General features: G+C 48.1%; 5 protein-coding genes across 6 annotated transcripts; all 5 read left to right on the top strand.

Moving 5' to 3' along the window:
- Positions 1–8,759: 8,759 nt before the first annotated feature.
- On the top strand, positions 8,760–12,361 carry LOC136555705 (lymphocyte antigen 6E-like). Its single transcript, XM_066548628.1, has 3 exons — positions 8,760–8,811; positions 11,283–11,402; positions 12,153–12,361. The coding sequence occupies exons 1-3, from the start codon at positions 8,760–8,762 to the stop codon at positions 12,359–12,361; spliced, it is 381 nt and encodes a 126-aa protein (XP_066404725.1).
- A 2,471-nt stretch (positions 12,362–14,832) lies between these two features.
- LOC136555691 (lymphocyte antigen 6E-like) lies at positions 14,833–21,354 on the top strand. Of its 2 annotated transcripts, none has more exons than XM_066548609.1 (4): positions 14,833–14,959; positions 15,911–16,242; positions 19,916–20,035; positions 20,723–21,354. In XM_066548609.1, exons 2-4 carry the CDS (start codon positions 16,191–16,193, stop codon positions 20,929–20,931), a joined length of 381 nt encoding a protein of 126 aa, XP_066404706.1. In that variant the 5' UTR covers positions 14,833–14,959; positions 15,911–16,190; the 3' UTR covers positions 20,932–21,354. The 2 variants fall into 2 exon arrangements, with proteins under 2 accessions (XP_066404706.1, XP_066404713.1); XM_066548616.1 differs by having other exon boundaries at positions 14,868–15,026.
- A 4,755-nt stretch (positions 21,355–26,109) lies between these two features.
- On the top strand, positions 26,110–32,380 carry LOC136555685 (lymphocyte antigen 6E-like). Its single transcript, XM_066548598.1, has 3 exons — positions 26,110–26,161; positions 30,573–30,692; positions 32,169–32,380. Exons 1-3 carry the CDS (start codon positions 26,110–26,112, stop codon positions 32,378–32,380), a joined length of 384 nt encoding a protein of 127 aa, XP_066404695.1.
- Positions 32,381–42,094: 9,714 nt separating this feature from the next.
- LOC136567385 (lymphocyte antigen 6E) lies at positions 42,095–52,233 on the top strand. The gene is made up of 3 exons (XM_066566990.1): positions 42,095–42,223; positions 46,461–46,580; positions 47,706–52,233. The coding sequence occupies exons 1-3, from the start codon at positions 42,172–42,174 to the stop codon at positions 47,912–47,914; spliced, it is 381 nt and encodes a 126-aa protein (XP_066423087.1). The 5' UTR covers positions 42,095–42,171; the 3' UTR covers positions 47,915–52,233.
- A 9,334-nt stretch (positions 52,234–61,567) lies between these two features.
- On the top strand, positions 61,568–66,040 carry LOC136555681 (ly6/PLAUR domain-containing protein 2-like). The gene is made up of 3 exons (XM_066548582.1): positions 61,568–61,619; positions 65,098–65,217; positions 65,829–66,040. Exons 1-3 carry the CDS (start codon positions 61,568–61,570, stop codon positions 66,038–66,040), a joined length of 384 nt encoding a protein of 127 aa, XP_066404679.1.
- Positions 66,041–68,202: the final 2,162 nt, after the last annotated feature.

Genomic DNA, 68,202 nt, shown 5'->3' with positions numbered 1-68,202 from the left:
CTCCAGCAGCTGCCCACACCCAGCACTGTCACAGGTTTGCCAGACAGCAAGGAGGGTCTCAGGGATCAGCTCCACCCTGGAAAATTGGTAAACCAGCTTGTCTGCTCCTCAACCAGCTCCCAGCTGGGTGACAGCAGGGAGAAAGGGAGATGGTGCTTTACCCCCTCCCCACAGCAGAAAAACCCCAGAGAATCCCAGAATGGTTTGGATTGAAAGGGACCTTAAAACTCAGCCCATTCCACTCCCGGCCATGGGAAGGGACACCTTCCACTGTTCCAGGCTGCTCCAGGCCCCATCCAACCTGGCTTTGAACACTTCAAGGGATGGGGAAGCCACAATTTCTCTGGGAATTCTATTACAGGGCCTCACCACCCTCATAGGGAAGAATTCCTTCCCAATATCTGATCTAAATCTCTCCACTTTTAGTTTAAAAATTTTTCTCTTTTCCCTGTGCTTTTAATTCAAAGCTTTTCCTGGACACGTGGTCCTTGCTGCAGGGTTGGATTATCTGCAGACAGATGCTCTTCCCAAGGTTTGCTGCCTGCTCTGGGGCTGACAGGTTCAGAGGAAGCAGAGCTTGGTGGTTTTCTACATTTAACCACATTTCATTCCCCAAAATACCCCCAGCCCCCCAAGGTTTGGTGGCAGAAACACAGAGCTTCCCCTGGATGCAGTCCTGCTTCCAAGGAAACTGGCAGGAGTGGTGTTCCACATCTCCCAGGCATTCCCAAAATGTTCTTTCCTCTCCTCTGCAGCAAGAGGGAGCTGGGTTGGAGGCTGTCCCATCAGTGTCCCCACAGATCGTGTCACCTCCCACCCGAAATCCTCCACCCTAAATTTGTCACTGCAGGAATGGGAAGAAGCAAACACGTGAGAAAGGTCCTGAGGTTAAATCCTACAGGGAGAGGCTCCAAACAGGCAGATAAACAGCACAGGGCAGGGGATGTCCCCCAGCTCTGAGGGCACGTGTCACAGCGTGCTTGTGGCACCCTTCCCTCCCCAAAACATCCAAATGTGTCTCCTGGGCATGGACTGGGAGGAGTTTCTTGGCACGGGGAGTGTTGACAGTGGGGAAAATGCCAAGTTTTTGACTGATTTACTGGTGCAGAAGTTGATTCACAGCTCTTCTTCATTATCAGAGTACTTTGTGAACCTGCCCAGGATCCCCGAGTGGCTGAGAAACCTAAAGGAAGCAATTCCTGAGGATTCCTGAGGATTGCTTGGATGGCGTGGTGCATCCTCCTCTTCCCCAGGGGAATGAGATGGACCAGACCCACCAGGGTGGGCAGGAGCCATCCCACCATCAGGACCAGGTGGCAGTGAGGACAGACAGGATGTAATGGCTGGATTTTGGCTCTGGAAGTGCCACCAGAGGCACTTGGTGCTGTGGAGGAGAGGAGATTCCCAGGATGTCACAGTGAAAGCCATTCCCAGGGAACTGGGGCAGAGCTTTTGGCCTCCAGGTGCTCAGCCAATCCCAAATTTGTTTCTGTTGGCACTTCCTTCATCCCATCTCCCTTTCAGTTTGAACGAAAGTGGATTTTCTTCCATGTGGGGAGTCAGGGAGCAAAACTGGGGCTTGATGCCAAGAAATGGCATTCCAGAATGTTGTTCCAGAAATGGAAGGATAAGTTTCTGGAAATTTTCATGGACCTTTATCTCCACTGGAGATCCTCTTTCCTTCCTACTCCCCTGCTCCTTGAGCAGTAATTGGGCGGCAAAGCAAAGCTGGAGGGAGGCTGAGGAACCAAAACCACCACTGTCCCATGCCTGTGACTTTGGGAATAAAACTCAGCTTTAAGGCTATGGAAATTCTTTGCTGAAACATTTTAAAGTCCTCTCAAGACCTGGTTGTGCTTTCCCTGACAGTTTAATAATTTGGGAATGAGTCAAACACAATCAGCACAGGGATAGTTGTTTCTACCATGCCCTTTCCTTGGCATGCAGGTGGTGCCTGCAAAGCCAGGGTGGATTTGGAACCCTTCTGTTGTTCCCTGGATCATGTGGGTGGATTTTGATTCCCATGCCCCTCCCAGGTTGCCATCCATGAGGTTTCCAAGCCCTTGTTTGTCCCCTGGGCTCGGAGGGGATCATCTGCCAGTAGATGGATTTGATTTTGGCACTTGAGCTGCCCTCACCAAACCCCAGGGCTGGTGGGAAGAAGCTAAACCCAACTGAAATGAGCACCTGAGCTGGACTAATTCCTTCTCCTCCTTCTGTCCCACCCTCACAAAAACCATCCCCTGCCCTCCCAAAATAATAATAATAAAAAAAAAAACCCAAACCCAAACAACAACGCAGCTGTGAATTTTTGGCCAACCCTCCTGGGAAAATGCCCATCATCTCTTCCAGTGGAGGACACGATTGAATTCTCAGATAGGACTGTTTGTTTCTGTGCCCTGGTGGCCACACCCATGGGGTTGGGATGGTTTCAGCCAAGATTTTTTCCTGGCTCTGGAGCTCCTCCGCCAGCGTGGGCTCTCCCTGGAGACATCCTTGGTGTCCCTGGCCGTGGCTGGGGAGGTTTCAGCAGGGCCATTACATGAGGTGTGACAAGTTTCTGGACGTAACAAGGACCAGCCCAAGCTCTGGTTCTCACCACCCAGCCAGGCTTTTGATGCTGTGGCAGTGGGAGTGGGGTAGGAGAGAAACTGGAGCATCCGGATCTTCTGTGGGCTGAGTTTTTCCACTCTGGTTGAGGTTTTCCTGCTCTCAGTTGGGATCTTCTTGTGGAAAAAACCCAACTCGGAGAAGTTGGAATAAATTAAGAATAGTGATAGGGTGAGGGGGAATGGATTAAAACTGGAAAAGGGTGGATTTAGATGGGATATTGGGAAGGAATTCTTCCCTGGGAGGGTGGTGAGGCCCTGGCACAGGTTTCCCAGAGGAGTTGTGCATACCCCATCCCTGGAAGTGTCCAAGGCCAGATTAGAGGGGGCTTGGAGCAACCTGGGATAGTGGAAGCTGTCTCTGCCCGTGGCACAGAGCTGGAATTCAATGAGCTTTAAGTTCCCTTCCAATCCAAACACAATTCTGTAATCCCACGAAGAACAGACAGATTTTCTGTGGAGCTCATCCCACATTTTCCACAGATAAAAAAGAAATTATTTATCTCATTTGATTCCCAGCTTTCACCCCAACCTTGGAAATTCCGGTTCTTGGCTCCAGTGCAGAGGATCACTTCCATGCCTGGGACACCCACCATGGAAGAGATGAGTCAAGAACTCAAAGCACAATAAAATGGGCAGACATGGAGAATGTTGGTTCTTGTTGAAGATGACCCAAAATGCAGCAGACTGAAGCTGTCTTGGAGGCCCTGCAGACACGTGGGGATGCCCTCAAAATGCCACCAGAGCCATGTCACACCAGCCTGGCAGGTTTGAGTGACACCCTGGATCTTAAGGTTCAACTTAAAACCACCCACAAAATAAACACAGAACCCCCACAGTGCTCACAGAGGTGTTGTGAAGAAAAACACAGCAGGTGCCACCAGCCTGTCTTCCTCAAACCCCAGACAAAAACATTCAGTGGCAAAGATTTCAGCTGTCTTTTTGTAAATATTTATCCTGGCATGGTTGAGATCTACCACAGGCCAGGATTTACAAAGAGGGATCAGAGCTTGTCAGGGCCTGTGGGATCATGTGGTGCAGGGGACAATCCCATTTTAGCTCCTGCATGTTGACTCCTTGTGTTATGAAAGAGGATCAGGAGGGTTGGAGTTAGACAAGGGGAAATTCCAACTTTCAGTGAAAAAAGCAATGGCAAATGTGGGATTTGTCATGGAGAAGGGGTTATTTCATCCCAAATACGGTTGCAGTCAGTGGTCCCCTCCTTGAGGGGGACTGGAATTAATTATTTCTGGGGAATTCCAAGAAGATGCTGGATTTTTTTCCCCTCTCTTTTCTTCTTTTTTTCCTATCCCCAACCACCCTCTTCACTGCCCTTTTCCCCTCAGACCCCCACAGGTCTCCAACATTCCCATTCCTGGCTGTGGAGATGCCACCACCAAACAACAAACCTGGCTCCAAGGAGGATGATTCACATCCATAACTCCACAAACAGGGTGGTTACATCCAAGTGGCTTCCAAGCACCAGCCCCATGCCAGGGGACTACCCAGGCTGGGGTGTGCCCAAGCCATGCTGATGGCCCGATGGCTTGGGTGGCGCTTGGGCCCTGCTTGATGATGGAGTCTGGATTTGGCCTTTCCACCAGGATTTTGCTGGGGGTGTGAGTCATGGAGGGTGACTCTGAGCCTGATGGTGCTGTTTGATGTTGCTCCAAGCTGATGGGGCTGAAATTTCCCTTAGGATCTTGGAGGATGAGGGAATGTGATGGAATGGCTTCAGTTCCTCCCTGCTGGCTGCAAACCCAAAGTGTTGGAACCCTGATTCCAAGAATCTTAGACTTTCTGTGCTGACAGGCACTGAGCCCCAAGAGAACGTTGCATTTGACCTGAGGGCATGGAGAAGGCTTCCAAAATTGAATTATAGAAGTGGGATTATGGGTGTGTAGTTTGAATGGGAGTGTGTAATATCACAGGGTGGAAAATTTTGAGTTTAAGGTTTTAGAATATAGTAATAGATATAAAGCAAGATGGAGTTTTTAGGGTGGAGGCTGGTCCTTCTTCTTGCCTTATATATATTACTATATTCTAAAACCTTAAACTCTTAAATTGAAGGTTTTAGACAGAAAGTCTAAAATTCTCAGCAACCAAGGTTCCAACACCACAGGACTCAAGTTCCTCAATTCTTGAAATCAACAGGGAAGCTCCTGGTGCAGATCACAGCTGCTGAGTTGGACGTCACAGAATCATGGAATGGTTTGGTTTGGAAGGGATCTTAAAGATCATCTCATTCCAACCCCAGCTGTGGGCAGGGATGTCTCCCAGTGCCTCGTGGTGCTCCAAGGTCCCTCCAACCTGGCCTTGAAGCCAGCCTTGATCACCTGGTATTTCATCCACACTTGGTGGATTTGGGCTACTCCTGTCCATCCCAGCTGTAAGTTTGGTAGCCTCTGTCATTTGCTGTCAAATCATCTAAAACTGCTCCTCATAAGTCTTACAACAATACATCTTTCATAGTCCTATTTCTCTAAAATATCTAGTCTTAGTTACAAAACCATCATTTAAAACTTTTTTCTAGCTCCATTTCTCTCTCAACAATATCTAGCTAATTCCATAACGTTTCTAAATCAACTTTTCTTATTTTAAAGTTTACATACAAATACATACTGTATAAGCCTTCTATTAAACCCCAAAAATTCTCTACAAATCTGTTTCCCAAAATCTGCCATTGGAATGACCTGAGGAGCTGTGTCCTGCTGTTTTTGAGCCTGCCAGAACAGCTGTGCCAGATGTGCTTTGGGAAAGGGAGGAATAGAGCAGGCTGCCTGCAACAGGCCTGAGTGGAAAAGGCAAAATGTCACACTCAGCTTTTCCTTTTTTTTTCCATGTGTTTCTGAACCCCACAATCTCCCACTTCTGCTTCTTCACCCAAACCCTGCTGCCACTGCAGGCCCAGATGAAGCAACCCAGCCTTCCCTGACCCTCCAAGGAAGGAGGAGAGGACACAACCACACCAGCCTGGTGTTGTCTGGAGTCAGGCTGGACCTCTTGCACCATCTGCGTGACTCAGGGACACGGGGAGCACCATCCTGTCCTCCACACTCCCACCTTATCCATGGCCCTTCTCCTTCCCTCCTGGCTGCGCTTCACAAGCCTGAGCTGAAGCAGAGATTCCTCCCTGCACCATTGAGGGGAGCTGAGATTGGAGACACCCTCCAGAGAGAAAAAAGGGGGGAACTGTTGACATTGAAACATCCCTGGATCTGGCTCCATCCCATCCCCTCCATCCTGGGTTGAAACCACGCTTTGTCTGGCTCCGGTTACACAAAAGGGCCTGGCCTTGCACAAGGCATTCCCAAAGTCTGGCACAAACACCCTCTGTGGCTGCCAAGCCCCAAGTGGGTGAAGGTTTCTTTTTCCTAAAACTTCCAGGCCCTGTTAACTGTTTAATTCCCCAGCAGATGACACCCACCTGGCCCAGTTTCTGCTGCAAGCCTCACCCCGATGCCCTCCCCTCAACCCTGCTTTTTTCATGTCCCTGGGAGATGGTTTTAACACCTCCCTGCCTTGTTCTCCTGGCACCGTTTACACTCCCACTCCCTCAGTTGTCTTTGCCCTGGATTTTCTTCCAGCTCTCTTCACCCCTTGCTTGGAAAAAAAATGGATTTTGCTTCCAAAGGCACCGTTCCCTCCGGTGTCATGGTGCTGCTTGGAGCCCAGAGCCCTTGCAGTGGCCCTGGGCGTGACTGCAATGCAAACAGGGCCCAAGAATAGCTGGGATTTGGGACCTGGCCAGAGCCTGAGATGCCTCCCAGAGCCTTGGCAGCCTCCCCCGGGGACACAGGGATAGGGGTCAGGTGATGCCCTGGATGCTTTCCCCATCCAGGTCGCACAGGAGCCCCCAGTGGTTGGGCAAAGATTTCAGCCGTCTTTTTGTAAATATTTATCCTGGCATGGGTTTGACGGGATTTGGGGGATTCTGCAATTTCCCAGCCCCTTGAAGGGCTGTTTTTAGCACCTGAAGAGGGTCTGCACATAAGAAAATGTACATTTTCCACACAGGAGGGACTTCCCTCCCATCCCGTCTTATTCCTTTCCCTCACTCTGCCTGTCCTTAATTATTTCCCCCCAAGCTTTGTGTGTTTGCCTTGAATTATTTTGCTTTGCACCAATATTTCTCCGCTCCCTGCTTCTCTCTTTCCACTTCTGTCTGAAATATTAATCTTGTTTATTATTATTATTATTGTTAACCTCTCCTCTCTCCAATCTATTTAAAAGCTTTCTCACATTCCCACTTCCCACAGCCCATTTCTCACTTGACATTTTTTCTATTCAGCTGCACTTTGTTTTAACAGCCTCATTTATTTACTGCTCATTTATTTGTTTTAATTCCAAAGCTTTTCTTCTTTCTTCTTTGTGGGCTGTGTTCAAGCCTTGTTCCCTCTTCCCGCTGAGAAGCTGCATTTTTCTGCTCGATTGGCTCTGAGATGAGCTGGATTTGGGGTGATAATTCATTTTCATTTTGGGATTTTTGATGGGATGAAAGGGAAGGAAGTCTCATTTTCCATTTTTCCAGCTGACTGAGACAATTCTGGAGTTATACGTTAAACAAACATGTGGATTAATACCTGTTTTTTCCCCTCTCTGCTCCAGCAGATCCCGTTTCCTGCCTGATGTTTTTCATGCCTGCATTTATAAAGAATCTTTCTCAGAGAGAATGTTTTTTTTCCCCAGATTATTTCTGAAATATTGTTGCTGCATTATCTGTCACGTGGGCCTTTCACATCCTCGCTAAAAGATGAAATAGTTCAAGATTCCTGCTCAAGGTCAGACCAGAGAATGAAATGGAATGGAATGGAATGGAATGGAATGGAATGGAAAACTTGGAAAACTGGGGTCTCATCCCCCTCCACCCTCTGGAGACTGAGACAGAATCACTGAGGGTTGAAGCTGCTGCAGAAAAAAAGGAGGAATTGGGCAAAGAAAAAATTATTAAAAGTAAAAAACTCCTAACAGGGGTTGGGAATGGGTCCAGATTCCCAGGATTTTGCCCGAGCAGGGCAGGAGTTGGCCTCGCTGATCCTTTCAGGTCCCTCCCTACTCAAGGCATCCCGTGATTCTGTGATTAGTTTGGGGAAAACAAAGAGCACCTGGATGTTATTTCTTCTGTTTCCACACCATTTGTGACCTTACAAACCTTGACCCTGAGGTCCCCTTGCTAATTTCTCTCTCCAAAGGGTCCTGCCAAGACCTTTTGGCCATGATTTCTTTTGTTTCTCAGTCATTTTCACTGCCCTTTGTAGATTTTCAACTCCTCCATGCACTTTGTGCCTCTCCTGCAGCCTGAGTCATTTGGCTCCTCTGCACCCTGAGTCAAGAGGTGGTGTGGGAGCAGAAGGAGGGAGCCCAGAAAGACTGGAAAGGTCATGGGGGACTGGAAAAACCTGACAGAGTCCGGAGCTGGTCTCCAGGGAGCAACAAACATTGTCACCTGGAAACCCTGGATGGTTCTGGAGGGCAGGAGAACAAAACAAAAGCATCAAACCCGCATCCCTGCCTGGGCTGTTGGAACCTTTGAGTGACATCTCCAGGCAGAAGTAGTGGGATCAGGGGTGGAACAGGAGGATCTTTAAGGTCCCTGTCAGCCCAAACCTTTCTATGATTCCATGATTGAAGGAATGCTGCTGCTTCCTGCCTAAAGCATTTTGTACAAAGGAGATAATTCTGAATGGCTCTGGACAATCCAAAAATCTTTCCTTGCCTCCTCTCCCACTTCCCAGAGATATTAAGCTCCCATTCCATGGCAGAAAGAAAGGATGGAGGGTGCCAGCAAGAAAGGTGTCACCCCAGCCATGCCCTGACTCGCTCCAGGTTTTGTGGCTCAGCCCAAAAAAGGACTCCCGTGTTTGGATCAGCTCAATTACTCCACAGATCAGCAATGCAGACAGGAGCAGGCCTTGGAAAAAAAAGATTGGATGGGGAGGAGAGGTAAAAAAAAACATTGCTATCTGCAGCCTCATCATAGGTCTCTACGCACAAACACACCCAGCACTGATCACACCTTGGGTGCTCCCACTGCCCAAACCTCAAATTAATGCAATCAAAGGAAGCCAGGGACGAGGCAGGGCTGGTATAAAACCCTCCTGGGGTGCATCTTCCCACACTGCTCCAGCTCCGAGGGCACGAGGACCAACCATGAAGGCTTTTCTGGTGGCCCTGCTGGCTGCAGTCCTGTGTGCCCAGCAAGGTAAGGGGGCTGGGAGAGCCAGAGGAGAGGAAAAACAAGGAGATAAATGAGGGACAAGAGGGTTTGGCAGCTTTTGCTGCAGCTGCCGAGGTCTTGGCGGGGAATTTTTGGTGTCAGCCATGGCCAGAAATATTTGGTGTGGTTGAGTCCTCGCTCTTGGGTGGGTTCTCTGTGACCCAGAGGAGATGAATTCTGGTTTCTCACACCCTCAGATATCCAGCTCCAACCACTTCAGGGCTGAAGACACGACCTGAAAAATGCTGACAGGAATCAAGCAGGGCTCAGGGTTTTTGCCTTTGCTTTGATTTTTGTTCCTGAATGAAACTCGAGGAGCTGTTGTGGACGAAAGCTCGGCTGGTCTTGGCTCCACATCTCCTGCCAGCATTTCACTTTATTCCCCACAACTCCAATTAGGTAATGAGGCTGCTGGCAGGTATTTGAAAGCCTCAGAGCTCTTTGCTCCTAAATTGGAAGAGCTGTTAAGTGCCTGGGAGCGTGTTTGGAATGGGATGCACAACGCTCTGCTCTTGTCCTCTTTAAAAGGAGGCCCAGCCGTACCTGGATAATTGTGGGGGAATATCCAGTTGGGAAATCTTGGCTGTGGGCACGGATTTGCCAGCCCGAGGAGCACAATTTGCACCGTTAAGGTTGTTTCTGGCTGCATTTGCAAAACTCCGGCTAATGGAGGGTGGAGGGCAGACGCAGGAAAGGCTTTAGAGCAGCTCTAATGGTTCGTGCTGTTATTGTTTCCTGGCTGGAAGGGATTTTCCTTGGATCACTTAGGGAGCATCAGCACTTTCAGTTGCTCTCAGGCACGTGCTGAGGGCCCGGGTCCATCCGCAGCAGGAAGTGGTTTGGGGAAATTTGGCAGAAAAGCAGATCAGAGAGGGCTCCTGGGTCTGTAAATTGCAATAATCCTCGCCAGGTCTGGGTTTTGCTTTGCATGCAGAGGGGCAGGAGCCCCCAGATCGAGCTGGGGAGCCTCCAGAGGAGAGGCGGGAGGCTGAAAATTCCCAAGTGATGGAGAAATAGTGAGAGATGGAAGGGAGAACTTAAATCCAGTTTGCAACAAGGCTGATTTTACCTCCTGCTACAGAGAACCCCTGAGCTTGCAACACCTGGCACTGGAAAAGAGCAGAGAATCAGAAAACTATAAAATGGTTTGGTTTGGAAAGGAGCTTAAAGATCATCCTGTTCTACCCCCCTGCCATGGGCAGGGACACCTTCCACTGTCCCAGGTTGTTCCAAGCCCTGTCCAACTTTCCTTGAGGCATCTGGGAAGGTTTCAGAGCAAGCCAGTCCTGTGCTGAGACACCCAGAGCTCCCCAGATCACAGAGGGGAGGCCTTTTTTCCCCTCCTCCTTGGGATAGTTAGAGACAAAAAGGGCTGTCAGTTATCTTTTAAAACTGCTTCTGGAACTGTTTAGCCAAGTGTCATGGGCAGAATGAACCTCAGATGACAGCTTGAATCGAGAACGAACATTGAAGGGCCACTGGGAGGGGTTTTCTTGCTAAAAACAAGATCAAGTTTGATTGGAAGGGGTGTTATGTGGAAAAAAAAAAAAGCTTTCCTGGGCTGAGAAAATCAGGAAAAACAGAACCAGGGAAATCTCAGCCTCATGGAGACCCCTCGCTGGTTTGTAATTTTTGTTCACCTTCAACCAAGAGCTCTTCATCGCTGGTGACAATGGAGCAGGATTTCCTGGGAGCAGCCCAGCAGCCCCAAAATGAGGAGCATTTCTTGGAAATTTGGGCAGGAGGGAAGCAATTTCCACCAACCGTGAATCCACCTCTGGGGAACGAGAAGGCACATCTGTGTTCCAGTGGCCAGCCTGGAAGTTTTACTCAATTTACTTCAGCTGTGCCCAATAATATCCCACTTTTTTTCTGGCTCTGGGATAGACCTGGCTTGTCACTGAGGAAAAATTATCATGGAGAACACCCTGTTCCAGGTGCTGATAGGAGTAATCCATCCATCGTCCAGGGCAGCCTCTTCCAGGGAACTCCCTTTACTGTGGCGCCTCAATTTGGCTCCCAGGGGTGTCACCAGGCATTAATTAATTCATGTCTGGGCAGGGTTCTGCAGATGTAGGGTGAAAATATTTAAAATTGACCTCTAGAATTGGGCCAGTTCCTCCTCCCCTCGCCAGGACTTTGCTTTTAGAGGTTGGTTTTCAACAAGGCCAACGTGGATCCTGGGGAGAAGAAAAAAAATCACCTGAAAATGCTGCTCAGGATGAAAAATATAAATTTAACCCCTTAAAACCTTCAGTCCAGAAAGAAAACTTGGTTTGCTCTCTACATTTGTTTTCTCAGCTCTATTAATCAAACCTAAACTTATTGCACTTGCTGGGAAAAGTTGTTCACACCAGACTTTCCCTCTTGTACTTTCCAAGGCTTTTGACACTTTTTTTTTCCCCAGGAGGGAATTGCTGGGAATCACTAATCTGTTTTGTGGGTGTTTTTTCCAGCTTCCTCCCTGTTTTGCTACATCTGTGACAATGAACATTCCAACTGGAACTGCATGAAAACCTACAGGTGTGAGGACCATGAGAAATACTGCACAACCACGTACAGCACTGTTGGACTTGGTGAGTCCCAGAAAATTGGATTTTTTTTTTTCTTCTAGAAGTTGGTGGGCAACTTTTTAAAAGGGAATTGATGGAAATCAATGGTTTTGTTGGAAAGAAGTGATGATTTTGAGGTTGAAGTGTCTCAATGTGATGAGTGTGAATCCTTTGAGGTAGAAGGGACCTTCAGGGTCATTTTGTTCCAGGGACACCTCCCACTAGACCAGGCTGCTTCCAAGGATGGAGCAGCCACAGTTTCTCTGGAAAACCTGTGCCAGGGCCTCACTACCTTGTGGAAGGGCTGGCTGGAACCCCCAAATTTCAGGAGCAGCCTCTGTTGTTTGATCTGAGGTGTTTTGGGATGGAGAATAGAAAAGGGTTGGGTGCTAATAACATGGTTTTAAAAAATGCATTGGAATCGGAATGCACTGAAAAAATGCTGTGGGAATGCATTGGAATTGCTGTCCTACAGGAACTACAGAATCATTTAGGTTGGGAAAGACCTCCAAGGTCTTGAGGCCAAACTTTGACTGGCCACCACCTGGGCAACCAGATCAGAGACTTAGGCCAGTCTGGGTTTCAATCAAGGACTTCCCAGTGTCCCACACTCAATCCAGGACTTGTGGATTCACACCCAGCCCTGTCAAACCCCCCTAAGACCTTTTATTGCTGTGTGGAAAATTAAGGAAACTGCAAATCCCTCTCATCTGGCCAGCTCTTCCAACAGAATCCTAAATCCCAGCTCCCCTTTCTCACCCCTTCTCCACCCAGGCAAGGACGTGGGGCACCGCATCACCAAGAAATGCTCTGTGGACTGTCCCGAGACCAACGTGAATTTCGGGATGGCCGCGTACTCCACCAAGTGCTGCAGCACCTCCCTGTGCAACTTCAGCGGCGCCAACAGCATCCGGATCAACTACGCCGTGGTCCTGCTGGGAATCGTGGGGAGTTTGATCTGTGTGCTCAGGGTGGGGTTGTGATCAGGCCTGGCAGGAGATTGAGACCACCCAAGGATCCACAAGGAATTCCCCAAGTGAGAAACCTCAGCCGATGGTTTCCAGCAGTGACCCTGTTGTATTCCAAGACGTCGCTTCAGATCCCAACACGACACCTATTTTTCCCCCCCCTGTTGTTTTATACTAATTTTTCCCCTGGAAAAGCTCTTTTGATAGCACGTGTGTGATAACTGTCAGACAAAATAAAGATTTGTGTTATTCTAGAAGTGTGTTTGTTGTATCCGCACCAGGACCAGCCTGAGAAATCAGCTCTGCTTCACATTGAATTCCTCTTTTTAGCACTTGGGAGCCTTCTCCAGGCTGCCTTTCCTAACTTTCTTCCATCCAGCAGCTCCAGACACTCCACAGAGCCAGATGGTCTCCCAGATCCCTCCGAGATAAGGAAAGGTCGGAGATGTTTGTGTTGTTCCCATTGCAAACAACAGCGAGAATTGTCTTCTAGATGCTGAGACAGGACCAGGAATTTGGTCCTGCAGGAATTTGCACTGGGAAGTTCTCCTGGGATCTCTGCAAGGTGAGTTGCTCCAGCTTTTAAAAACAGGTAAAGGCCCCATGCCAAGATGCTGGAGATGCTCAAGGTAAGGAAAACGCTGCTGGAATCTGTCCCTATGGAAAGGAGACCCCTGTGCCAGCTTGGAGAAGCTGCTGAGCGATTGCTCCTGATTTTCCTGTGGGAAATGGGCAGGAAGAGCCTGGAAGAGGTGATGGTATCTGAGCTGACTGGGAGGTCTCTGTTGTTCTGTCCCTTTCCAGGGTTTCTGGTGCATTCCCAGGCTTGGGAATGGTGGGAATGGGATGGAGATCCCCTTCAGCTCTTGGAGGAGCAGAACTACAGCTAAAATAGGCGAATAAAACAATCTTGGAGCTGGAGAGAGTGGAAAAGTGCAGCACTGAATTTTGGGAAGGTCTTTACAGCAGCACCTGGAAAAAAAGGCCTCCAGCCCTGTTTTATTTGAGGGGAAATCTGGTGCTGGATTTGAGGAGAATCTTGCTCCAGATTTGAGAGGAATCCTGCACTTGATTTGAGAGGAATCCTGCACTGTATTTAAGGGGAATCTTGTGCTGGATTTGAGGAGAATCTTGGTCCAGACTTCAGAGCAATCCTGTGCTGGATTTGAGGGTAATCCTGTGCTGAATTTGAGGGGAATCTTGTGCTGGATTTGACAGGAATCCTGTGCTGGATTTGAGGGGAATCTTCCTCCAGCAGCACTGCAAATTCCATGTGTTTCCGTGCAACAGGGAGAAACGGCAGTGCTGGGTGAAGGTTGTAAAAATGAGATTAGGTTTAGTCATCCTATAAAGATTTAATTTCTGGTCAGGAAGGATGTTCTGGAATTTATTTCAATGGGATAACTGAAGTGGAATTGCTGCAGAATTTCTGAGGGGACCATTTCCCCAGAAACTTGGGGCTTTGCACTTTTTAAAATCACTTTTCCCATTGCTTTATGTTAATCACAATAGTTTCTGAGATGCTTCTCAAAGCTTTCGGCCAACTTGAAGTTCCACATTTAGTAACAACATCTGAATTTCACAGCTACTTTTGCATTTCAGCACTTGTTTGATGAAAAGCACTTGTTTGATGAAAATTGCATTTTCCCCCCAGAATAAACAATTGTTTGACCTTCTCATGTGACGATTTCAACCAGGTTTAGAACAATATAAGCAAAACATTCTCCTCCTTTCCTTCTCCACTCCACTGTGTCAAGGGAAATAAATCTTTCCACCTCACCTTCCACTTTCACCTCCAGTTAAATCCCCTGTTGCTCTTTACAAAATCATCCTGAATTTCATGAATTCCAAATTCTTGTAAACTGGGATTTTAACTTCTCCTTTTTCTCAGTTCTTCTCGTGTTGTCTGTGTCCTTCCTGTCCTCATGGGCTCCTTTCATTCTGTCACCTGGCCCTGATAGGGACAAAATATCAGAGGGCCATATGGACCAGCTGGAAGATTTCAGGAGCTTCTCGTGGAAAATCTGTCAGGAATCCTGCAATAAAGCCTTGAAGAAATCCACTCTGTCCCTCTCCAAATCTCAGCAGCTTGCAGGAGACAGGAGATATTTTAGGGTTTGGCATGGATGAGATTTTGAGAGAAGGGAAAAAAAAAAAAAAGTAGTGCCTGAGCTGCTATTTCTGAACCTGTCAGGGGATGCTGCTGGAGATAAATCCCAATGTGGGCTGGCTCTGGAATGGAACAGCATCTCCTCAGGATTGGAGCCCTCCAGATGGGCCCCAATAAACTTGGATTTACCACAAAAAAACTCATTAAATCTATCCTGGCTTGGGGAAAATAAAATATTTTGCAATATTTTGCACTGGCGTGGAGGGAGCTTTGTTTTCGTCCTGCTGGGTGCCACAAGGAAGCTGACGGAGCCAAACCTCGCCCTTCCTTGGAGATTTTCTGGCTGATTGCCACCTCTGCTCCAAATTAGTTTCGTGCTCTGCCTATTGGGAAAGACAAAATTCCCTTACTCATGCAGGGCCGCAGAGGGACAATGTTTATAAGTCCAGCTTGGAGGTGTTGGAAAAACTGACATCACTTCAGGAACCTGGCGCGTTTTCCCGGTGAGAGGAGGGCTGGAGGTTGGGCATGTCAGAAGCCCAAAATATTGCATGGGAGATGGGAATCTGGGTGAGTTGGAGAGAAGGAGAAAGGGGATAAAGCAGATGGGGAGCAGCAAGGGTGCTGGCAGAGGATTTGGGGCAGCTCCTGCAGCTCCGAGGGTCACGGGAGAGGATCCAGCTCGACTTTTCCTGGGATTGTGCCTCTGTTTCTGCGACTCGATGGCAGAAAGGCAACAGTGGGAGGGAAAAGCAACAGCAATCCCCGAGAAGGTGGGAAAGGTTCTGATTTTATTCATGGATATTGGATGAAACGTGACTTAAGCGATTTAAAAAAAAAAAAAAAAGGAGGAATAAAGAGCACAATCTGGGAATCCAATGGAATAATCCTGTTTGGCATTTCACAAATTTTCTTTTTCTGAAGTCTTAATGAGTTGTGATCATTGATCAGCCAGCCCCTCCTTCTCCATGCTTTAATTAGTTTGTGTTTTTCTCCCTGACTTTTTTTTTAATGAATTTGTGAAAAAATTCCCAGCTTGTTCCATGCCATGGGAGTGGGTGTTACTTCTATTTTTTAACTTACATGGACATTTTCCTTTGATCTGTGGAATTTATTTTTTAATAAGATAACATTTTCTCCTCATAAAAAATATGTCAGAAATATTTCTGATTTTGAACTTAAAAAGGAGACAGAAAATGATGCCTGGCCCCCTATGAAAAGCAGTGGAAGGATTCTGCTCTTCTGATCTCACTGTCTTGACAATCCTGTGAGACATTTGGGAGAAGTTTCCATCCCAAATTCAATTTTAAATTTAAATTCCCTCCATTTCCATATGTGCAAGGACACGATCTTGGAGGACGCAGCCTGCACCGAGACCTGGAAAAAGAAAACCTTATTCTTTTGCAGGGAAAATTGCTTTGTTTTCATGTTTTGCTTTTCCCCCACTTCTCCAGAATTAGAAACCGTTGCAGAGTTCACGTCAGCTGGAGCAGCTGCGTTGTGAAACAACCAGGAAAAGGAGAAGTTGTGGAGAAAAACACACCCCCCTCCCGATTTCCAAAAAAAAAAAAAACACCCTTCTCCATACAAGCCCGGACACGCTGCTCCCAATTATCCATCATCTGACACAGCAGCCTCTGGTTATTATCTCTGGATCAAAGCAGGCACTGCAGAGGTATAAAACCTGCCCTGCCCGAGCCCTGCTTATTTTGGAGGCTCCCAGACCTCTAAAGGATGAAGCTTTTCCTCCTGGTCGTGCTCGGCATCGCCCTGTGCATGGAAAGTGGTGAGTCCCGAAAGGATTGGGGAACCATCCCAAAGCTGGGGCATGGCTTTGGTATTCCAAGATTTTGCAGTGTGGATGGTGAAGCTGAGGGGTCAGGAAAGAGTTATTCCAGGAGAAAGGGGACAGGGGGTTTAACCCCACAGGAAACTGGAGGGGTGATGAGGAGTGGGGGTGAGATTCCCACCTCAGATGATTCCTGCAGACCCAGCCCAGCCCCTGGGATGGCTCAGGGGCAGCTGAGAGCTCCATGGGAATAGGGATATCCATGAGGGATATCCAGGGCAGTATGTGCAGTAAATCTCTGGATTTGGCACTAAAGCCTGATTTTTTAATTTTTTTTTTTTTAATTGGTTGCACCTCAAACCATCATTTCCTAAATTGATGAGATGGTTGAGCCACAAGAAGGTGCAATTCTGGCTCCCAGCCCTTCCTTGTTGCTTCCAGGTGCAACTTTGCTGATCACAGAATCCCTAAGGTTGGAAAAGACCTCTAAGATCGCGGAGTCTGATCTATTAGGAAAAAATTCCATCATGGAAAGGGTGGTTGAGCATCCAGGCTGCCCAGGGAAGTGTTGGGATTGCATCCATGGAAGTGTTCAGAAAATCCGTGGATGTGGTGCTCAGGGCCAGGGTTTAGTGCTGAACCTGGACTGGAGGTCTTTCCCAGCCTTAATGATTCCATGATTCCCAGCTGATCCCAGGTTTGGGATGGAGATGCAGAGTCCCATTCTTGTTCTGATAATTGTCTGGGGGATATTTTGGGAGAGCACTGGGAAGCTGCACCTCAATTTTCCTGGCTGGACTCTGCCGAGGACCACACCTTGTGCTCTGTGTCAGGCAGGGAACAGAAGGTGCAGCCTGGAATATCCCTCTGTTTTAGAGGAATGGTTGATTTCCTCAGCTAGGGGGGCTTTTGCCTCTTTGTAAACTGAATTTTTCCCTGTAGGATTTAACCTGCAAATTCCCGGCCACTCTGGTCCTGGACTAACAGATCTTTTTGGCTCCCACATAATTTGAGGAGGGAAATGCTCCTATTGATTGATTTCACAGGCTTGAAACTTGGAATTGTGCTCAAGCTCAGGATGTTAAGGCAAATAAAAGGATCTTTTCCTGCAGCTTTACTCCCATTGTTTTTTTTTAAAGATCAAGGAATGAGACAGCAAATTCCTTGAGGAATGTTTTCTCTTCAGTTAGAGCAGAGGTCTTAGTGAGTGTGGAGACATCCCAAGGCAGCCTGGATTAACTCAAGGTTTGCATCTGGAAGAAATAAAATTTCCTTCCCCTCTCAGCCCTTGTTGCAACAGATACCTCAAGAAATAAAATTAGAGTGTTTTTCTGTAGCTTGACCAAAATTGTCCTCCCTGACTTCAGGGTGTGCCAGTTTAGGAGCCAATCCCAGAGTTCTGGATTAATTGGTGAGTCAGAAATCTCTGGAGCACAGAGAGAGGTGGAAAAATTCATCCTTGAATGGTGCTTCCCCCTTCTCCTGCCAAGGAGGCTCCCAGGGCAACTGGAATTTGAAATTAGGAGCTTTGGGAGGTTGGGATGAAACAGGATTTGGGTGTGTAACCAGCTCCACTGTTTCCTGCACTGATTCAGGAAGTTTTCCTGGGAATGGGCTTGGATTAAAGATGCTGCGTTTATTAAGGATTAAAGTGAGCTCCGTGTCTGGAAAATCCAGTTTGGGAACTGAGTGTTTCTGTGAGGAAAGGGTGGTTCCCAGCGGGGTGGAGGTGAAATATCCCATATTATATTCCATACAATAGAATTTTGCATGAGAAAAGAGAACGAAACCAAACACTTTGGACAGGGACAATTTAAAGGAAGGTCCCAGACTTGAAAAAATAAATTTGTGCCTGAAAGGTCAGGACAAGGCAAGAGCCAGGTAGGACAAATGGAGCTGGGGATGGGAGATGGGAACGACCATGATAGGAAGCAAATGGAAAAAGTCTGGATATGAAGTCAAAGAGAGTTGGGTGCCAAGTCTGAGGCTTTTGGAATGACCATGGGAATGGTGGGAGGTGGGATCTGAGTTGTCTGGTGGCCTCTGCTCAGTGCCAGTCAGTGAGGGACAACAGAGGAAGAGTAGGGAACGTGAGGGCTGTGTGCCACAAGAGGAAAGGCCATGGGAAAGAAGGGGATGCTGGCTGGAGTGGGAGAAGAAGGCAGAGTTTCCACACAGGCGGAGGAAGAACAGGGAGCTAAAAGCAAAACAGTGATCCTGCGGTCATGGGCTGAGCTGGAGCCAAATCTGGGCCAGCAGGACACTCAAGGAGCCTGTTTGGGCCAGGAGGACTTGTCCAAGGTCAAATGAGGGCAGTGGTGAGGTTGGGACATCACTGACAAAGGCACAAAGAAACCTGGGTGAGGAGCGAGGAAGATGAAGAGCAAGGAAGGCAAAGCTAAAGGACAAAGCTGCTGCAAGAATTAGCGCGGCATTAACTTCCAGTAGCCAGGGATATTCTTGAAATGAGGATGAGTCTAATCCCTGGAGGGTGACATTGCAGCTAGATAAACAGATGAGGAGGAAATTCCCCTTATCATGCAAAGAATCCTTCCCCAAGGACCTCTTTGCTCTCAATGATGCTTCAGCCTCGTGGAGTGCCAGCTGTTCTCATTCACTGATTTCAGCAAAGCACTTTGCAGATGTTGAGTGTTCCAGATGTGCACGTTTTGGGGAGCAAGGAAGTTATTCCCCATGGATGGCTGGGAAAAGGAATCTGCTGCAGCCAAGGCAGGGATTTGCTGAGCCCGGACTTCTGCAGATCCAAGATTTTCCTCCTGGCACAGGAGAGCTCTGAAAATCAACCCAAATCATAGAAAGGTTTGGGTTGGAAGGGACCTTAAAAACCATCTCATTTTAGTGTTTGATATTCAGAGCAAGTCCTGGACAGTTGCTGCCTTTGAATGTTTGTCTTTTTTGTCTTTTTATTTTTAATTCTTTTTTTTTGTTTGTTTGTTTTTTTTGGTTTTTTTTGTTTGTTTGCACAGCACATGTCCACACCCTGTTTAAGACACAGTTTAGACAGTGACAGTAATCCTAACTCAAATTTTTCCGGGGTTTTGCTGGATGACCTGAGTGAAAGAACCATTCTGATGTCCACATGGAATAAATCCTGGAATGGTTTGGGTTGGAAGGGACCTCAAAGATCATCCAGTTCCACCCCCCTGCCATGGGCAGGGACGCCTTCCACTATCCCAGGTTGCTCCAAGCCTCATCCAGCCTGACCTTGGACACTTCCAGGGATGGGCCAGCCACAGATTCCCTGGTCCAGTGTCTCCATACAAGAACCAGTGGCCAGAAACTGAGGCTTGGAGTGGCCAGGTTGGAAAGAAAACCCAAGAGCTTCACACTACAAGTGGTGGGAGATTGGGCTGCTCTTCTCAAAAACACAGTGGAGATGACAGATGTTTTAATGGATTCAAGGAAGAGTCAGCCAAACATCCAGAGGGAAGATCCCTGAAGGTCCCTAAATGAACAAACCACAGCTGTGGCAGCAATTTGAGCTTAATCTGGCTCCTGGAGAGTCCTTGAGGTCAAGTTTAACCTATGCAGGAATTTTTTGCCTGTTGCCACGGGGCTTGATAGATCCTCCATCCATCCACCCTCAGTTTTGTGCTCCTGAGGATATTCCCAGAGGTGCCTAATGGATGCTTTTGTGCTTCTTTTGCAGCTTTCTCCCTGACCTGCTTCACGTGCAAGGATGCAACCTCCAACCTCCATTGTCTCAGCACCACCACATGCTCGGAGCACGAGAAGTATTGTCTGACAACCTATTCCACCTCAGGAACTGGTGAGTGTGGAGCTTTCCCAAGGCCCTGAGGACAAGGTGGGGCTCAGATGGGGCTGACAGCTCATCCACCTCCCACCAGGCAGTGCAATGGAGGACTTATTGAGGATTTTAGCATGCAGAGAACAAATCTTGGGAAGGTGGGAAGTTGGCCCGGGTCTGGTGCAACGTATCGTAAAAATACTTCTGATTAAACTCAAAATTAAAATACTACTGATTAAACACTCTCAGGACAGGGAGATGCTGGAATAAAAATAATTATTTTTATTATCTCTGCACAAACTCCTTGTCTCAACTCCAAGCTCAAGTTTATGCCCATGAGGTGGTGGAAATGGAAAGTGCCAGGTGCTGTGGAAGGAGCAATCCCAAGGCACGGTGCCAAAGTCTTGCAATCTCACATTGTACAAATAAGTCCCAAATTCTTGCCCTCAGCTGGCCCCGAAACCAGCAAAGGATTTGTAAGGCCTGGAGAGGGTGTCCATAGGTCACACATACACAAATAATGATGGAATGTGACGAAACCCAAGGGAAAACCCAACGGCATCGAGGGCAGAATAACAAATTCCCCACGGGATTGCACGGCCAGGCTATGACTGAAACCTGCCAAAAAAAAAACCCAAAAAAAAATTAAAAAAAAATTGAGATGAAAAACTGAACTTTTCCTGCTGTTTTCTCTCCCTCTCACTCCAGGCAGTGACCGGAGCCAGCGAATCACCAAGAAATGTTCTGCATTTTGCCCAACAATTGACCTGAACATCGGCATAGCTGGAGTCGCCACCAGCTGCTGCGAGAGCTCCTTGTGCAACATGAGTGGGGCCAGCAGCGTGAAAACCAGTTCCACCCTCCTCACCCTGGGGGTCCTGGCCAGTCTCGCCTGCATCCTCAGGATGGGTTTTTGAGGGGTTTTTTTTTGGGGGGGGGGGGAAAATGAGCTGCTTGGCTTTGCATGGCATGGTTCAAGCTGCGGTCCATCAGGTGGGAATGCTGCCCTGTGCCTCCTACCTGGAAGGTCACCTCCCATCAGGAGGTTTTTTTTTTTTTTGCTCTTTCCACGCTCTGATGACAACACAAAATGATGTTTAGAAGAAAAAGGGGTAAAATGGAGCCCTGCAGGTGCAGAATGCCCCATGTGGCCACTATCTCTCCTACTCCTGGCATTTATAACTCCATGCAATTTTTGCCTTTCATTTAATCCCCGCCAGTCTCTTGTGCCAATTTTTTTTCCCCCCGTTTTCCACCCTGTATCATTTTGCTCCGAGAAAGCCTTTAATATTCCAGTTGTTAAACAGAAACTGGGCACAATAAAGTGTTATTTTATTCTATTGTGTGGCTGCGTGGTGTGGCACACTGGGCGTAGCTGCTGGATGTATCCATGTTTTGGGATAAAAGCAGAGGCGTTTTCGCCTGCAAGTTAAATGGGAATAATGCTGAAATATATTAAAATTACTCTGCATTCACTTCAGGAAGCCTCTCCCCAGATTTTATTTTTTCTGCACTGGCAGAAATGGCATTTTTGTGACTCCATTTTGGAATAAACTGAATTCTATTTAACTTCCTTTCAATTCCTCTCCTGGGTCAGCTGCTTGGAAGGAAATGGCTCTTGAGCTCTCCTGGAAACAGAGGGGACAAGGCAGGGAAGGGATCTGGAGCATTTTCATTAAACTGGTTTAAGATCTCCCAGTGGAAGTTCCTTTAGAAGCGTTAGGATTATTTAGAAAAGGGAAAAAAGCATCTTGCACCATGCTTAAAGGAAAATTGTAGGAAAAGACAGATGGTTTCTGGAAAGAAACCTGGAATTTTTCAGACTCATCCGTGAAAAAATATTCACACTGCAAATAAACCTTTTATGTTTGCTCATCAAGTTAAAATTGAAGGGATTCATTACCCTGCTCTGACCTTCCTTGTGGATAATCTTAAGAATGAGAGGTTTGCTCTCTCTGAGCCTTCCAGGGAGGCTGAACTGCTTTCTCCTGGGAGGAAGGAGCTCTCCACAGGGATCATCCCCAGGGAGATCTCCCAAGGAAACCAGTTGGGTGCAGCTCACCCAGCTGGTTTTCTCTCTGTAGGCTCCTTGCACAGCTCCATGTACTGCTCATTCTGACGGGCATTTTCTGGGATTAGAGGAACAACAACGCTCAAGAACAGCCACACCTTTGTTCTTTACAGCAGCTGTGCAGAGGAAACCTGGGCTTGTGGCTCCAGCTCATCCCCATCTGCTCCTACCCCTTCCTGTTCACCTTCTTCCCATCCATGTCCAACCCCAGCTCTGCATTCCCTGGTGATTTTCTCTCCCAGATTTCCTCGTTGGCTTCTTCCTCCAGTCTTACTCTGGGTTTTTCCAACCAACCTCTATTTCCTTGCTTCAACTCATTGTTTCTTCCTTGGTGTAAATGCAAGATTGGCCAAGGATACTTTGATTTTGGCCACAAGTCTCCCCATTCTCCCCACAGATTTTATTACTTATCCCAGCTCCCAACTGAGCTGGCTCCATCCATCTGCTTGATTTATTCTCCTCACCCTGCATCCCTTCCTGCCAAATTTAGGGATAGTCAAGTGACACAGATCCAAAAACCCCAAACAAGCCAATTCTGTGACCTTGGCTGGCCATATTCTGCCCCACATCCCGCTCCTAACATGGTGACAACTGAACTATTTGGAATAATCTTCATCCCGTGCCATCTCCACAAGTTCAGGATTCCTTAGGAACAATGGCTGGCACAGGGAAAGGCCAAGATGGGGCTGGCACGGCCTCAGGTCTTGTTCTGCTAAGCTTGGGAGTCCAGACCTGCCCTTGGCAGCCAGGTTTAAAATTAAGGTCATGTCTTGAGCTGCCTGAGCTTGGCAGGTGCCTCTGTTTTGGGATGGGAAGGATCCTGGCATGGCGGAAGCATGGGGGACACCCCCTGGAGCTGTTGCATGGAGAAGTTATAAACAGCTCTGGGAATCCAGAAGTGCCATCCCTAAGGGAGCAGCTCCATCCTGGCTGCCTCCTTCTTGCCTAATTTCCCCCTGACCCCACAGGTTCTTCCCTAGCGCCCAAATAAAACGTGTCCATGTGCTCCAAAGCTGACCCATGTCCCAAAGCCCTTATCTGGAGGCGGGAGCAGCAACTTCCCTGAGGCACAGGCGGTCCTAAAAACACGAGAGCTCCTGTGGTGAACCCTCCCCCTGGATTGTTGTGTAAGAGGAGACTCTGCCAGCCTTCCTGAGAAATCCTGATTGGCACCTCCCACGCGGGTGCTGCTCCCTAATTCCAAATCTTTCCATCACCCCGGGTTTCTGGTGCCTCCCATGGCGGCACACTCCTCACATGGCAGCGTTGAGCTGCCCCACTAGCAGAGACATCTGTGATGCCTGAAGGGCTTTTGGGAAGGAGATGGGAGCCTCATTCCAGTAGCTGGGATGGATCCAGTAGCTGGGATGGATCCTGCCTCTCTCTCCTTGTGGATTATGTAAAAGTCATTTTTCAGGGCTCTGAATCACTGCACCAGGACCTGGATCAGCCAAGGAGGCCTTTCCCTGCCTGAATGAGGCATCTGCAGAAGGTGCTTTAACTTTGGCCCTTCTTTTTCCTCTCTAGGGTCTTTCCCACCATTGGTTTTGAAGGATATGTGCTGCCTGCTGCTCTCCTTGAATAATTCCCCAGCCTTTTCCCCCACAACATGAAATTTCTCCCCCTTTTCCCTATTTATTTGCCTGGATCCAACACAGTGCCTCAGTGCCAAAGCAAGAGACAGGATGGATGCAAGAGGTCAAAGCACCCTCAGTGGGTCTAAAAATCTTGTGGAAGCCATGGAAAGGGACAAAAGCAACCCTTTTCCCAAAGCTGACTGCTGCTTTCTTGTCACGGATCCAACCCATGGCTCCAATTTGAGTCCACTGCCAACTCATGGCTCCAATTTGATCCACTTTAATTTTCCTGTATGGATAATAAGATTACTGCAGAGAAGTGACTCAGCTTCCTTGGGGATTTTTTTTCCCCCAGTCTTCCTCAATTTAGTCCTCACTTGGTGTCCCTGCTCCAGGCCCTTCTCCAGGCTGTGATCCCAGGCTGCAGGAGACACCCTCTCCATGCTGGATCCCTGAGTGATGCCTCTGAGTGCTTTTGAGTTTTGTAATCTGCCCTGTTGGGAAATAAATCTCTTTTCCATACTCTCCATGCACCGGGAAGAGGCAATGCTCCAGCATTCCAAGGTACCTCAGAACCACAGTACTAAGGAAGACATTCATGTCCTGGAGACAGCTCCCAGAAAACTCAGAAAATTTCCCATTTCCCACCCAAATTTCTCTACTTAGTACATAATTTTTGGATGTGCTGGGAATTTTTCAGCCTCACTGCTCCTTCAAAGTCCAAGTCCAAGTCCAAGTCCAAGTCCAAGTCCAAGTCAAAGTCAAAGTCAAAGTCAAAGTCAAAGCTGACTTGTGCTGATCCTATTCCCAGAAGATTCATGTGGGAATAAAGTGGATGTTGGAAAAGTCAACAAAGCCAGGCTGGATGGGGCTTGGAGCAGCCTGGGATAGTGGGAGGCGTCCCTGTGATTTTTAAGGTCCAAGATGTTTTTTTTTTTTCCCCTTCCTACCAACCTAGTCTATGATTCTATGGAAATCAACAGAAGCAGGGATATGGAAGGGGGAAGGAATAAACACAAGTTTATGGGATAAATAAGACCAAAAATAAGGGGAAAAAAAAGGTTCTTTCAGCCTCACTGCAAAATGCCAGCAAGGAGCCACACCCACTAATGAGGGAGAAAAACCTGTTTACAAAACACTGGGGCAAGGACCAAGTTGTCCTGGGTGAAGCACAAGGCTCAATTTGATCATCACCACTGACCTCACCAACCTCCAAAACCCAGGGAATGTCTGTTTGGACACGGGGCTTGAACAACTCTGGAATTCACCACCTGATGACGTCATTCCAGGATCAGGAGGGCCTGAAAAAAAGTATCAGAAAATCACATGGATCTGTAAATCATCTAGGGTTGGAATGATTCATGTTAGAAACAAAAATGCCCTGCTGATGGCTTCGTGCAGGGAATTGCCAGTTAAGTTATTCCATAATTGCCAGAAAAAGCGGGGTTTGACAGTATTTTCTTTCTTCTGTCCAGGACTAATCTTGTTTTAGAAGAAGCTCTGTGGACTTGGCAGCTCAAGCTCTTACAAGATGCCTCTTGAATGAGGGTCTCTATCCCAGACTGTCGTGAACAGATTTTAAGGAATTCAGAGGAGAGGAATAACACAGAGGAATAAAAGCAAAAGGGTTGATTTAAGAGGAGAGATTGAAAAAATGACACTTTGAGGGATGGCTCTTTCCAGAGCAGAGCTGCAATTCCAGGGTGCCAATTTGTGGGCTTGGAAATGGAAGCCTGATTTCATGAAACTGTTGGGCGTGGAGAAAAGCAGCTCCTCTAAAGAATCCCTGGATAGCAGCAAAACTTCATTAAATCAAAATTGTACAAGGTATTGGAGGATTACAAGCAGGAAAAAGACCGAGCAGAGGGATTAACCAGAGGAAAATTGATAAAGAAATGAAGACTGACATGAAAATTTGAGGAAAATCTTCTGTTTAACCAACCATTAGCTAATTTAATTTAGTGTAAAGCACACTGATTTTGAGGTAAACCAGCTTAGGCCAGCTCAGAGACCGAGTCTGGTGCTGTTGAATAATTAAAGCCAATGAATGGTGCAAACCCTGGAACATCACGTGCTGTCTATGCAAAGGGACCAGGAAAATTCATTCCTAGGACAATCTCCCCGTGCCTCCAGGCTCTGCTTTCATCAGAGCAGCAGCTCTGGAACGGAGGAAAGGAAAAAATTCAGAGGAGGAGAGAGCAGATCCCGACTTCCCATCACTTACACGACCGGAAGAGCAAGAAATGTGTGGCTGAGAGGGCTTTTCCCCAAGGTGCCAGCCCTTTCCAAGGGCCCTGGTGTGGAAAACTCCCACACATGAGCATTCCACACCCTTGGGTTGATTTCATGTCCACCTGGAACCTGTAAAACTGCTGCTGCTGTTGGGCTGGGGTATAAAACCTGCCCTCCAAAGAGCTTCCCAGTGCTGCTGGGAGGATCTGCTGGAGATGAGGACTCCTCTTGTCACCTTGCTGGCTGCTGTGCTCTGTGTGGAACAAGGTGAGCCTCTCGTGCTGCTCCTGCTTGAGACGAGGATTAGAGGGAAGGTGGTGACAGTTTTCCACATGGCAAAACTCTAGAGGGCTGTCACCATCTTTGCAGTGTTGTGATGGTGTCACCAATGTCCTTTTGCACCTCAGTCAGTGATTTGATGCCTAAATAAGAATCTGATTAATTGATTCTTTTTTGCAGTGCTGGAGCTCTGGTGGTGCTCCAACCATTAAACCCACACTGTGGTCCTTGGGATCTTCCAAAAGGAGGCAAGCTGGAAGTGATAGAAAGCATAACAAAATGGGTTTTTTCCCCTTAATAATTTCAGGTTTTGAGTATTTTAGAGACTTTTCTGTCCTGCTGCTCCCTCCCTTCTAGTGGTTTGCCACGTGTCTTCCTAGAAAATGCAACGCTGGGAATTTTTTGTAGATTAAATCAGCGGCAGAGGTGAAAGAACTTTTAATGTTAAAGGCATCCTGCTCCCAAGTGTTGTCCTCCTTCTGGGAGTGAGACACATGCGTTGCTCCATCGCCCCTGGCACGCGGGAATGATGACCAGAGTGCCAAAATTTCCCCCACACATGATGGTTTCCCAGAAACCACGATACGAATCTGGTTGAGAAAGAGGCATCTAATTAATAAATTATCACTGATGTATCAACCCCCTACTCCTACATCCTTTGGAATGGTTCTCCAGCGTGCCTGGAAGAGCAGGACCTTCGGCCAGTTTTGGGTGTGGGAAAATAACTATTCATTATTATTTTAAAAAAAAAAAATTGATTTAGTGCCCACAATTCCTGATTGAAGCAAAGTAACATGGATAGAAGAGGAGAATTTTCAAAGGCATCGTTCTCAGTGCGACCCAGGATGAACTGGAAAGCTCACAGAGATCCAGGAGCACAGGTTCATGGTGGGATTCCTCACCAGTGACGTTTGATATTGGCAGCAGATTCCCAACGGATTTAAGGACAGGCTTTTGCACAGCACCTTTCTGTGGCCCAGCCTAGATCCAGAATGAGAGATTTCAGCTTTCTGGCCTAAAACAGGGACAAAGGAAAATGTGGAAACTGGCATTTTGTCCTCCTCAGGTACCTTGGGTCTCATCCAAGACCCTAATGACCAAATTTTGGTCAAAACTCTTGATCTTAGCTGATCAAAGAGGGTTTTTTTGCCTTTTCAATCCATAAACTCACTGTTCTGTGAGTTTTGTGTCCAGCAAAAATCATAAAAGGTCTTGATCCTGTTCACAGAATCACACTAAGGGTGGAAAAGACCTCTAAGATTGTGAAGTCCTTGCTGCAATGCTGGACAAGATCAGACAGATATTTGCTTAAGGTGTACTTGAGAGTTTCCAACAAGGAAGATTCCACAGCCTGGAATTGCTCAGAGACTGTGATCCCTTTAGGAATTTAATTTTAATATCTCTTAGCGTCTGTTTTTGTTCTGTTCGCCCATATTTCCACCACAGGACACATAAAATATTTTATTACTTTCTTCTTTGCTGCGTCCTTTTTCTTGCATCATGAAGAAGATTCCAGCATATTCTCCTTTTCAACAAACAAACTAAAACCTTCCAACCTTTTTGACGAGATCACATTTCCAAGATCTCTGACCTTCTCTCCTCCCTCTCCTCTGGTCCCTCTCCAAACGCTCTGCATTTTTGGAAGCGTTGCAGAGAGATTTGGGCACCGGGGCTCCAGATGAGGCTTTGCCAGGGTGGAAAGGCCACTTTGTGTATCCTGCACGTGACATTTCTGCCCATGTCCCCTCGGGTGACGCCTGTTTCCCTGGCTGGAATGTGACACTGTAGACTCCTGCTGTTGCCACTGTGGTTCTGAATTGTGACTGGACCAGTTATTTGTCACCCTGCGTTTAAGTGTCTAAGTTTTAGCTATTGTAATTTGTTTATTGTGACGGTGTTCACAGGGGTTCTTGGACTGGGGAAGAGACGAGGATCTGACTCCATGTTTCAGGAGGCTTGATTTATTATTTTATGATGTATATTACGTTAAAACTATACTAAAAGAATAGAAGAAAAGGTTTCATCAGAAGGCTGGCTAAGAATAGAATCGGAAAGAATGATAACAAAGGTTTGTGGCTCGGCTCTCTGTCTGGGCCAGCTGGGCTGTGATTGGCCATTAATTACAAACATCCAAGATGGGCCAATCACAGATCCACCTGTTGCATTCCACAGCAGCAGATAATCAATGTTTACATTTTGTTCCTGAGGCCTCTCAGCTTCTCAGGAGGAAAAAATCCTAAGGAAAAGATTTTTCATAAAAGATGTCTGCGACAATTTATCTTGATTTAATTGCATCCAATCTTCTTTTTCACTCTTTTATTGCATCCATCTGTCAAAATCACTTAAAATCACGGGACGGTTTGGGTTGAAAGGGAGCTTTAAGATCACCTCATCCCAACACCTGCCACGGGCAGGGACACCTTCCACTATCCCAGGTTGCTCCAAGCCCTGTCCAACCTGGCCTTGGATATTTCCAGGGATGGGGGCAGCCACAGCTTTTCTGGGAAACCTTTGTCAGGGCCTCACCACTCTCATAGGGAAGAATTCTTCCATTGCTCCAGTTGGTTTGACCAATAATCCTTGGGAATTACCCTCTGAGGGTGTTTTCATGCCTGGCTTTGCACCCATTCCCTGGAATTTTCAGCAGCTTGTGTTTCCTGGGCTGGCTCGAGAACAACATCATTCAAAGTTGTGCCAATAACTCCATAGAACCTCCTTGAATCTCCTCTACTCTGCACATGAAAATTCAACTTTCTTGTAGAGGAGAGTGACAACAAAAAAAGCTGCACAGGATCAACAGTTGGAGACTTTTTCCTTCCTTCCTGTCAGAAACTTCTTGTTTCATGGTGTGACCTCTGCTGTCCTTCCACTTTCTCACTGCCAACTTCTTATCGGGCAAAAGCGTGCTCACAGGGACGTGTCCTTTAGTTGCTTTTGCCCTTTCCAAAGTGACAGACTGGCCCCAGACTCAGCAGGAACTCAGCCAGCACCTGGCTTTGTTTCCCTCCAAAAATTAGCTTTGTTTTTAAAGGAACTCAGTCACAAAACCCCACACTTCACTCTGGGTGATTCACAAGCTCTGAACTCAACCACCACTATTAAACCTTTCCATCTGCCCGGCTGGGGAGTGCTCTGCACATGTTTTGGGGTGGTTTTGTTCTTCTTATGATGCCTTGGGTTTTAGCTTTTATACTTTTCAGGTTCTGTGCTGCTTTAGTGTGTAGTTCTGAGCTTCATATTAGGGGTAGCCGGCTCTCTTCACAGAGTAGGGAGACAAAATAATTCCTTCTCTAGCTGGGGACCCAGGACAACCAATCCAAATGTCAGGCCCAAGAGCACAAACAACAGCAGAATGAAGAGAGAAAAACAAGACGGATGGGACTTCATAAGCTAAAGCTGTAATTGGACAATTAACTCCAATATGCAAATGGACCAGAACTTATAAAAGTGAGAAACCCTGTGACTGGTTATGCATTTTGTGACCATTTTGGGTTCATCTTGGGTGTAGCCCTGGCTGGGCTCTTGTGCTGCCCAAGGTGGATCCATGGAGGCTTTCTAATAAATCCCTGCTTTATTCTTTAGCTCTGTCCAGTCTCTGTTCTAGGTCAGCCTTCACATGGCATCACTTCCTTTTTTTTTACTACTTTCCAGAAGTCTGGCCTACCACATTCTGGTTTTGAGGGCAGACACACACATTCTCAGCAGAAAATGCCATGTGGCCTTCCTGCCAATCATCTGCCACTGCTGCAGATGCAGGAATTATCTCACCAAATCTGCCTTTAGCACTTAAACCCAGCTTTTGGTTAAGATTTTCCATTCATTCTCGATTTTATGCTAGAAACAGGAGTTTGACAGAGCATCTGAGGGCTCTCACCAGACCTCCTAGAACTGAGGTTAGGCCAGTTCGGTGACGTTCAGGCACAAAAAAAAAGAGATGTGACAGCAGTCTCTGAGCCAGATGAAAGAGAAGTAGGACACTGGGCATTGTCCACCTCCTCAAAACGCTACGGGCATCTTTAAATTCTCCCTGCCAAGCCCTGCCCAGGAGAAACCCTGAGCAGTAATTGGCAATTCCCGTGGCTGAGCCCTCAGGACCGAGCTGCTATGGCTCAGCAATAATCTCCTTCATAAAAGCCCCCGAATCCTTGAATTCTGCTCACATCTCCTGCTCCCAGGGATTGCAAACAGATCGATAACACTTCTCAGCCTGAGCCAGAGGAGACAGAGAGGGATTTAGCGCTGCTGCCACGGGTCAGGAGATAAAGAAAGTCACTGGTCATTCCCACAGAAACATTCCTCAGGCTGTAAGGAGGGAAATGGAGATTTCTGCAGTGGGGTTTTTGTAGCCTTTAAACCTTGTAATGTGCTTTTTTCCCATTTGGTTTTTTTTTCACCCCAGTTTATCCATTCATGTGCTACACCTGCCAAGAACAGGAGTCCAACAAGGACTGTTTGACCATTTCCATGTGTGCCGAGGAGGACAAACACTGCGTGACCATCCGGAAGGACGTCAGGACAAGTAGGTTTGGGAACAACACCTTGTTTGTTTCGTAGGAGAGCAGTCCCAGGAATGGGATTTCATCCCAGTATGGGAACAAGAGGCCTTGATGACCAACTTTTAGGAAACACTGACCTTGTGGCTGCTGCAGTGTCCAGATACCCTTGATATTCCTGCTGGAAACTGGGGAAATGATGAGGACACAGGAAGCAGCACCAGGGAGTGGATTCACACCTGGAGCTGTGTGTGTTTCACTCCCAGAACTGTTCTGAGAAGTGTTTTGGCCAAACACTCACTGTGGCTGACTCCCTGTGCCAAGCCCAATACTTCAGGTCTGTCCTGGGGGCTCCGTGCCCTCAAAGACCTCCACGTGCTCTTATCCCAAATCTCAGATCGTGCAGAACGTTCCCCCTGTGTTTATGCTGTAGGAAAAACCACCCTGGTGGGAACGACCCAGCCTGAGCATCACTTCAGGCAGATGGAGCTGAGAGCCACAGGTGTAAATTCCACGTTAGGACTGACAAAACCTAAAAACATGGAGCCCAGAGAAGTCCTGGTTGGACTTGATGAACTTAAAGGCCTTTTCCAACCTTAACTGTTCCGGGATCCTATGGCACTGTGGCTGCCCCATCCCTGGAAGTGTCCAAGGCCAGGCTGGATTAGCCTCTGAGCTACCTGGTCTACTGGGAGGTTTCCCTGACTGTTGGATTACTCCTGGCTTTTATAGAAACGGGGCAACTGAGAGGCATTTTAAAAGATTTTATTCCATTATCAGTCTTGATGAAGGGTGAGACATAAAAGATATAAAAGTCAGCATCATTCTATCAGAAGTCAAACTATTTCCTGGTTACAATACTTTATAAATGTTTTTCAGCCTATTAGCTTTTGCCACACAGTGCTGCTAATACTTCTAACACCAATCACCTATATTTTTATCCCACATGGTCCTGCTACAATGCATCTTTCACAGTTATAATTCTCTAAAACATGTGGGGTTTTTGCAAGGCCATAGTTTGAAACTTGTTGAAACTTGTTTCTAGTTCAGTTTCTCTCTCAACAATGTCATCTCTGTTCCATGGCCTTCCTAAGTCAGCACACTTTATCTCAGTGTTTGCATACAGATGCACAAGACTGTGTGAGCTTTCAGTCAGGTTTTGAGAATTCATTAGAAATCCATTTCTCACATCTCCCCCTCTTTTTTTTTTTTGATAGTAAAAACTTTTTTGATGGTCTTATTTATCATTTGTTGTACATAGTGAAGTATACAAGCATACAATTCAGTACAAATCCACTTCTCACGTCTGCCCATGGATGATTTTTAAGTTGCCTTCCCAAGCCATTCCATGATTCTATGATTAATTCCCTGAAATTTGCCTTGAGGATTAGTGCCTGGCCTTCCTTTACTCACCAACACAGATGTAGCCACAAAAATATTTAAACAATTATTTTTCACCCTCCCTTTCCTCCTTTCTCCCTCACTTTTATTTCCTGCGCTAGAGCCCAACAAGCCTAAATACGTCATCTCCAAGATGTGTTCTCCAACGTGTCCAGAAACAGGTCAGCAACAAATCCAAAGCTCCCAGAATGTTTCCTGCTGTGAGAAACCCCTGTGCAACGTGAATGGAGTCAGCAGCAGGCAAAGCAGCCACGGAGTGATGTCCCTGGGTGTCCTGGCCAGTGCCACTTACATCTTTACATACGGATTGTGATGGGTTTGGAAGAGCTCCCCGTGATGGCTGAAATAAAATTGTTGCTCTAGAATAATTTTCCACTCTCAGAGATTCTTGTTTTGTGGTTGAGCTCTCCCCTCGGATTCTTGAGAGAGCTTGGATAAGTCAGGTGCTGAACTCCCATTGATTTCCTGAGCCTGCCTGAATCCGAAGTGTCCCCAGACATCCAACTCACCTAAGAAAACATATAGAAAATGGCCTTTTTGACATGTTCAAGCTTCAAATCATTATTGCTCCGAGGAGATCCTTGAAGGCATAGTTTTGTCTCTCACTTTCAAAGCTCTGTGAGGAACAACATCCCACCCTGCCTGAAACACAGGCAATGGCTCCACAGTCGTGTCAGCACAGGGGATGATCAGTGAATTTGTTCACAGTGAGTTTGGGTTATCAAACATCTGTTTATAAACAAGCAGGTGTAAGTAAAGCTGATTTGTGGCAGTGTTGTGGGCTTTTCTCCAGCCTCAGTGGGGAGAAATTTCTGGCTCCTCAGGGCCTTTCCTCCCATTCCCATTTTGGAACGAGCTTCTCTCGTCAGAGAAAAGGGGGAAAGGCAGAGAGGGGAAACATGTGGCTGAGAGAGGAAAGGCAGTGGGAAGGTGGGAGGGAGAAGGGAAGGAATGGGGAGAGCCCGCTGAGCTGGGAGCTGCTCTCACACTGCCTCCTCATGGACCTCATCCAGCTGGAAAAGACATCCCCGTATCTATTCCCCTCTTTTCTCCCCAGGGCCAAAACAACCTCACACAGCTGTCACCAATCCCTGTCATTCAGAGGCTGTGAGAGCCTTTCTACAGAGCCACGTTCCTGGCAGAGAAACCATCGATTGTGTTGAGCTTTGTTTGGTTCTGCCCTCCATGCTCTCCGCTCCCTCCTCTCCCCGCAGGAGCTGCAGCTGAGGGGACACAGAAAAGCTCTGTAGGAGGCCTGAGGGTGTCACAGAGAAGAAGGAGGGCAGCCAGCCAGGGACTCACACAAACAGCTCAGAGCTTCTTGGGTCACAGCCCCAGCTGCAAGCTCCCATTCCTGGAAAACACACAGAAAAAAAATAAAAAAAAAAAAAAGAAAAAGAGAAAAGGAAAAGCTGGCGGCATCCCTAGCTCAGCTGTGTCCTGGGAGAAACCAGAGCTGGTCCAAACAATTGAAGGGTGTCGGGTTTTTTTTTTTTTTTGTTGTGTTTGATGGTTAAATGAGATCTTTGCTTTCTCTGAAGCATTGCCCTGGAACTCTGCTGGGTTATTTTGGTTGCACATGTGGATTTTTGAGGCATTTCAGAGCGCCTGGATTTCAGTTTTCCAGGAGGACAAAAGATTCCGCATCAAGCTTTGTGCTGTGAGCTCTGGATCTGGTGACTGGTTTTAAATATTTTGTTTAAGGGATGGAGGGGAAACGAAGGAAATTAAGGAGGTGACACCACAGTGGTGGGCAGGGACAAGAGGACGCTGACACCCCACTGAGCTGTGCCTGGAGATGACAGATGTCAAAAGACCAAATCAACAGCAGAACCTGCCGTTAATTTTCTCTCACCAAACACAAACTCAAAAGGGAAGGAAAGTTAGGATGGAGAAGGGGAAGAACAAGTTTTTAAACCAAAAAGAAGGAAGAGATGTCCAGCTGCTCAGGGCAGGCACTGGTAGGGCTGTGGTGGCTGTGCTGCATCCCAGTCCCAGGAGCAATTCCTCCAGGAGCAAGTCCTCCCTACCCTGCACAGTTTTTCCCTGCTGGGCCTCAGGTGCTTTTAAAAAAACTCCAAGAAAGTTGAGATCCAGGCCAAAGCTGTTATTGTTTTACCACCTGTCATATTGGCAGGAGAACGAGGAAGTAGAAGGAGCAATTTGTATCTCAGTTTTACTGGACACGAGAAAGCAAAATCTTGGCGGAGAGACCATCTGGAGGGGAAGGAACAAGTGGAGGGTTGAGATAAGTCCAGTGAGGGTGTGAGGAACCAGGATGGACACCTTCAGGAGGGAGAACGAACTTTATCCTGGTCTTTTGCAGACCCTTACTCCCAGCTTTTCCCCCAGTTTTCACCATGGCAGTCCAAGTGTGCTGCCAGAAGGTCAAGTGAGAGTGGTTTCCTACAATTGTCTACAAATTTAGAGGAACTCTTTCTCTTCCTGGAATTTCTGGATGCCAAAGCAGCTGAAGTAGCTGGGATTATCCCGACTGATTCTCTGGAGGCGAAGGGATTGTGTTTAACAGGATTTACTCCTTGTCTTGTCCACCCACCTAGCTCCTGGACTGAAAGCTCCCAGTTGTGGGAGCTGAAGGTCACGGAAAAGTAAATCTGGAGGAGGGAATTCTGGATGGACTTTGTCGCCACTGATCCTTTGAGTGGAAGATTGCTGTAACTCTTTCAAATAAAGAAGGAAGAGGGACAATTTAAAACTCTCCTTCTTGATTGGAGGTGAGGAATGGGCTGATTATGAAGTCACAGCTCCTTTTCTAAACTGGTTCCTCCCTTCCCTGGGCTGGAGGAAGGTGCAGGTAGATCAAGGCTTCTGTGGCTCAGCTTTAGGCAAAGCCTAAATCTCCTTTTTTCCCCCATGGATTGAATCAGTCCCATTTCCCTTTTCCAGTGTGAGGTTTGGGTGCTGCTGCTCTCCAGGCTGAGCTGTCTGGGAGAAGAATTCCAGGTGATTCTTGGAGCCTCAGTGTAGGATTTGTTTTTCCAATGCCACAACTCTGAGCTGCACTTGCAGAGTCAGGAGTTGTGTTTGTGCTTCCACGTGTGGAGTAAGAGGGAAAACAGGTGTGGAGACACAACCACATCAAACACAACAGCAAGAGCCACTTTGCTGCCACAGATATTAATGAGATGAACTAATTAACACATCAAAAGTGAATAAAATTAGTGTTTTCTATGTAAATATGCAAATCAGTGGGGGGTTGTCAGCCAAAGTGGTGTCCAGGAAAACTGGGAAAAGAAATGCATCACAGCTACCAAACCCAGCCTGTTTCTCCTGCTCCCGTTTCTTTGCAACAGGGAGATTTGGGTGTTTTGGGAGACTGGGTAACAACAAATCACAGACTCATTTAGGTTGGAAAAGACCTCCAAGATCATTGAGTCCAACCTGTGACCAAACCTCACCTTGTCAACCAGACCAGAGCACTGAGTGCCACCTCCAAAGCCTTTCCATGAAGAAATGTGGAAATAACCCATTATTATAAAGGGCATAGGGACACACAGAGCAGCCAAACCAAGAGTGGGGGAAAAAAAGCTCTGAAATAAATCATCAATCAACAGTGCAGGGGTTATCAAGGAGGCAGGCATGATCAGCGAGGATTTTGTGACAGGTGGGTGATATCCTTCGCTGTGAGAAGATAACAAAATCTGTGAGGGCAAAAGTGGTACCTGTCACACAGCTCAGCCTTAATAAAGCTTTTGGCACACTGTGACGTGATGGGCTCAGAAGCAAAACCAAGGAAACCCAGTCAGGCTGAAATCACGAGCAAACCACAGCCAACAAATTTGCTGTCAGGCTGGAACGATCCACTAAAAGGCTCCTCTTGGCTCTGGGATGATGCAAAGTTTTAATTGCTGGTTTGGATGATGTATTAGACAATAAATTCACTGAGCTCACGGCTGACGACCTGAGAGAATCTGCAAACAGGAGAATTCTGGGTGATTCCAGTAAATGTAAGTGGTAGGTTGAGAAAAGAGGGTGTAATTTAGGAAGGACAAGCACAAAAAGCTCTCCAGTTAATGTGGCACAAATATGGGATGAGGGAATCTCCCTTGCAGCAATCTGGCAGGAAAAGAAGATGTGCTGGATCACAAGTTTAACACGTGTCAAACTTTGGGAAAAACTGTGAAACAAAGCCCTGCTGGAATTCTGCACTCCATGGAAAAATCTTACAGATTGCACTGGGAAGTGTGAAGTGGAGTGTGATGGGATGAGAACCTTCCAGATCCTCCAAATGGAAGGCTCGGGCTGCTTTGTTCTTCCCACTTTTTGTGCTGGGGTTGACGCAGCAGCAAAGAGGATTTTTGATAGGATCAGAAGGAATTCCTGGCATCCAAAGTAGGGTGAAGCGCTGGAAAACTGCCTCCAGAAGCAGCAGCTTTAGTACCATAATTAGGATTCATCAAAGCATGGAAAAACTCTGCTCTCAGCGTCTCCTCCGTGTCTCCACTGGGGCTGGAGAATGAACTCATTCCTGGTCATTCCCATTCCTGCCTCTCTCTGTCACCTTTCTGTCATTCCCATGTGGAGCTGGTTCCCTCCACCAGAGCAGAATTGGGGTGTTCAGGGCTGGGTTTTGCTTCATCACGGAACCATGGAATGTTTTGGGTGGGAAGGGACCAAAAGATCTCGTTTAGGTGGGAAGGGAGCAAAAGATCTTGTTCCAACCACTCTGGCCATGAGCAGGGACACCTTCCACGAGATCGGGTTGCTCCAAGACAAAGGCTGAACAGCAAAAATGACCCAAAGCTCTTCCAGTGATGTGGAAAGAACTTCCATGCAGGAATTTTCACTCCAAAGGATGCCCAGCTCCAGGGATCCCAGGATTTCAGTCAACATTAAAGCAGTGCTGAGGCAGAAGGCAGAGAGAGCTCTGCATAGGAATCACGGTTTCCCCATTTTCCAGCTGAATCCTTCCTCAGGCAAGTCCTTAAATTCAGCACAAAGAACTGGGGGTGCCAGGGGTACAATTTTCCTTGGTCCAGGAGAGGCAGGAACAAGCCCTGGCTCTGTGCCCAGTGCTCACAACAGCTCACCTGGGACCTGCCTGCAGCTCCAGGATGCAGAATTTGATGTTAATCAGCAATTAGATAACGAGCAGATGCTGCTCCTGGGAATGAGAAACTCCCTTCTGCAGTCACAGGAAACCGGAGGAATAAAACTCCCCATGAGATATTTGGGGAGAAGAGAGAAGAGATTTTATATTTGATAATATAAAAAATCTTGGAGAAGGTGGATTTTGCCTTTCACACTCTTCCTCGTGGATTTCATTGGGTCACAAGCACCAGTGTGGGTGTGCCCAGATCATCTGTCCCGTGTCAATTCTGTGCCACCAGCAGCCAAAAAAGATGAAAGCCCTGCAACTCTCCTTGTGCCTTTAAGGCTGAGCACAAGGGGAAAGTAAAAGGTGAAAGGCAGAGCAAAAAAAAAACCCCAAATTTGGACTTGTTTTTTACAGCTTTTGGTGAGACAATGCTGTCTTTGCTCACTTTCTGTTTCGTTTTCCCCGTTTGACATGAGATTCCTGAATATTCCAGCCCTGTTGTTTACTTTATCTGGGCATTTTATGGCTCCCACCCTGCTCTTAGTCCTCTGGAGTTTCCTATCCAAGGTCAGCTTGTTCTTTCTCTACTTCTGAATGAACACAGGCACTCAGCAAATGCTTTTCCTTTTACCTTTTGCTCTGCTGCTTCTTCTGGATATTCCACACATTCCCATTCCTATTTTTTTACACCAAGTTTAACATTTCCACTACAAACCTCCATAAGTCTATCACCTTGCCTACAGCTTCAGCATATTTTTGTATTGCCTCCTTGGAGCCTGGTGAATTCCTTGCCCACAGAAAAGTGCTTTTTTTTTGGTGGAAGGAGTAAGGGAAAGGACTGAAAAGCCTCTTCATACCCCAAAAAACCTGGAGATGAGGCCCCTGTTGTGGGAGAGGAGGTGCCCAGACAATTTTGTGGATGGCCCAGAACCTTTGATGGCACAAAAAAAAGGCCAGGATTGGGGAAAAAAAAAGCTGTAAAATGAGTCCAGAGTTCACCCAGGAGACAGAATTAGGCCTGGAGACAGGGATAGACATGATATAATTAAGGATTAGTGTTGGAGAAGAGAATCATGAAATACCCTGGGTTGGAAGAACAAAAGGATCAGCAATTCCAACCCTAAAAGTCACAACCTGGGGCCAGAAACAGATGGAGACAAACCCCAGCACATGGTCAAGGTCATCCAGGACGTGGCTGGAGATGGGGACACTCACAGGGACTAAAGGGTTAAGCTTGAGCTTAAAGGGGGCTCCTGGAGCCATGGGCACAGTCTGAGGAGGGCCCTACTGAGACTGCTCAGGGAAATTAAAAAGTTTTTTGCCTGAGAAACAAGATCTTAAAGAGTCACAGTTGTTTTCCTGTCAAAAGCCTAAAACAAGCACGGCTGAGGGTGACTCACACAGACTTTGGAAGGAGGAAGTGTGAGAATTCCAACACCAGCTGAGCCTCACCAGACAGCAATCCACTTTCACCTTAGGCTTGGGGAGAGAAGGGAAAAGGAAATGTGGATGTCAGCCAGAAGTGAAACTTCATCCACCTGACAGCCAGATTCTGACTGCAGGTTGTGGTTGGGGGGGGGGGGGGCAGATAAAGGTTTTATTCCTTTATCTGTAAAAAAATATAATAAATGGTGCGGCCCAAAGATCTCTTTGGGCACCTTTATTTCAGGAATTTTCAGGAATCTCAGAGGCTACCTGAGAGAAATCTCAATTTTTCCCCACAGGATGCAGCAGAGGTGGGGTAGAGGACAGTGACCTGTTTGGCACCACAGGCAGCAAAGAATAACCTGCAGCTTGGTTTGCCCACGGAAAAAGCTATGTCTGGAGCATCCTTGGGTGCTCCAAATGTGATCCTGAGGGTGTCCTGGACAACTTTGACCCAGAGAGATCAGGAGGGATTTCAGGAGGGGAAACGTCCAGGGTGGGATGAGGAGGAAGGGCTGGGATATGGAGTCGGGCCTCTCATCCAGCAGGATGGTGGGAGCAGGAATTCCGGGGATTCCAGGGATAGAATTCCAGCTCCAGCATTCCATAGAGTCTGGGGGGCCGTGCCAGCACCTGGAAAAGCATTTTGTGGCAGCAAAGTGCTCTGGAAAAAGAGAATTTTGGGGATGAGAGGAAGCAGCAAGGATGGAGGTGCTGGGTTCCTGCTCTCTCATGTCCTCCCACTCCTCTCCACATTTTGGCAGGTGAGGCAGGACTCTGTCACAGAGCAGTTCCAACTCTGGAAGAAATCTGAACAGCTGAACAATTCCCAACTCCAGAGCATGATGCAATTACTGGGGAAAAAAAAAAAAAAAAAGGTCTCTGTCCCCTTCCTGTGTCATTGGAGGAAAGCTGTTTGAGCAGTTCTGCTCCACTGACGGGGAAACGTCTCATTTGCAAATTCCTCTGGGGTTTTGGTGCCTCACATGCACAGCCAGGCCCAGGAAGTCTCACACAAACCCTGAAACAGAAGCGTGGGTGGGGAAAGAACCTCTCTGTGTCCCACCTGAAGCTGAGCAAGCTTTTACTGACCCTCAGTTACAAGCTTTAACTCATCTAGTGCCTGTTCAACATCAAACCCTTGCAGGCCTAGTTAGTCTAGGTTTAATTTCTGCACCATCTCTGCTGCCCCCACCCATCAAGGGTCCTGTCACACTCATAATTTCCTGATTTTAACTGTACCCATTCCTCCCCAGCATGCCACAACCATGAAGTATTTACCCCAGCACCAGTTTGCCCTCTGATCCAGCCACCTCTTTAACTCCTTCTCCCTCAAGTGTGTTTTTATAGCTGTCTCCACCTTTTCCCAGCATGTGTCACATTCCTGGTGCTGGACTCTACCCCTGCTGCCTCTCTTGCTTCACCCTTCTTTTTGTGAAGAAATACTTTTTGGCTTTGCTCTCACAATATTAAGCCAATGGTTCAATAAAGTCCTCCAGTGACCTCCAAACTTGCAAGAAGAGGCTGGAGCACTCAGGGCAGTGTTTTGTGGGCTGGACTAGAACAGAAATCTTTGCCGGCAGAGTTGCTGTGTTGAGTCTGTCCCATACAACAACCTTGGGGAGCAGCTGGGAGATGATCTTAGGCCACAGAATATAAAATACCCTCAGTTGGAAGGGACCCAAAAGGATCACCAGGTTCTCAGAAGGGCTTCCTTCCTCACCTGGTGTAATTCCCACCACAGAAAACTGGTCCTTGGTGGCTCTGGTCACCTCTTCCTTTTGCAGCATCCTGTCATTAGTGCTGTCCCCGCCCAGCCATTCCAGCAGTATCGGGATGACTCCAGATCCCGTGCTGGGTTGTGACCTCTGTGACTCTTAGGTCCTCCCTGTTCCTTCTTATCAGCAGACAGACCCTCTTCGGGGAAAAAAAAAATGGGGCTGATAATGTTAAATTGAAGTGTTGGAGAAATCCTGGAAGCTGTAGATCCTGGGGATGAGGAGAGTGTAACATAAAAATCCTTAATCTGGGTTGGAAAAGAACTTAAAGATCACTCAGTTCCAGCCTCCTGCCATGGACAGGGACACCTCCCACTATCCCAGGTTGCTCCAAGCCCCATCCAACCTGGCCTTGGACACTTCCAGGTTTAGGACAGCCACAGCTTCTCTGGGAAACCTGTGCCACGGCCTCACCACCCTCACAGGGAAGAATTCCTTCCCAATATCCGACCAAAATCTACTTCCTCAGCCTGTATAAAACAGGGGTTTTGTAAATGTGTCTGAATTATGTTTTCTCAAGTTACCACAAAGCTGAAACTTCCCAGTTGTTTTAGTATTTGGTTTGTCCCAGCAGCCTGTTCCAGAGGAAGACATGAGACCACAGAAACTGCTCGGAAGTCAGTTCCTGCTAGAATACCTGGCAGTGACAAATAAAACTGAGCCATGGGAAAGAAAAGGGAAGCAGGGGTTTGCAGGCATGGGTTTGCTTCCCAAGCAGAGTGCTCTGAATGCCTCCGACAAGACAGGAGCCGGAATTTCTCCTGACAGATGCATTCGCCAAGAAATGCTGACTCTGCAGAATTAAACCCATCTGTGGCACAGAGTTTGTCAAGCCTGCTTGTTTCCTGCTGGCTCACCAGCCTTATCCTCCATTGCCAAGCTTTCCTGACAGCCAGTTTCACAGGGGCCCTCCCCCGCTGCCCCTCCTGCAGCTCATTTCCTAGAGGATTTAGTTATTTCCATGGGACCTACTGAATTTGGGACACTCCAACATCAGGGGACTTATTTACAGTCTGAAGACTCATCCTGCCAAGCAGCCCAGGCTGTCCCATACCACCCCAGCTGCTGGGCTCTTCAAGCTTCCCAATCCTGTATGTCTAATCCAATTTAGGCTCTGGTCAACAGATGGGGGAGTTGGTTCTTTATGTGCTTGGATCGTGAGCGGGGGCTGAGCGTGCAGAGGGGTCAGACCTGCAGAGGGGGTGTTGAATGCAGGGACAGGTTCTGTATCTGGGGGAGTCTTGCCTGCAGGAGATCCATGCAGGGAGCCCTGGATACAGGGAATGTGTGAGTACAGGGTGGTTTGGAATGTGTGGAGGACGATGTGTGTGTATGCTGCTCAGGGGATCTGTGAGAGGAGATGCACGGAGGAGGGAAGTGAGGCAGGAAATCAGCAGGTCCTGTGGGTAGAGGGAGTCAAGAGAATCACGGAATCCCAGAATAAGCTGACTTGGAAGGATTTGACTTGGATGAGTGGGGTTCAGCACAGAGGCAGCCCCCTACTCCCGTCTCCTCCTTCAGGGAAACAGAGGGGACCCGAAAGAGCGCTGGAAAAAGCCTCTTGGGGCACGGCTAGGGGAAAGCTGGCTCTGTTCCCCCTCGGCCAGCCGCTACCACGCCGACACGCACTTCCCAGCGCCCCTTTCCCGGCCCCGGTTCTCCCTAGCGGGGAAACGAAACAAGGCGTGGCCGGGGAGGCGGAGGGGGGAGGCGGCGCGGGGGCCGGGCCCGGCCCGCGGGGCGGAGCCGCCGCCCTTTCCCCACCCCCGGCGCCCGGCCCTGCCGCCAGCCCTGCGCTCCTCCAGCCGCCCTGCGCATCTCTCCGGCCACATCGTCCGCACCATGAAGGCGCTCCTGCTCGCTGTGCTGGCCGCGGTGCTGTGCGTGGAGAGAGGTAAGGAAAGGAGATGTCCCCACCACCATCGCCTGCCCCGCAGGTCCCCCGGTCCCTCGCCAGCCCTGCGTTAGAGAGCAAATTGGGGCTTGGGGGAGCGATGCTTGTGGCAGGGTAGGCTGTGGAAGTTGGAGGTTTTTGGGGGATATAAGGGTTGAAAAGGGGTCGGGGGCACAGCGCTGAGCCGCGTTATGGTTCGGAGCGGGATGCGGGGGTGTCTTCCCAAGACGTGCCTCGCAGCAATGTTCCTCCTGAAGCAGGAACTTCAGGTCTGCCCCGCCTGTATGAATAGGTGACCATCTCCGGCTGTGCGGGTGGATGTGCTGGAGCTTTTCCCAGTTGCAGCTCGAACAAAGAGCAGGGCCGGCTCCGCTCCCCCTTTTCGGCGCAGCCGGCCGGGATAACGGCGCTGGGATGGGCTGAGATGCAGCCGAGGGGGAAGGGGGGTGGAGGGGAGAGGCAGCCCAGCCCCGGCAATGGCTGATGGAGCGAAGTCAGGGCAGAGCCACTCGTGATTCTGGCTCCTGCTGCCCCCTCGGAGCATCCTTCGGGGAGCAATGACCCCTAAGGGGACAATGCCCTGTGAGGGGCTGCTGCCGAGCCTGGGGAGAACGCGGTTCCTGTTGCTGTGTGTTTAGCTGCCAAGTTGCCCAAGTCGCAGGGCCTGCCATCCCCTCCTTCCCCACGGACTCCATTCCTTACTATTCCAAACTCCTTGGGGCCGTGCGAAACCACGTATCGTTCCCATACGAGAGAAACCTAACAAAGAGCCAAACGGGAGAGTTCTGAGCTCTCCCAGCCCCTGCTCAGCAAACAGGGTCCGTTCTTGTTTTTTTTTTTGAGGGCACCGCTGAGATGAAATCGGCTGTTTGCGTCCCTTTCCAATTCCTCCCTCCCAGTGGGATCCGGGAAGCAACTGGAGATTAAAGCATTGGGTCTCCGACAGAGCCCAGCTGGCTTGGGCTCAGTTCCAGCGGTCAAGGCCAAGGCAGTAAAGGGTTTCATCCCCCCCCCCCCCCAAAAAAAAAAAAAGCACAACCCCTTCAGCTTTAAAAGTTAAGTTTTTATCCAGGCAAAAGGGTTTGCTGCAGGTGGTTTTATCCCCAAACACTTCCAGCGTGTCCTGGGGGGATTTCACAGAAAAGCTTTACCTCCTGCTCAAAGATATTGCCTGTGGATCTTGATAAGGATTTTGCCTAAGAGAATGGAAAAGCGACATCGGGGCTGAATGGGAAAACTGCCGATGCAACAGCATTTTCCGGGTGCTAGTGAGCTCCAAAGTGGGCTTTTAAAGGCCTTTTCCCCCCGTGTCTTTGCAAGAATGATTCAACCCCTTATCTCTAGGAATTCCCCCAAATGCCCTGCTCTGTTTTGGTAGCTCTTTGTTCCTCCCAGAAGCTAAGCAGCGATCAAATAAACACATGAATTCTTCCACTGATGAAAACAAGGCTTCGCTTTTGCATTGTTCAGTCTTGTGATTTTTTTTTCCCCCTTTTATTTCTTTTCTTGTAACCTTGAGCTCCAACTCTTTGCTCCGTCTACAGCTGCATGAAATTATTTCTGCCACCCCTCTTGTGCCTTTTGTCTAAACCACTCAGCCTATTTGTGCTCTCATAACTCTGCAGTGGGTGTTTTCTTGGGGCAGAAAGTGCCTGAATATTTCCTTTCTTAAACTCTGCCTCTCCTGGAAGGATTTTTTTTTTTCTTCTGTTCAGACAAGGGGTAATGGGTAGGTGTGACAATGAAAAACACGGGGACAGGTAGGACAGGCAGTGGCAGGAGCGGAGATTAAGTCACGTGGCAGAGAATTTCATGCCCAACAGCACTTTTATGTCATGTCCAAAGATTTCTGGTGTGTTTGCTTCTGGAACCTTAAACGAAGGGCATTGCACCACTCAGCGCCTTCAGTGCAGTGACCAAACACACATGGGGACATCTGTCCTGCCAGAATACCTGCAGGAAGCCTGTAATCCACTTCATTCCTGATTGCTGAAGATTCCTGGGATGAGTCAATTCACCTCCTCGGGGTGGTTGTGAGGTAAAGAGTTTGGGACAGGTCACCTGAGACTTGGCAGCAGAGCTGGGCTTCACTCCGAGGTCCCACTTGGAGTTGTGGCCACTGAGCCCAGCGAGGGGCAGTGACTCAGTGGCTGGTCCCATCCTCCTCCTCCCCGTTTCCTAAACGAAGGAATCTCTCCTGGAGGTTTTGACTCAGCTGGTGGCCCTGTAATCCCGGTGCTGTGGGTTGTGGTGGCTGCCTTGGTGTGCTCAGGTAACCCGGGTTTGTTATGGGGGTTGTTTCCAGAGTGAGGATCCTCGGAGGGTGCGTGAGCCAGTCCAGGAAATTCCTGCTTGGGGGGTTTGTGGTCTTGGCTTTCATTCCAAAGCAGAGACTTGGCTGCTCTGCTGTGACATTCAGGATCTCCCACTAACCCACTTTAATCTGTTTCTTTGAGATTATATTTTGTTTTCTTTCCCCTCCTCGGCTGTGGCTGCTCAAAAGTCATTCCTCCGAGAGCAATTGTTATTTTTTTTTCTCATTTTTCTTGTAGAAGCCTTTTATTTTCCTGAGAGAAACAGGAATGAGAAGAACAGTCCTGTGGCAGAGTGGGACAGATGCTGAGCAATAATTGTCAAAATAATAATTCTTCAAAATATCCATGTCAGTAACTGCTGTGCCTCAGAGAGCTCTCCCAGGGCTTCCCCTGCTTCAATTCCTTAGGAAAATATTCCAAGGGGGTCTATAAGAAAGCTGGAGAGGGATAGGACAAGCAGGAATGGGTCCAAACTGAAAGAGAGAGTAGGTTTAGGTTGGGTATTGGGAAGAAATTTTTCCCTGTGAGGGTGGTGAGGCCCTGGCACAGGTTTCCCAGAGAAGCTGTGGCTGCCCCATCCCTGGGAGTGCCCAAGGCCAGGCTGGATGGGGCTTGGAGCAACCTGGGATAGTGGAAGGTGTCCCTGCCCATGGCAGAGGGTTGGAACTGAATGATCCTGAAGCTGCCTTCCCCACCCAAACCATTCTGTGATTTTTGATAATCCATGGGGCTGGCTCACACTTCCCACCCTCAATCTGCCCCCACTCTGTTTTGCATCCCATAAATATGGAAAGGGAAAGGCAGTGCCTCGTGGAAGGGCTGCCTGGGAGCTCCAAAATCCCGAGCCCATGGAAGATTGGGAACAGACCTGATCTGTCTGCATATGTAGGTCAACAATTGCAGCGTGGATGTGATGCTCTTGTGTGTAAAATACAGAGATCAAAGTGCCCGTGGCCTTGCTGAGTCTCTGGTCCAGGCTGTCTCCACAACCATTTCCCACCCCAAATGCTGTTTTCCAATCATTCCTCTTTGTGAAGGATGAGGGATGGGGGCCAGCAAATCCATCCTGCTGCTGTAGGATAAGCCTTAAATGGCCTCAAGTTGCTCCAGGGGAGGTTTAGTTTGGAAATGAGGAAAAAAATTTCTTCACTGGTCAAATTTTGGAACAGTGGTTGAATCACCATCTCTGGAAGCGTTGAAAAAATTGTGCAGCTGTGTTGCCCAAAGACTTGGTTTAGTGCTGGAATTTGGCAGTGCTGGGTTAATGGCTGGATTCAAAGATCTTAGAGGTCTTTTCCTGAAATGATTCCACGATTCTGTAGTTCTAGGGCACCTGCTGGTCTTGCAGGTCTTGAGCTTTCTGCAGCTGAAAAATCATTTCTACCTCATGCTGCAGCTCAAGCATGGCCTGATCTTGGTGCCCAAAGCCAGGTCATGGAAAGTTTGAACCTATGGTCACACCTGGAGCATTTCTCATCAGTGTCACAGAATCTTAAAATCAGAATGGTTTTGCTTGGAAGGGACTTCAGATCATTCAGTTCCACTCCCCTTGCACCCATATCCATGGTGGCTGAGCTGAACGAGCCCAAACCTCAAAAATTTCTCCTCTGGAGTTTGGTGTAAAGTTGGCAGCTGTAGCTCGGGCACATTCTTGGTGCAAACAGGGTGGTGACAGAAAGTACCAGGCTGTGGTTGTATCAGCTTTAGCTGATAAGAGCTTGAAATGCCTCCCCGAGGCTTGAACCCTTTGCTTGGCCAATTTTTTTTGGGAAAAAACATCCCCTGTTGCAGGTTGATAAAAGTGAAACAAAAAAAATGTGGCTGTGGGCAGATGCGAGACATCCCGTGGGACAGAGGTGGGGACCTCCAAGTGAGGACATCTTCCCACCAGCTCCTAAATGAGGTTTGCCTTTCTCTTGCAGCCCACACGCTCGTCTGCTTTTCCTGCTCGGATGCCTCCTCCAACTGGGCCTGCCTGACGCCTGTCCAGTGTGGGGAGAATGAAAACCACTGCGTGACGACGTACGTCGGCGTGGGACTCGGTGAGTGGCGACAGCACCTCCTCCTGCCCCTCCTGGCTTCTCTCCTGGGTCACCTGCTGGGCTGCAGCGAGGCTTTGCCTTCTTCTGGCTGGGTTGGGGAAAAAAAAAAAAAAAGAAAAAAAAAAAAAAAGGGAAAGTTCTGCTTAGCAACTGAGTGTCGGACCATCCCACGGGGATTGTGAGGAGGGACGCGCTGCCAGGAGGAGTCACGTTAAAGCCCACGTGCCTGCACCGATGCCCGCCAGTCCGGGGGGAATTTCAGGCTGGGGGCGGGGAGTTTGCTGATGAATAAGTGAAAGCGTGGAGGATGCTGCAGGCTCCCTGTGTGGGAAGCTCCAGGGTTGCTATTCCTGCTGATTTTTTGCCTCCTGTTTGGGTTTCTTGTCCCCCAGTCCCACCTTTGCTTCGCTTTCTGTGGACGAGGTGGGAAGGGAGGGTTGTGGGTTTCCTTCCTGAGTGCCTGGAGAGATTTGGGGGGGGTTCTGTTCTTCCCAGCTGCTGTGCTGGGAGGGAGGCAGGATGCTCTGGCAGATCTCCTGGAACCTTTGCAGGAATCAGAGCACATCCTGGCTCTCCCTGGCAGGAGAGGGGGAATTTCGTGCCCAAGTCTGCAGCGTGGGTGGGTCAGATGTGCGCAAACAGAGACTGGGAGCTTTTATAAACTTCCTTTTGTAGCCCACTGCTAATGGTTTCCTCTTTCCTCTTAACATGGGCTGTGCCCCTCTGTAAAATGCAGACTTGGCACCCAAGTGTCTCCCCAGTGCTCCCTGTCTCCCTTGAGGAGCCCCAGAGTGAAGCTCAAGGGGAATTTTTGGGATTCCTCACGGGAGCTGTTGTGGCTGAGCATTGACCAATCCAAAGGGGTGTCCCTGGGGTGCTGTGTGGTCTCTGGGGTGTTTGTGTGAGCTTATCACGAGTGATCCTTGATAAGATGGGCTGGCTGGGATTCCTGTCTCTGAGAACCACTTCATCCTCTCCGGAGCACTTCATCCACTCTGTGCCACCTGCTGCACCACCCTGGCTCTTCCAGCGCTGAAATTCCTTTGCAGAGCAGGCGATCAGAAAAAAAACCACATTCTAAACCTGCCTTTTTTTCCCTTCCTCTCCACCCCACCCCAAATCCAGGCGGCAAATCCGGCCAGTCCATCTCCAAGGGATGCTCTCCCATCTGCCCCAGCGCCGGGATCAACCTGGGAATAGCGGCTGCCTCCGTTTACTGCTGCGACTCCTTCCTCTGCAACATCAGCGGTTCCAGCAGCGTCCGAGCCAGCTACACCATCCTGGCCTTGGGAATTCTCTTCAGCTTCATCTACGTCCTCCAGGCTCGCCAGTGATGGGGCTGCCTGAGGAAGGGCCGCCCTCCCACGGGTCTCGTTAGCCAATATCTTCTCTGTTGCTGTCTGCAAGGAGATCCTCTTACTTCTCAGCAGGCTTCCAAGGTGATTGTTTCCCAGACTTTTTTTGCCTCTTCCAAGCGAGTTGGAGGACCTGGGTGGTTTGGCTGAGCTGTTCTCCTCCTCCTGTGGACGTCTCCCGCTGCACTCTCGCTCCTCCTTCGCCAAGGTGGATGATTTTGGAAGGGTTTCTGCTTTTTCTACTTATTAATAATCCCCCTCCCACCCCCCCCCCCCCAATTTCTAAAGTTGGTTAAGCCAGGCTGGGACTTGCTGAGAACAGATTCACCCCAAGCACCACCAGGTCTGCTCCAGCACATGGGTGGCACAGGCAGAGGGAATGCACGATCCAAAGGGAGACACATTCCTGGCCCCTCGCAGCTGCAGTCTCTTTTTATAAAATTGTCTCGTTTCTTCTGATCCTGGGCTGACTTTTCTGGAAAACCAATGCCGTGTACCTTGTCCTTCCAAGTTCTGTAAGTGCCAGACCTGAATAAACTTGCTCCTGTTGTTACCTGAGGTGGGACGTGTGTGTGTTTCCTTGCTCCAGGGATTAGGAACTCTTTCACGGAAAATCCCAATGTTGGTGCCATCACGAGGGTCCCTCACCTTCTCAAGCAGCTTTTGGGTGCTTCATCTCCACTTCCTTTCCAGCGGTGAGCGGCAAATCCATCTCCTCTCTGTTGCTGTCTGATAAAAACCTCTGGGCCAGCTTGTTCCACCTCCCTTGGGAATGACTTTTTCCAGGTGCATTTTACTGATAAATGCCAGGTTTGTCTGGGGTCTGAGTCAACTCTAACGGAGCAATTACCCTGGCAGGAGGACTCTGCAGTGAATCTGCATTTTACAAAGACTTGGTGCCTCAGTTTCCCCACTTTGGACTTGTCATGATGACCACCACAATGACGATACCTGAATGGGCAACAGGTCTGAAAAATGTGGTGGAGTCAGAGGAGAAGATGTCAATACCCAGATCTTAAGGTCCAACCTTCAATGCCTGATGGTGCCCATGGACTGCTGGAGGTGACTTCACCACCCAACCTTCCACATCTGCTGTCTCTCTGCTCCCAGGATCTTCCCAGCTGTTCTGCCAAGGTTTTTCCTAGAAGTCCTCAGCTGTCCCATGGGAGATGTGTCCTCCTGCCCCCCTCTCTGTGTCTTCTGTCCTGCCTACTCTGCTTGCCTGTGGACCTGCTCGCCACAAACCAAGCCAGAATTCAGCCTTAAACTGTCAGGTTCAAGCTCTTTGTCACTTCCACTGATTGATCAGAGGTGCACTGGGTTTTTTTTTTCCTTCTATTTCTAGCAGCAGAACGCGGGTGTTGGCATGTTTTAGCCATGCTTTGTACCTGCTTCTCCTCTGTCAAAACCCAAACAAAAGCTCCACAAACTTTCAGTTCCATCTCTGCCCCCTCTTCAGGTAGTGATAAATGAAAGGTGTTTGCAGTTGTACAGAAATGTTGGTAACAAAAGTGGTTTTATGTTTTTTCTCCCCCCCCTCCCTTCTCCCCCTCTTTTAATTAAAGGGACAGAGATGTTAATGACAGCTTTTCCAACAGGAGGGATGGGTCACTGGGATGCGATCTGCAATTTAGGGGTTAATTTGGGAAGAATGCATCACTTGTGCTGGTCCTTGGATGTGCCTTCCTTTGGACAAAGCATCCTCCTGGGACCTTGGGGCCTGAGGTGCCCCACAAACCTCTGCTATGCACGTGGGGCACAGGGAAAATTGGGGAAAAACTTCCTAAACTGAGATGAATATTCCCCAGCTTCCCTGTGCCTCAGCCTTCCTCCCAAAAGGGTTCAAAACCTCACTTTTTGGGTTTGTTTGTCCCTCAGCACTCGCTGTGACAACGAGGTGGCACCCAGAGCACTCTACATTGAATTTAGGGAGGCTCTGCCTTTTCTGGCCATCTGGAAAAAGGTTTTGGGGTTGGTTTGGGACTCGATTACCTTTAGCAAAGAGCTGAAGTTCAAAGCCATCAGCTGTGTCCTGATGTCCATCCATGCTTTTATGAGGATCCTGACAATGTAACACTGGATGACCCCATGGGCTGAAGGCCTGGTTGTCTCCTCCAAGGGCCATCCCCTTCCTTTCTTGGGGTTCCTTGGCCACTGCCAAGGATTTGGTTGTGCCAGGGAGCAAAGGCTGGTGGGAGGAGCATCCAGTGGCTGCTTATCCCAATAAATAGCAAATTAACATTTATGGAATTGCCAGGGGAGTGAGCTGAGGGTTGGTTGGATAAATTTCACAAGGAGATTCGTTTTTCTTCCTCGCTCTCTTTTTGTCTCTTCCTTCCCATGTACTCTACGCGAGAATATGGAAAAAAGGGATATTTTCAGTATTTCCTTTCCTTTTTTTCCTGGCAAAAAAAGACATTTGGATAGATCCATGTGTGTTTGAGAGAGGGAGGGGGTTGACAGCTTGTCACAGTTGAATCCCAAGCACTTTCTCATCAGTCATGCCAACTCTCACTATTCCTGGTCCTACTCTAGGTTTATTTTTTGCCTCCAAATCCCCAGAATGACAAACCTGGTGAGAACCTCATCTTTTGTAAAACCCGGGCCTGAAAATGGGCAGGTGAAAGTTAATTAAAATAATTAATAATAAGGCAATAAGTAGGAAAAACAATGGGATTTACGAAGTGTTCAGACTGGTGGGTGGGTTGTTGATCCAAATGCTGGATTTGGAATTTGAGGGCCGTGCTGGGACAGCCCTGACGTGCTTTGGATGTGTTTCTGTGGACTGTGGAAATGAAGAGATCAAAATCTGAGCAGAAAACTCAGATATTCACCTGTTCTGACAAGACAAGAGGTTATGAAGGGAGGAGGTTTGGCTCCCTAGAAGCAAAAAATATCCAAGAAGAGTTTTTACTGAAATTTAAGAACTAAAGTGAAATACCTGCCCACTTTTGGAGCGTGTTCCTGAGAAAATGCTTTCAGTGCTTCCATTCTGGAAATGGCTGTAATTCACCAGCAGCTGCTGCCATCTCCCACCACCACACCAAGGGCTCGAATTTTTGTGGATTGTCTAAAAATGCTCAAAATCCATTGTGGCATCAGCGCTTCCCACGCAGGATCCGGGGGTTTGCTGTTTGCCCAAGAAAAGGACTTCAAAACGAGTGCAGTTCTTCCAGCTGGTTTTGAGAATTGTTTTTTTTTTGTTTTGTTTTGTTTTTTTAATGGGCAAAATTTCTTTTGGAAACCACAAACTCGACCTGACTTCCTTGCTGCAAGAGAACGAATGGTCAGTTGCTTGATTATTGCTCCAAGGATCCGCTTTGCTGCTCCAAGGATGTCGTGGATTGGTGTTGGTTTGCTCAAGTTGGGGTTTTTTTTTTGAAGGGATTTGTCTCCCAGGGACTTTATTTGCTGTGAAAAAGGAGGCTGTGGTCCCGCCACCCCTGTGGGAAGCTCTGGTCGGGGTGTCTGTGTGTCCATGGGATGAGTTACAGGATCTGCGCCCTCTGGAAAAAGCAGATGTGGTGCACATCTGGATGGCTGGAGGTTTAGGGCTCTTTCCCTTGCTCTGGTTGGTCTCAGCTGTTTGGGAGGAAGGTGGCTCTGGATCCTTGATCCTGAAGGAGTTGTTTCACCCCTCTCTGAGGCTGTTGAGCAGGAATGGAAACAGAAATGCTCAGTTTTGCATTTTGGGAATGCCCATGGTGCCCGGGGAAGCGAAGCCCTGGGTTGGTCCTGCCACCTACTGGCTTTTGCCAGACGCGGTGGAGGAACTTTGAAGTCCAAATCTCTGAAATCAAGGCAGATGAGCTGCCTTAAACCAAATAATTGCACCCAAAGCAGAGAGTCATCATCAGCAGAGACAGATTGAAGGTTTTAATTCGTCCAGCTTTGCTCTGATCGTGGAAATTGAGAAGTAAAAGGCTTGTGAGGCTTCCCAAGTCCAATGTTTTCCATGGGAGCACTTTTTCCCAGCCCTAATCCTCCAGTTCCATCAAATGAAAATACGTGAAGCCAATAAAATGTTGCAGGAAAAAAAAAAAATGTTGGCACGTTTTATTTCAGCTTTGTTGGATGATCCGAGGTGGTTTCCCTGAAATGCTGATTTTACTAATTCCTATCTGTGAGATTTGTAACTGTGTATTATCTTTATTGTAACAGGATAAATGGGATAAAGAAGCATCCATCCCTTTAAATATATTAACCTAAGTATAAGTGAAGTGTATGTTCCATCTTGTTTCTTATACTCTAATAAAAATATATGGAATTAATAAAAAAAAATATATATACACTTGGAAGGAGATTTTTGGGTGGTTCTGCAGATATTCCAGATATTAACTCTTGTTTTGTGTGGAAGGAAAATGCCTGGATTGTATTCCAAGCTCAGGGCTGTGGGCTGTGGGCTGGAAAATAAAAAGGACAGACCAAACTGAGGGACGAAAGGAGGGTTAAATTCCTTCATTTCATCTCAGGGCCATTGGAATCTCTTCCTGGGGATGGATAAAGAACAGGGATTGTCTTTGCCTTCAATAGCTCATAAATATCCTTGACTTGCCCGTGACCCTGCTGGGAATGGAGATGGGATTTGGCCTTGGAGCCTGTGCTCTTCCTTGTGGGAGAGGGCTGCTATTTTGGGCACAAAAAGGGCCCTGTGTTGGTGTCCGTGGGCAGCTGCTCCTCTTCCTGCCCTCCCAGGGATCCAGCCCTGCTCCTGCCTCCGGACACACAGACGGACGCACGCACAGACGGACACAGGGCTGGGCGCTCTGGGGATTTCCCCCCTGCTCTCCCCAGCATTCAGCTCTGCAAAGTTACATCACTCTAATTTTTGTTTAAGGATTTTATGGGATCCCATGGGAGAAGGGGATTATAATCCCTGGGGAATATAAGAAAAATGAAGAATAACAGCGATGGGCTCGGGAGTTTCATTCCTTTCCTCAGGATAATTCCAATCTGGGCTTCCATTTCCACCTCAATCCGTATTTTGCAGCCTGACTTGCAAGTGGTTTTTGGGATGGGAGGGGCTCCAGTGGTGACAGGGAATATTTTGGGGACTGGGGGGACATTGCACAGAAGAAACCTGCATGTCCCTCCTGCCTGGCATTCCCATTTTTCCTCACATTGTCACCGTGTCCCAGCTCCTGCTGTTCCCTAGGGATCTGCCTTTCTCTGCACAGGCCCAGGATGGGCTTTTCCATATTTCAGCTGTTTGGAAAGTCGAGGAAAATGGTGCTACATCTCCTGTTTGCTCTTCAGATGTTCCTCAATGGCATCCCAAGGTGGTCCTGATCATCCCAGGATGGGAGACTCCAATGGGGCTGAGGTGGGAGAATTCCGGCCTTCCCATCACAGGAGCCTGGAATGGTTTTTGTTGGAAGGGACCTTCAAGATCATCTCATTCCAACCTCCTGCCGTGGGCCCTCCCGCTCTCCTAGGCTGATCCAGGCCCCAGCCCACCTGGCCTTGGACACTGCCAGGGATCCAGGGGCAGCCACAGCTTCTCTGGGAATTCCATTCCAGGGCTTCCCCACCCTCACAGCCAAGAATTTCTTCCCAATATCCCATCCAGCCCTGCCCTCAGGCAGTGGGAAGCCATTCCCTGTGTCCTGTCTTTTCCCAAGTCCCTCTCCAGCTCTCCTGGAGCCCCTTCAGGCCCTGGAAGGGGCTCTGAGGTGTCCTTGGATCCTTCCCTTCTCCAGGCTGGACATTCCCAGCTCTCCCAGCCTGGCTCCAGAGCAGAGGGGCTCCAGCCCTTGGAGCATCTCCATGGCCTCCTCTGGACCTGCTCCAGCAGATTCCTGCCATCCATGTGCTCATGACTCCAGATCTGGATACAGTATTCCTGATGAGATCTCATGAGGGCAGAGCAGAGGGGTTATATCCCACCCTTTGCTGTCTCTCTGGACAGGGCTCCTCTCTATCCGTGGCAAATACTGGTTTGGAAGAGGAAAAAGCTCTGGAACTGAAGAGGAGTCTCTAAAAAGCTGATTCATTTGGGAGTTTTGACGTTTTGGAGGAATCAAGAAAGGCTTGTAGGAAGCGAGTTTGGAATTTAAAATTGGAGTGGTGCTAAAGGAAGACAAAAAAAAAAGAATTGAATCAAGAGTTCCAGCTTCCTGCCAGTGCTGACCCTCTCCACCTCCTTTTCTCCCCATTCCATGGGCGTTGAAAGATTGTGGGGGCAAGGGGGGAATGGCACCCCAAGGAGGAGATGGAAAGGTGGGATGTGCTTTATGTGGCTGTGGGAGCACGTCCCAACCTTCCTGCTTATCCTCTCCCAAGAAAAAGAGATTTCAGGAGTTGCACAACATGTCCGGGTCTCCGTGATGTGACTTTCCTGGGATACAGGGAGCAATCAGGCACCAGGGCTGACATTAATAACTTGTTGATAAAGCTGCACAGAAATGTGACACAAAGAGCGCCAAACTCATGGGGACAGAGGTGTGAGCACCTCCCTGCTCTCTGCTCCGCTCCAATTAACACCATCAACTGGGTGGATTGAATTTCACATGGATTCTTGTCACACTTTGTCACCCAGAGCTAAACCAGGTGCTTTCCACAGGTGCCCAAAGGGCTCCTGGCTCAGATTCCATCTCTCATTGTTCAGATGTGGCGATTCACTCACTCATTGCTGCTCCAGAGGCTGAGATTTGCACCTGAGCTCAGACCAGCAAAACCTGCTGAGTTCCAGGAGCAGCAGCACCCATTTAGTATCAAACTATGAAAGATGGAAAAAAAAAAAAAAAAAAAAAATTCAAGTTCAATTCACTCCATAGATAAAGGATGGTGGCACCTTGTATGTGACCACTCAGGCTCTTTATAAGGACAAGGTGAAGCTACTCCTGCTGGAATTCAGCTCCTGGGTTGTTCAGGGCAATTTGGATAAAGTGAATTTTTCTCCTTATTTTATTTTCACCAGGAGGCTTTCTTGTCCTCGAGCTGGTTGGAACCAAGTGTCTAAAAATCACCAATTTTGGGAACAGGGAAACTTTAAAAATACCGAAATTATCCTGGAAAGTCCTTCCTTCCTTGGGAAATGGGCTGGGAGGAGGGATTTGCATTTTCTTCTCTTGTCAGGAGGTGGCAGTAGCAGGTCCCAGTTCTGCCAGTGCCTTCCCCTTGGGGTGGACTGGGATGGGAGTGCTGCCATTCCAGGACCTTCTCCCAAGGGGAGTGATGGAGAAAGGACTTCATTTGGAACCTGTGGACAAGGAATAAATCCATCCCAGACCTCTCTTTGACCCTTTTCCATGCCAGATGCTATGGAGCCCCCTGAGCCCTCCCTTCCCAGCCTGTTTTCCAGGCTGAAAAAAATCCATCTGTCTCATAACTCCTCATGTTGCCCGAGGTTAAATCCGTGTTCCAAGCCACATGAAATGTTGGGATCACAGGGACAGGGTGGGATAGCTCAAAGAATTGAGTTCTGCCGTGGCTGGGCTCTGGTTGGGCAGGGAGAGGGGGTAGATCAGGACAGGCGGTGGTGATGTTGTGGGTGTCTGATAACAGCCTGATCAGGTGGGAGGAGATAAGGCCTTTTCCAGACATCTGGAACAAGCCTTGCATTCCCAACCGCCTTCTTGTATTGTGAAGCCATTCCCTCTTGTCCTGCCACTCCACATCCTTGTCCCAAGTCCCTTTCCAGCTCTCCTGGAGTCCCTTTAGGCACTGGAAGGGGCTCTGAGGTCTCCTTAGGGCCTTCTCTTCTCCAGGCAGAAAAATCCCAATTCAGCCTTTCCTCACAGGAGAGGTGTTGGTTTCCTCACCTTTCCCAGGGAGAAATGCTCTGGGAGCCACACAAGTTTTGGGATCAGAACCATCTTCCTGAAATCTTCAAGCACCTGGAGGCTGTACCTGAGCTGTTTTCTGGTGCAGAACACACTGAGCCTCTCACCTGGGCAGTGGAATCTTCATTTAAGTTTTCTACTGGTTTGGGCAGCTCCCAGCAGCCAAAAACGTGGATATTTCCAGCTCCAGTGCCAAGCTTTGCAGGATTAGATGGAGATGAAAAGGGCCTGGAGGCAAAGCTGGTACTTTTCAGTCAGGTTATTTAGTGTTTTACACGTGTTGTCCTTGTTCTTCCCTTCTGGGTCAGCGAGAAGTGACTCAGGTAGGAAAGTATCTCCTGTTCCTTGGATTAAGCCTGGGACAAAGGCAAGGGATAATTAAGGCAGGTAACAGCTACACTGAACGAGTGATTTACGTTCCTGCATCATTAACAATGCCTTGGAAAAGCTGGATGGGGCAAATCATCTCCAAATAAGTGATTGCTGCCTCAGTCAGAGTTGATGGGAAGGGAGAATTTTTCAGCTTTGAAGCAAAAAGGAACAAAAGGGAGTGAGAAAAGAATTGAGGGGGAAGGAATTAAAATTCCCACTAGTTATAAATATATGATCAATCCTTCCTAAGCACAACATAAACACACTTAAGGAACTATGAATCCTCTAAGATTTTAGGAATTATGAATCCTCCAAGATTCCCCCATGGGATCAGTGTATCCATGTGCTGGCGACTGGCCAGGGAAGTGATGGACATGCAGGTCTCACCCTAAAAGAGTTAAGAGCTACACAGAGGTTAATCTAAATAATAACCTGGAGATAAGAGGTACCTGCATGGAATTCAGAGAGGGAGAAAAACAGGTTGTGAAAAAAAAAAAAAAAGACAGGTGAATGATTACCTGGAAGGAACAGGACTCCTTACAAAAATAAATCATCTTGTTCCTGCCTCCTTTTCCTGGGGAATATCCAAAGTTTCTCTGAGCCCCAGGTGCAGCTCACAGCACATGGCTGGGGCACAGAGTGGGACACGGCAAGGTCTGGTGGGAATCTGGGAGGAGGAGCAGATTCAAGGAACCCTTTGTGGGGTGGTCTGACCTGTCTGACCTGGGTCTGGCTTTAATCACATTCCCTCAGGTCTCTGTTGGACACAGGAGACAACAGAACCCTGGGATGCATCAAAAGGAATGTGACCAGCAGGTCCAGAGATGGGATTCCATCCCTCTGCTCCATTCCCTCCTGGAGTTCTGCATCCAGCTCTGAGGACCTCAGCACATGGATGTGGAGCTGCTGGAACAGGTCCAGAGGAGGCCCTGGTGATGCTCCAAGGGCTGGAGCCCCTCTGCTCTGGAGCCAGGCTGGGAGAGCTGGGAATGTCCAGCCTGGAGAAGGCTCCAGGGAGACCTCAGAGCCCCTTCCAGGGCCTGAAGGGGCTCCAGGAGAGCTGGAGAAGGACTTGGGACAAGGGATGGAGGGACAGGACACAGGGAATGGCTTCCCACATCCAGAGGGCAGGGATGGATGGGATGTTGGGAAGGAATTCTTCCCTTTGAGGGTGGTGATGCACAAACTTCTCAGAGAAGCTGTGGTTGTCCCTGGATCCCTGGAAGTGTCCAAGGCCAGGTTGGACAGGGCTTGGATCAGCCTGGGAGAGTGGGAGGTGTCCCTGCTCATGGCAGGGGTTTGGAATGGGATGATTGAAGGTCCCTTCCAACCTAAACCATTCCACGATTCTTTGTTCCAGTTCAGTGCTGAGGTGAAAATCAGTGTGGAGAGAGCTCCAAACTTCCTGCAGCTCCAACCTGTGCCAAACCCACCTGCTCCCAGGTGTGAAAGCCACAACTCACAACCCAGCTCAGCTGGGTCCTTCGGGGGGACCTTCCAGAAGCTCAGTTACGGGAATCACCTGACCTTTACACATTCCAGAGGTTTGGAAGAGGGATGAAGTGACTCCAAAGCTGTGCCAATGTAATGGTTTTTAAGCCAGGCAGAGACACGTTGGATCCTGGCCATACATTGTAGGGGATTGTAGTAAAATCAATTAGCAGGAATAAGGCTGCTGTGACTAATGAGCTAATGAGCTGTGCCTTAGTGAAAATGGCTCTAAAAGAGCTGCAGGGTTGGATTCCTGACTCATCATTCACAGGGATAGGCCAGAGTCAGGCTTGGCATTCTCTATTTTTGACTTTGTTTTTCCAGCATTCTCTTTAACTCTTAAAGACATTCCTCATCAGTGGAGGAGATGGAGGAGGGCAGGGACACCTGTTTAATTCCTCTCTTTCTGGTGCAAGAACCTCAGCTCTGGAGAATTTTGGTTTCTGTGAGGGATGGGTGGGGACTGTGGTGTCCAGAGGCAAAATTCATGGTGATTTATTCCCTGGCATCTTCCTAGCAGCAGCTCAATGTCAGAGTAACCCATCCCTGGTGCTTCCATGAGTGCCTTTCATCCCCGAGCCATGGAGATGCTGGAGTGAGTCCAGAGGAGGCCCTGGTGATGCTCCAAGGGCTGGAGCCCCTCTGCTCTGGGGCCAGGCTGGGAGAGCTGGGAATGTCCAGCCTGGAGAAGAGAAGGATCCAGGGAGACCTCAGAGCCCCTTCCAGCGGCTAAAGGGGCTCCAGGAGAGCTGGAGAGAGACTTGGGAAAAGAGGTGGAGGGACAGCACACAGGGAATGGCTTTAAACAGGAATTGGGTACGGTTAAATGGGATATTGGGAAGAAATCCTTCCCTGTGAGGGTGGGGAGATCCTGGAATGGAATTCCCCGAGAAGCTGTGGCTGCCCCATCCCTGAAGGTATCCAAGGCCAGGTTGGAGCAACCTGGGATAGTGGAAAGTGTCCCTGCCCATGGCAAGGGTTGGAATGGGATGATCTTTGAATCCTCTTCCGTAAAGAAGCGTAGCACTAGCACATGACAGGGTCATGTCAACACCCCTCCACCCTTAAATCCAATCCCATCTTTCACTCCTGCATCTGCCTGCTCTGCAAATTTGGGATTCATAGGAGATACATCAAGAGCTCATTAGAGTAATGAATATGGAGAGTTCAAAATAATTAAGTCAAGCAGGCTCTCAGTGCCTGCAGCCCTTGGTCCCTGAAACTCTGCCCTGGAGGTGGATGGGGAATTTTGGGATTTGCAGCGGAATTGGGCAGCCTGGGAGGCTGTGGGATTTGGAGATTTCCAGGCTTGGATGCAAGTGAGGCAGGGCTGGTGAAGATGCCTCCACCCTGAGATTGCCTCAGCTGGCAAGGCAGGACAGGAAAAGAGTTTGGCATGGGATTCCCAGGCTGAAAGTAAATATTTGGTTGAACTTTTCCTTTTGCTTATGACAACAAACTCATCTAAAGTGTGAGAGTTTTTGTATTAATTTTCCTTTGAACAGATACACTAAAAAATGTATTTTTAAAAAAAATCCAACTTGTGATGAGGCACATTTATGCAGATTGTGTGTCTTTTAAATTTTTTTCTCCAATTAGTGGGAAGCCCCACCCCCCCCCCCCGTAGGACAGGTTGTGGTTTCCTACAAAATAATAAAAGGAATTCAACAAAACAATGTTTGAATATTCTCATTAGTTCTTGTTAATTTTTTTTTTTTTTTGGTGAGTTGCCAGCCCTGCAAAGCAGCAGCACAGGGTGTGCATAAAAGAGGAGACATTTCAGGACTCGGATAAGATCAACTGAAACCATAAACAAGGTGTGTTCACACCCCCCCCCCCCCCGCAAAACCACCCTGCGGAGCGAAGGAGGGAAAATGATTTAGAGCAGGGTGGTGGCGGAGATTCTTCCATCCAAGATTTTCTAAGGCGAGGGAGATCACATTTCAGCTGTGCAGGTGGAACCAGTCATATAACACATATTGTTTGAGGCCACTTAATACCAGAAACCAGAAGCCACACCCCATCCATGTTTTTTTCTTTTATTTTCTTTTTTTTTTTTTGTTCCTTATGAACAAGGCAAACACCGTCAGAGGATTTCGCCTTTTTAATAGGATTATATTTTCTGCTGAACACGAGGAATGCCAGACATGGAATATCCCTAAATGTCTTTCCCTAGGTAATTTTTGGGGCTGTAAATAACTGCTTAGCTCTCATAATCCACGTAATTACTGTATTAGTGAGGCAGCTGTGAAAACAACCTGTCGGAATTCCCGAGGATGGAAGTCTCCCAGAAGTGGTGATTGGAAAAGCATCAGGGATTGCTGAAAGGCTGAGGCCACCTTTAGATTGGATATTTGGGAAAAATTCTTCCCTCTGGGGGTGGGGAGGCCCTGGAATGAAATTTGAGAGAAGCTGTGGCTGCCCCATCCCTGGAAATGTCCAAGGCCAGGTTGGATGGGGTTTGGAGCAGCCTGGAATAGTGGAAGTTCTCCCTGCCCATGGCAGGAGGTTGGGACTGGATGGTCTTTAAATTGCCTTCCAACCCAACCCATTCCACGATTCTGGAGCTTTAGATTTGGAGAGATGATGATTGGATTTTTCCATCCAGCATTCCTAGAAAAACTTTTAACGTTCCAAGGCAGGACAAGACAAATTGGCCTCAAGTCGCACCAGGGAAAGTTTGAATTGGATATTAGGGAAAATTTCTTTGCAGAAAGGGTTGTCAGGCATTGGAACAGGCTCCAGGGTAGTGATGGAGTCACAAACCTGGAAGTGCTCAAAAATGGCACTTGAGGAGAGGGTTTGGTGGAGAAAATGGTGGTGGTGCTGGTTTGACTCTGGATGTGATGGTCCTGACAGCTTTCCCAACCTTAATGGTTCTATCATTCCAAGAGTTCAAGTGAATTACCCTGAATAAAGCTCCTTCAATGGTGGAATAATGAAGGTGATGGAGATATCTCCAACACCATCTTGGGTTCAGCTTTTCCCCATTCCTTAGTAAAAATCTGTGTTGGCAGGGTGCCTGGCATAGCCACCAAAAGGCTCTTCCCAGTTTTTGCAATTCCACACTTTGCTCCCATGTTGGGGGAGGATTTCCTAGCATGGAGCTGGCCTGAAGTGCAGGGAAATCCAGCAGGTGCCTGGGCCAGCAGGGCTGGGAATGGGAAAGGTGTTTGGGAAGCAAAAATGTCATGAGCTTGCAACCACGTTTGGAGAGGGTTGGCTCAGAGCAGAGGGGCTTCTCCATTTTATCCTTCCTTGGGATAATGAGCCTGAAGAGATTCCTTTGGCCCAAACTTTCAGGTTCTGGTCTGGTTTTTTTCCCAGTGTTCCGTGCTTTTTCCAGAGAGTGAGTGATTGAAAGTCAGATTTCTGCTTCTAGACCAGGCTGGACAAGGCTTGGAGCAACCTGGTCTATGGAAGTTGTCCCTGCCCATGGAGAGGGTTTGGAATGAGATCATCCCTTCCAATCCAAACCATTCCATGATTCTCTTCCTCCTGACAAACTCTGGACCCCACTGAAGGTGAAAACACAGACGAGAAATATCCATGAGGCTCACTTCCTTGATGTTCACACCCACCAAGGCGTTTTTATCCAGGATTTCTTGAAACCACTCCCAAAAAAGGAGAGGAAATAAGGAAATATCCCCAAGCTGCAAGACAAGACATGGACACCAGGATTACTTAACACCCCGGGCCTTCCACATCCTGCTTGGACACAAAACGCCAGGCTTAACCAATCCCAGCCATTGTCCACCATGTAAAAACAAATTTTCTTCTCCAAGGAACATGAAAAGACATGACGGAGTAGCAGGAGGTGGGGCCTGCTTTGGAGCTCCTTCAATTCATTTATAGCTCAATGAGAGTCGTTTTTCCAGTAGATTTGGATCTGGGGACGGAATCGTTGCATGGCAAATCACCGGGACCTGTGACATCGGTGAAGAGAGGCGACAACCCCGTGACCAGACAGCCAGGGCTGTGCAAGATGAAGGTGTTTCTGTCTCTGCTGTTGGCTGCTGTCACTTGCATGGATTTGGGTGAGTTCCTGCTCGGATTTATCCAGAGTCCTTCAGGAGATGCAGCGTGGTGGGATAGGATGTGCCCTGTTCCCTTTGAAAGCCGAGTCTCTGACTTCAGGCAGTTTCCAGGGGAAAAAAAACCAAAAAAAAATTGTCTTTGGAATTTTCCATATGTTCAAGATAGTGCTGGTGTCATTGGGATTGTCAGGTCAGGCTCTTTAGGAAGTTTCACAAGGCAGAGTGTGATTAAAGTCTGTCATTCCTTTAATGCAAATTCCCACTCTCACTTTTTCCACGTTTGTGCTCTATCTCACTCTCTTTTTTTTTTTTTAAGAGTTATTTTTAACTTTCTGCACCTTTTTTGATACTTAGCCCTGGATGTCAGTTCCATGCAGCGTGTGTGGGAGCTCTCCAAAAATGTTACATGTGAGATTTATCAAATTTTAGCTGTTAAAAATGTGAAATATGGGCTGGGACACTGCTGGAGACGCAGGTACTCCAGGGTTGATGTTTATCATGGAATGGTTTAGGTTAAGAAGGACCTTAAAGATGAAAGTGAGGCACTGGAACAGATTACCCCAAAAAGCTGTGGATGCTCATTCCTGGAAGTGTCCAAGGCCAGGTTGGGCTGGGCTTGGAGCAACCTGGTCCAGTGGAAGGTGCTGCTGCCCGTGGCAGGGGGTGGAATTCCATGATCATAAAAGTCCCTTCCAACCCAAACCATTCCGTGATTCCATTACGGTTCCATGATCCTCCCTCCATCCCTTCTGTCCCTTGTTCCTACCACCACACCAACCTCTTGGACAAAAATCGACGATTCCAAGCTTTGTTGGTGTTCTCCTGGATGTCCAAGGTAATTCGTGAGCCGGATCAGTCCAGGATCTGTGACTGTTCATTGGGATATTCTCAGATCCAGACAGTGCCAGGTCTGATTTTATCCATGCCTGTCTATGGAGCTATGTCAGGATTTTTTAACTCCTATTTATTCCCTTCTTTTGCAAGGACATTTTCAGCTCTTCCCTCCTTGCTGAGCAGACTCTGCAGGGGAGAAGCAGGTGGTGGCTTGTTTGGTTTTCTTTTCAGAGAAGGAACACAAATCCTGTGGGTTGGATTTGTCCAGCATCCTGAAATGTGAGACCAAAAGTGATGCTTCCTCCTGAAGAGGAATTTCACAACTGTCAGATGTGAACTAGTGCAAACAAAGCACTAGGTCATGATGGGCAAAGCAAGAGAATAAAGTTTGCTTTAGCAGGAAAATTGCTGTGTTTGTTTAAAAAGGGCTTTTTCTGGCTCATTAATGAGGATGGTGTCTGTTTTCACAGGGTGACTTGTTTGCCTGAGCCTGCTGACATCCCATTGGAGCTGTGCTGGGAGAAACGGAATAATTTCTCCTTTTTAGCAAGGTTTTAAGGAATTTCAGCAGGAATGTCACACAGAGAGGGTGACAAGAGCTTCCCAGACCGAAGAGAGGCTGTTGGGGTGTGATGGCACCAAAGTACATCAGTGTGGTTTAACACACACTTTGAGGTGCCTGCTGAGGGGGTGGAAGAGAGCACCTAGAAGAGACGACCCAGATCAAATGTTGGGTTCCTCAGAAAAACGCACAGAGAGCAAAATGCTCTGAAAAACTTGTGGAAAAATGGCTTTTTTCTTTATAGGAAGCACCAGACACTGTTTTGATTTGATATTTTTAGCTTTGAGTGCTCTGTGTCACAACAATATGGGTTCTTCGGTGGTTTCCTCCAAAGTTTCTCCATCTCAGAAGACTTTAGGCACTGAAAGATTTGTGCTGTGGTTATTCTGTGGTTGTAGGAGCTGAGAAGCCCCTGCAGATCTCAAGGGCTTTACAGCCTAACAGGGATGAGGAACAGCTCTGAAGTAGTGAGGGACAAGGCAGGAGAAACTGTCTCAGGATGGATTTGGAGTCTTGAGTAACAAATTTTGTGTCTGTGGTCTCTGCCTAGAGCAGAACTTGTCGCATGCAATCCATTCATGGTGCTGCTGTCTGGTTTAATTCTTCTCAGTGAGGGTGGTGAGGCACTGGCACAGGTTTTCCCAGAGAAGCTGTGGCTGCTCCATCCTTGGAAGTGTCCAAGGCCAGGTTGGACAGGGTTTGGAGCAACCTGGGAGAGTGGAAGGTGTCCCTGCCCATGGCAGGGGGTGGAACTGGAATATTTTAAGGTCCCTTCCAACCCAAACTGTTCCAGGATTTAAAACAACCCCTCACACACTCTTCTCAGAAACCCAGAATCTCAGCACAAGGGGAAGGGGTGTGCTCAATTTGTTCTCAGTTTGATGGAGACAAACTCATTCTGTCTGGGACACCCTCCCAACCTTTGGGAAGAGCTGGCAGAGTGGATGGCACCAGAGGAAATTCTCACTGCTGCAACTCACGCCCAAGTCTGACTTTTGTGTGTGTGTGTCCAGATCCTTCACCAAGGGGACAAACCTGACCAAAGCTGACAAATTTCTGACCTGGTAGACAAGGGATGAGCTGTGGATATTTTCTACTTGGATTTCAGGAAGGACTTTGATGGTCTCTCCTATAGGATCGTGGAGTCAGGGAATGGTTTGGGTTGGAAGGGACCTGCAGATCATCCCGTTCCACTCCCTGCCATGGGCAGGGACACCTTTCACTATCCCAGGTTGCTCCAAACCCTGTCCAACCTGGCCTTGGATGCTTCCAGAGATGGGGGGTCCACAACCTCTTTAGGAAACCTGTTCCAAAATCCTCATGGACAAGGCATGGGCTGGGTGGACATTTCTGAGGAAAAGCTGGGACTTCTCAGGCTGGAGAAGTGAAGGTTCAAATTTGGAATCTTATAAATGTCTGTAAATTCCTGAAGGGAGAGAGCAAAGAGGACAAAGCCAGGTTCCTTTCAGTGATTCCCAGTGCCAGGACCAGGCAAAGGACACAAACTGAAACACAGGAAACATCAGGAAACACTTTATGACTGTGAGGTTGACTGAGCACTGGCAGAGGTTTCCCAGGGAAGTTGTGGAATCTCCATCCTTGGAGATATTAAAACCCCACCTGGAGACAGTCCTGAATTAGAGGCTTTAGGTGGTCTTGCTTGAGGGCAGGGATTGGGCTGGTGGAGCTCCAGAAGCCCCTTCAAACCTCCTCCATTCTGTGATTCTGAGAGTTTGGGAGTCTGGGATCTCTTTCTGATGCTCTGCTAAAGTCAAGAAGAGATGAAGATCCAGAAAACAGAGAAATAAATCAGCCCAAGCTCTTTCCTGTGTCATGGAGTCTCCTGTGTGTGTGGCTCTGTCTTGTTTGACTTGTTTGACTCATCACGAGGGGTCTGAACCCGACCTGAGGCTGTGCTTTGACCACCAGACCTCTGTGTTTCTCATTCCCAAACACGTCCTGTTATTCCATTCCCTTTCTCAGCATGATTATTTTGGAAAATCCCTCCCGAGGGATACCTGGAGAGGAACCACACTGAGACCCTCCTCATGTTTTCCATCCTCCTGTTTTTCCCCCTCACAGGACACTCCTTGCAGTGTTACACATGCAAGGAATTGACCCCAGTTCAGGAGTGCTTGAAAATTGAGAACTGCACAGAGACTGAGACCATATGCAAGACTACAATCTATTCCCTGGAGGATGGTAAGGACAATTCCTTCTTTATCCATACTTTTAACAGGAATCAGTGCTTCGACAGTACTGCTGTGGGGACCGGTTCCTCTTTCCACTTAAAAAGTGGAGAAGAACTCCTGTGGGAGCTCCAGCTCTCAGCCTGTTGTGGGAAGCAGTGTTTGTGTGAGGGAATATTTGGTGAATTCAAGCTCCTGGTTAATGCTCAGAAATGAGATTTTAACTCATTTCTGGTGATAGGAAAACAGGGAATGGCTTTAAACCTATAGAGGGTGAGTTTAGATTGGGATTTAAGCGAGTTTGATTTAGGATATTAGGAAGAAATGGCTCCCTGTGAAGGTGGGGAGGCCCTGGCAGAGGTTTCCTGGAGAAGCCATGGTGCCCCATCCTTGGAAGTGTTCAAAGCCAGGTTGGGCAAGGCTTGGAGCAATCTGGCATAGTGGAAGGTGTCCCATGGCAGAGAGGTTGGAATTCGACAATCTTTACATTCCTTTCCAACCCAAACTATTCTATAATTCCATGACACCAACTCCTCCTGGTCAACCAGAAGACAAGAGACAATGGTGATGCTCTCCCCCGTTTTTCCCATTCCCGACTGTTCCTGCTTTTTTTCTTTTCTGTAGTTTATCCCCACACGGGAGTCTCGACTGTCACCAAGATGTGCTCCTCTGTCTGTGAACCCTCTGACGTGGATGGCATCGGGATGACACATCCTGTCAGCTGCTGTTTCTCCGACCTGTGCAACGTCGATGATGCGGCCAGTTTGGGGATCAGCGCTGTGCCAGCTGGAATCCTGGCAAGTTCCCTCTGTGCCTTTTTCTGGACTAGACTGTGAGGCGATGATGGGAGTCGTTCGTTCCGAAAATTCCATGAAGAAAATAACCCCCCACCGGCCCAGCTTTCCATGTGGATGCCTCATGAACAACACTCAACAGCTCCCAAAAAAATTTTTTTTTTTCTTTTTAATATCCACACTTTCCCCAAAACTAAGAGAGAAGCAGAACACAGGAAGGCCCAACTCAATTTTTTAAATTGATTTTCCAACAACTCCCACAAAATTAACTGTGGAGTTTCTTTGCTGTGCTGGTGTGGTTGGGTTTGAAGTAAAAAATTAAAATGTGTGAAGTATATTTAAAGCAAAAAACCTTGAGAAGAGCCTTCCCTATCTCCTTAGAGCAGGTCCTCTCTGCCCCATCATTTTCTGCTGTTCTTCCTAGATCTCCTTCTTTTTATCCCAAAAAATTAAGGAGACATTTCTGTGTCCAAAATATGAGGCAGGAGACTGAACTTGCCATGCCAATGATCTGTTCCAGGGAGGTTAAAATCTCATGTCCTCTGTAGCCCTTTTAAGCAAAATAAAAAGAATCTTGTGTTGAAATTGTTGTAAGCACATTTAATTTTCCTTTTTTTATTTCCAAACTCCATCTTTCAGGGAGTTAACACAGTTGGGTTTTGGGGTCAGTCACACAGCAGATGGATGAGACATTTCCCATTATCCCTCACTGGAAGTGACTTTCTGTCAACATTTCTTCCATCAACTCTCCTTGTACAAATCTATCTTTACTGGGAGTAAAAATCTATCTTTACTGTACAAATCTATCTTTACTGAATTTTCCCTGAATTCCTTGTGTATTGCTCCAGACTCCTAAATTTTGATCTCTCCTGCTCCGATTCTGTGTTTTCCTACAATCTCCTTTCTAAGGTCCAGCAAAAATATCCTCCTCCAGTTATCACCCTGCTCCTGACATTTGGGATAATCAATCCAAATGTGATATAAACTCTTCCATGTGGCAGATGTGGTTTCCAAGAGAGGTGGAAAAATTCCCATCCTTGGGAAGATTTCATGGCCTAGATGGATGAAGTCCCGAGAAACCTGGGATGACCTCAGAATTGAGAGCTTGGATCAGGAACTTGGGTTAGGATCATTTTGAGGTTGCCTTTCCAACCTGAGCTCCCTGTAAATCATTATTCCAACGGGATCACTGGAACACAAAAGCCATCATTTCCAGGCATTCTACAAGGAACACACACTGGGAAGAAATTCTTCCCTGTGAGGATGATGAAGCCCTGGCACAGGTTTCCCAGAGAAGCTGTGGCTGCCCCTGGATCCCTGGAAGTGTCCAAGGCCAGGCTGGACAGGGTTTGGATCAACCTGGGATAGTGGAAGGTGTCCCTGCCCATGGCAGGGGGTTGGAATGAGATGATCTTGAAGGCCCCTTCCAACCCAAACCATTCCATGATTCCATGAAACTCTGAAGGCTCCTTGGTGGGGACTTCTCCAGCTCTGCCAAAGTCACAGATCCTGGAGCCAAGGGGGTTGACCCCAGAGGTGCCACCTGGGATAAAACCGGGAAGTCCCAAAACTCACCCCGCGATTTCATTTGGGGTAAGCGGTGAAATGGCTTTCAATTTCCTTCCTTGTTTCAATTTCCTCTGCCCTTCAGCCCTCCCATTTATGACTCCCTTGAACCACTGAGATTTTTTTGAGGTCCACACCCTCCAAAAATGATCAGGCATGGCTGATTGCAGGCACCTCTCAGGTGGCTGAACCGGAGCGGCTCCGTAGCCGTCATCGCTTTGAGGAGCCACGTGCGGAGGAGCTGATCCTCCCCTCCCTTCATTGGCCATGAATGCTTCACCCCTTTGATCTCCAGCCAGTTTGGCAGCGTGTTTCCCACATTCCAGCTGTTCCCTGCAGAGATCATGGCTGTGGGGGAGATCTGGTCTGAAAGGCAGAAAATGTGTGTGGGTGAGGCTTTGGAGTCACTCCCCCTGGAGTGAAGTGGAGCTCTCCAAGCACAGGGTGATGCTTTCTGGTTAGACATCAACCTGAACCTCTCTGTGGTTGGTATATTTTCTGATATAAAAAATTAATATATTAATTGATATATTAGCTCTGTTTCACCTGGTGTGAAACTGTCCTCAACTTCCTGATTCTGGAAATGTCTCTGATTATTTATTTCCCCCCAACAGCCACAGAAGGATACTTTTGGTTCA

Source organism: Molothrus aeneus, chromosome 1 (genome assembly GCF_037042795.1).
Source record: "Molothrus aeneus isolate 106 chromosome 1, BPBGC_Maene_1.0, whole genome shotgun sequence".
Classification (NCBI taxonomy): domain Eukaryota; kingdom Metazoa; phylum Chordata; class Aves; order Passeriformes; family Icteridae; genus Molothrus; species Molothrus aeneus.
This window is presented reverse-complemented; position numbering and strand designations above follow the sequence as displayed.

What these genes read in the sequence shown, in the direction of transcription:
- LOC136555705 (XM_066548628.1), top strand. Translation starts at nt 8,760, where the DNA reads ATGAAGGCTTTTCTGGTGGCCCTGCTGGCTGCAGTCCTGTGTGCCCAG. An exon ending in AGTCCTGTGTGCCCAGCAAG is followed by an intron (nt 8,812 to 11,282) that starts GTAAGGGGGCTG and finishes TGTTTTTTCCAG; the next exon opens with CTTCCTCCCTGTTTTGCTAC. An exon ending in GTACAGCACTGTTGGACTTG is followed by an intron (nt 11,403 to 12,152) that starts GTGAGTCCCAGA and finishes TTCTCCACCCAG; the next exon opens with GCAAGGACGTGGGGCACCGC.
- LOC136555691 (XM_066548609.1), top strand. Translation starts at nt 16,191, where the DNA reads ATGAAGCTTTTCCTCCTGGTCGTGCTCGGCATCGCCCTGTGCATGGAA. An exon ending in CGCCCTGTGCATGGAAAGTG is followed by an intron (nt 16,243 to 19,915) that starts GTGAGTCCCGAA and finishes CTTCTTTTGCAG; the next exon opens with CTTTCTCCCTGACCTGCTTC. An exon ending in CTATTCCACCTCAGGAACTG is followed by an intron (nt 20,036 to 20,722) that starts GTGAGTGTGGAG and finishes CTCTCACTCCAG; the next exon opens with GCAGTGACCGGAGCCAGCGA.
- LOC136555685 (XM_066548598.1), top strand. Translation starts at nt 26,110, where the DNA reads ATGAGGACTCCTCTTGTCACCTTGCTGGCTGCTGTGCTCTGTGTGGAA. An exon ending in TGTGCTCTGTGTGGAACAAG is followed by an intron (nt 26,162 to 30,572) that starts GTGAGCCTCTCG and finishes TTTTCACCCCAG; the next exon opens with TTTATCCATTCATGTGCTAC. An exon ending in CCGGAAGGACGTCAGGACAA is followed by an intron (nt 30,693 to 32,168) that starts GTAGGTTTGGGA and finishes TTCCTGCGCTAG; the next exon opens with AGCCCAACAAGCCTAAATAC.
- LOC136567385 (XM_066566990.1), top strand. Translation starts at nt 42,172, where the DNA reads ATGAAGGCGCTCCTGCTCGCTGTGCTGGCCGCGGTGCTGTGCGTGGAG. An exon ending in GGTGCTGTGCGTGGAGAGAG is followed by an intron (nt 42,224 to 46,460) that starts GTAAGGAAAGGA and finishes TTTCTCTTGCAG; the next exon opens with CCCACACGCTCGTCTGCTTT. An exon ending in GTACGTCGGCGTGGGACTCG is followed by an intron (nt 46,581 to 47,705) that starts GTGAGTGGCGAC and finishes CCCCAAATCCAG; the next exon opens with GCGGCAAATCCGGCCAGTCC.
- LOC136555681 (XM_066548582.1), top strand. Translation starts at nt 61,568, where the DNA reads ATGAAGGTGTTTCTGTCTCTGCTGTTGGCTGCTGTCACTTGCATGGAT. An exon ending in TGTCACTTGCATGGATTTGG is followed by an intron (nt 61,620 to 65,097) that starts GTGAGTTCCTGC and finishes TCCCCCTCACAG; the next exon opens with GACACTCCTTGCAGTGTTAC. An exon ending in AATCTATTCCCTGGAGGATG is followed by an intron (nt 65,218 to 65,828) that starts GTAAGGACAATT and finishes TCTTTTCTGTAG; the next exon opens with TTTATCCCCACACGGGAGTC.